Here is a 72,089-nt window from a genome sequence, read left to right on the forward strand (position 1 = left end):
TTTTTACCAACTATCTCCTTTTCCTCAGCAGTATCTACATAAGATCCCCCCATGACTTCTTATGGCTTGGTAACACCGTTCTTTGGTATGATGCTCTACCACATTTGTTTGCTCACTCCTCTGTCTATAGACATTGTAATTATTTCTAGTTTTGAGTGATTTGACATAGAACTATTGTATTAGTTATGTTTGCATCACAGAGACCAAATATCTGATAAAAACAGCCCAAGGGCAGAAAAGTAATTCTGGCTTAAGATTCCAGCCCACAGCTGCTTGGCCCTGTGTCTCTAGGTGTGGAGTAAGACAAGTGTTTTGTGATGATGGAAGCAAGTTGTAGAGAGAAGCAACATCTCCCAAAGTCTGAGCCCAGTGACCTACAGCTTCCACAGCCTCTCCTAATAACACCATCCCTAAGTCCGAGAATTCAAAACATGAGGTTGTAGGGGGATTTCATATTCAAACTGTAATTACTATACATGTCCATGCATATTTTAATGGCTAGGAAAGTTTGCAAATCACTTGGTAAATTCTTAGAGGGTTTACTGCTAAATTGTATGGGCAAGATACCTTAACTTTGTAAGATATGCCAAACTTTTTTTTTTTTTAAGTATACGGTTTTGATGTCTCACTAGTATCGAGTGGTGGTTCCTTTTTGCTCTAACCTATAACTTTCAATTTAATTTAATAAAAAATAAGACAGCTTTTGGAGCCACTTTATGATCTATTCTCTCCCCAGCTTTACATAGGAGTAATTGCAAATAAAATGTACGTACTTACAGCGTATGCTGTTTTGATATGTACCCACATTATAAAGCCACAATTATGCTGATTAACATATCCACATCTCACTCTATTTGATTTTTTAAAAAATTATATTCATGTGGCTGGAGAGATGGTTCAGTGATTAAGAGTGCTTGTTGCTCTTGCAGAGAACTGGGTTCAGTTCCCAGCAACCACATGGAAGAGCCTGAAGATTTGACACCCTGTTCTGAAGTCTGTGGGTACATAGTAATACATATATATTTGCAGGCAAAACTCATACATGTTGTGCTTCGTAGTTTTATGTTAACTATACAAGATAAAATTATCTGAGAGGAGGGAACTACAATTAAGAAAATGCCTCCATAAGATTGGGCTGTAGGCAAGCCTGTAAGTCATTTCTTAATTAGTGATTGATAGTAGAGGGCACAGCCCATTGTGGGTGGGGCCATCCCTGGGCCAGTGGTCCTGGTTTCTATAAGAAAGCAGGCTGAGTTAAGTGGAAACTTAAGCACTCTTTGGAAAGCCAGTTGGATGCTGTTTTGCTGAGGCAAACATGTGAAGGAATGTTTAGCTGAAGTGGACATAGATGAAAGTGTAAGGCAGACTCGTGACAGAACATTTCACTGAAGCAGACACAGGAGAGGGGATGCTCTGCTGAAGCAAGCGCATGAAAGGACATGTGGTGAAGAGTTCTGTGCTAATGACATACATGTATTGGTCTGCTTTATATTGCATAACTGAACTGCTTTTGTCTGGACTCCATAGTGAGAAACACACCAAAAAACTTCTGGTGGTGTGCTGCAGTTTCTTGCCGCTTCCAAGGACTTGGGCTGATTAGCAGAGTGATGTCAGCTGAGATAGACTCATGTGCTGAGGCAAAGCACATGGAGGACATGTGATGTTTGGAGGGTATAAAGCAAACTTACTGGACAGTGATGGGGCTAAGCTTGGCTTGCTTATAGAGCTAGCTATGCAATTCTTGTGGGCCTTGCATCTTCACTGATCTTCACTTCCCTGAGAGAGGCACAGCAGAGAACTTCTCCTGGTGTTCCTGAGGGTCCCTCCTGCTGACTCATGCCAAGGTAGTGCCACCACTGCTGGTTTGTGTTTGTTGTCCCAATTTTATCAAACTGAACTGTTGGCATATCCATGAAGTGTTTGTGCATGGATGAAGCTGCTGCTGCTGCTGACCTGTGAACTGAACTGCTGATTTCCAGACAACTCAGATGGGAGTTGCTCCGAAGAACCTTTCTAAACAGGTCCACTTCCCCCATATCCTTTCTTTCCCACTACCTCTGGTGGGTGTAGGCTAAGAACCATCATTAAAAACAGGTTTTGAAAAATTAAAGTTACAGCTGAGCAAGCCATGGGAAGCAAGCCAGTAAGCAGCATCCCTCCATGGCCTCTGCATCAGCTCCTGCCTCCTGTTTCCTGCCCTATGTGAGTACCTGTCCTGTCTTCCTTTGATGATGAACAGCAATGTGGGAGTGTAAGCTGAATACACCCTTTTCTCCCAAAGTTGCATTGATCACAAAAATAGAAACGATTAGACATACATAAAATTTAAAAATTATGTTTTGTGAGCATGTGGTTGTGTTCCATAGCAAAATCTATGGAGGTCCCTATCCACAGAGCCATCTCTTCCGCCCCCTCAAACTGTTGTGAGATCATTTAAAATATATTCATTTAATAGTCTTGCACAGAACACATTATTACCTGCTGTGTTAACCACATGGGAGTGCCTTGGTCTCCACCTGCATCCTGAGCAGTCTTTAGCTCTGACACATTAGGTCTTCATTCCCATAGGTGTGCAGTGGGATTTCATTATTGTTTACTTGCCAGTCTCCAGCTTCACGTGAGGCTGAGTCTATTTGCCATCGGCTTCTCTTCTTGGGGGAAATGGTTCTTTAGGTCTTTGGGCAACTTTGTAAACCTTTGGTTTCTTCTTGTTGCAGTTTCAGGGTCCTTCTGCAGTTTCACAATGTTGCACTTTGAACATCTGCCCCCAAGAGCTGGCTTGTCTTTTCAGTTTCTGATGGACAGTTCATCTTCCACAGCACCAACAGTTTAAATTTCAGCCTGTTTTTGATTTTTTTTTTTTATTTTATAAACTCAAGAGTAAGTTTGAGGTCACAGAAATTTTTTTGTCTTTCTGGGCAGACATTTATCATTGTATTCTTGCGAATAGAGACAGGTAGGTGTGTATGCCACAGTGCTCATGTGAAGGTCAGAGGATGGCTCGCAGGAGTCAGTTCTCTCCTTCCACCATGATGGTGCTGGGATTGAACCTGAGCTGTCAGGCTTGACAGCAAGCGCTCTGACCCACTGAGCCACTGAGCCATCTCACCATCCCACGCCACCATCCCACTCGGGACACTTACAATTTCAGTGTATGTTCTGATCAACTTGGAGTTTTGTTTCGCTTTTTTTTTCCATTTTTTATTAGGTATTTAGCTCATTTATATTTCCAATGCTATACCAAAAGTTCCCCATACCCACCCACCCCCACTCCCCTACCCACCCACTTCCCCTTTTTGGCCCTGGCATTCCCCTGTACTGGGGCATATAAAGTTTGCGTGTCCAATAGGCCTCTCTTTCCAGTGATGGCCGACTAGGCCATCTTTTGATACATATGCAGCTAGAGTCAAGAGCTCCAGGGTACTGGTTAGTTCATAATGTTGTTCCACCTATAGGGTTGCAGATCCCTTTAGCTCCTTGGGTACTTTCTCTAGCTCCTCCATTGGGAGCCCTGTGATCCATCCATTAACTGACTGTGAGCATCCACTTCTGTGTTTGCTAGGCCCCGGCATAGTCTCACAAGAGACAGCTACATCTGGGTCCTTTCGATAAAATCTTGCTAGTGTATGCAATGGTGTCAGCGTTTGGATGCTGATTATGGGGTGGATCCCTGGATATGGCAGTCTCTACATGGTCCATCCTTTCATCTCAGCTCCAAACTTTGTCTCTGTAACTCCTTCCATGGGTGTTTTGTTCCCACTTCTAACAAGGGGCATAGTGTCCACACTTCAGTCTTCATTTTTCTTGAGTTTCATGTGTTTAGGAAATTGTATCTTATATCTTGGGTATCCTACGTTTTGGGCTAATATCCACTTATCAGTGAGTACATATTGTGTGAGTTTCTTTGTGAATGTGTTACCTCACTCAGGATGATGCCCTCCAGGTCCATCCATTTGGCAAGGAATTTCATAAATTCATTCTTTTTAATAGCTGAGTAGTACTCCATTGTGTAGATGTACCACATTTTCTGTATCCATTCCTCTGTTGAGGGGCATCTAGATTTCTTCCAGCTTCTGGCTATTATAAATAAGGCTGCTATGAACATAGTGGAGCATGTGTCCTTCCTACCAGTTGGGGCATCTTCTGGATATATGCCCAGGAGAGGTATTGTTGGATCCTCCGGTAGTACTATGTCCAATTTTCTGAGGAACCGCCAGACTGATTTCCAGAGTGGTTGTACAAGCCTGCAATCCCACCAACAATGGAGGAGTGTTCCTCTTTCTCCACATCCACGCCAGCATCTGCTGTCACCTGAATTTTTGATCTTAGCCATTCTGACTGGTGTGAGGTGGAATCTCAGGGTTGTTTTGATTTGCATTTCCCTGATGATTAAGGATGTTGAACATTTTTTCAGGTGCTTCTCTGCCATTCGGTATTCCTCAGGTGAGAATTCTTTGTTCAGTTCTGAGCCCCATTTTTTAATGGGGTTATTTGATTTTCTGAAGTCCACCTTCTTGAGTTCTTTATATATGTTGGATATTAGTCCCCTGTCTAATTTAGGATAGGTAAAGATCCTTTCCCAATCTGTTGGTGGTCTTTTTGTCTTATTGACGGTGTCTTTTGCCTTGCAGAAACTTTGGAGTTTCATTAGGTCCCATTTGTCAATTCTCGATCTTACAACACAAGCCATTGCTGTTCTGTTCAGGAATTTTTCCCCTGTGCCCATATCTTCAAGGCTTTTCCCCACTTTCTCTTCTATAAGTTTCAGTATCTCTGGTTTTATGTGAAGTTCCTTGATCCACTTAGATTTGACCTTAGTACAAGGAGATAAGAATGGATCGATTCTCATTCTTCTACATGATAACAGCCAGTTGTGCCAGCACCAATTGTTGAAAATGCTGTCTTTCTTCCACTGGATGGTTTTAGCTCCCTTGTCGAAGATCAAGTGACCATAGGTGTGTGGGTTCATTTCTGGGTCTTCAATTCTGTTCCATTGGTCTACTTGTCTGTCTCTATACCAGTACCATGCAGTTTTTATCACAATTGCTCTGTAGTAAAGCTTTAGGTCAGGCATGTTGATTCCACCAGAGGTTCTTTTATCCTTGAGAAGAGTTTTTGCTATCCTAGGTTTTTTGTTATTCCAGATGAATTTGCAAATTTCTCCTTATAAATCGTTGAAGAATTGAGTTGGAATTTTGATGGGGATTGCATTGAATCTGTAGATTGCTTTTGACAAGATAGCCATTTTTACAATATTGATCCTGCCAATCCATGAGCATGGGAGATCTTTCCATCTTCTGAGATCTTCTTTAATTTCTTTCTTCAGAGACTTGAAGTTTTTATCATACAGATCTTTCACTTCCTTAGTTAGAGTCATGCCAAGATATTTTATATTGTTTGTGATTATTGAGAAGGGTGTTGTTTCCCTAATTTCTTTCTCAGCCTGTTTATTCTTTGTGTAGAGAAAGGCCATTGACTTGTTTGAGTTAATTTTATATCCAGCTACTTCACCAAAGCTGTTTATCAGGTTTAGGAGTTCTCTGGTGGAATTTTTAGGGTCACTTATATATACTATCATATCATCTGCAAAAAGTGATATTTTGACTTCCTCTTTTCCAATTTGTATCCCCTTGATCTCCTTTTGTTGTCGAATTGCTCTGGCTAATACTTCAAGAACTATGTTGAAAAGGTAGGGAGAAAGTTGGCAGCCTTGTCTAGTCCCTGATTTTAGTGGGATTGCTTCCAGCTTCTCTCCATTTACTTTGATGTTGGCTACTGGTTTGCTGTAGATTGCTTTTATCATGTTTAGGTATGGGCCTTGAATTCCTGATCTTTCCAAGACTTTTATCATGAATGGATGTTGGATCTTGTCAAATGCTTTTTCTGCATCTAACGAGATGATCATGTGGTTTTTGTCTCTGAGTTTGTTTATATAATGGATTACATTGATGGATTTTCGTATATTAAACCATCCCTGCATCCCTGGAATAAAACCTACTTGGTCAGGATGGATGATTGCTTTAATGTGTTCTTGGATTCGGTTAGCGAGAATTTTATTGAGGATTTTTGCATCGATATTCATAAGAGAAATTGGTCTGAAGTTCTCTATCTTTGTTGGATCTTTCTGTGGTTTAGGTATCAGAGTAATTGTGGCTTCATAAAATGAGTTGGGTAGAGTACCTTCTACTTCTATTTTGTGAAATAGTTTGTGCAGAACTGGAATTAGATCTTCTTTGAAGGTCTGATAGAACTCTGCACTAAACCCGTCTGGTCCTGGGCTTTTTCTTGGCTGGGAGACTATTAATAACTGCTTCTAATTTTTTAGGGGATATGGGACTGTTTAGATCATTAACATGATCCTGATTCAAATTTGGTACCCGGTATCTGTCCAGAAATTTGTCCATTTCGTCCAGGTTTTCCAGTTTTGTTGAGTATAGCTTTTTGTAGAAGGATCTGATGGTGTTTTGGATTTCTTCAGGATCTGTTGTTATGTCTCCCTTTTCATTTCTGATTTTGTTAATTAGGATTTTGTCCCTGTGCCCTCTCGTGAGTCTAGCTAAGGGTTTATCTATCTTGTTGATTTTCTCAAAGAACCAACTCCTCGTTTGGTTAATTCTTTGAATAGTTCTTCTTGTTTCCACTTGGTTGATTTCCCCCCTGAGTTTGATTATTTCCTGCCTTCTACTCCTCTTGGGTGAATTTGCTTCCTTTTTTTCTAGAGCTTTTAGGTGTGTTGTCAAGCTGTTAATGTGTGCTCTCTCTAGTTTCTTTTTGGAGGCACTCAGAGCTATGAGTTTTCCTCTTAGGAATGCTTTCATTGTGTCCCATAAGGTTGGGTATGTTGTGGCTTCAGTTTCATTAAACTCCAAAAAGTCCTTAATTTCTTTCTTTATTCCTTCCTTGACCAAGGTATCATTGAGAAGAGTGTTGTTCAGTTTCCATGTGAATGTTGGCTTTCCATTATTTATGTTGTTATTGAAGATCAGTCTTAGGCCATGGTGGTCTGATAGGATACATGGGACAATTTCAATATTTTTGTATCTGTTGAGGCTTGTTTTGTGACCAATTATATGGTCAATTTTGGAGAAGGTCCCGTGAGGTGCTGAGAAGAAGGTATATCCTTTTGTTTTAGGATAAAATGTTCTGTAGATATCTGTCAGGTCCATTTGTTTCATAACTTCTGTTAGTTTCACTGTGTCCCTGTTTAGTTTCTGTTTCCACGATCTCCATTGATGAAAGTGGTGTGTTGAAGTCTCCCACTATTATTGTGTGAGGTGCAACATGTGCTTTGAGCTTTACTAAAGTGTCTTTAATGAATGTGGCTGCCCTTGTATTTGGAGCGTAGATATTCAGAATTGTGAGTTCCTCTTGGAGGATTTTACCTTTGATGAGTATGAAGTGTCCCTCCTTGTCTTTTTTGATAACTTTGGGTTGGAAGTCGATTTTATCTGATATTAAAATGGCTACTCCAGCTTGTTTCTTCAGACCATTTGCTTGGAAAATTGTTTTCCAGCCTTTCACTCTGAGGTAGTGTCTGTCTTTTTCCCTGAGATGGGTTTCCTGTAAGCAGCAGAATGTTGGGACCTGTTTGTGTAGCCAGTCTGTTAGTCTATGTCTTTTTATTGGGGAGTTGAGACCATTGATATTAAGAGATATTAAGGTAAAGTAATTGTTGCTTCCTGTTATTTTTGTTGTTAAAGTTGGCATTCTGTTCTTGTGGCTGTCTTCTTTTTGGTTTGTTGAGGGATTACTTTCTTGCTTGTTCTAGGGCGTGATGTCCGTCCTTGTATTGCTTCTTTTCTGTTATTATCCTTTGAAGGGCTGGATTCGTGGAAAGATATTGTGTGAATTTGGTTTTGTCGTGGAATACTTTGGTTTCTCCATCTATGGTAATTGAGAGTTTGGCCGGGTATAGTAGCCTGGGCCGGCATTTGTGTTCTCTTAGTGTCTGTATAACATCTGTCCAGGCTCTTCTGGCTTTCATAGTCTCTGGTGAAAAGTCTGGTGTAATTCTGATAGGCCTTCCTTTATATGTTACTTGACCTTTCTCCCTTACTGCTTTAAATATTCTATCTTTATTTAGTGCATTTGTTGTTCTGATTATTATGTGTCTGGAGGAATTTCTTTTCTGGTCCAGTCTATTTGGAGTTCTGTAGGCTTCTTGTATGATCATGGGCGTTTCTTTCTTTATGTTTGGGAAGTTTTCTTCTATTATTTTGTTGAAGATATTAGCTGGCCCTTTAAGTTGAAAATCTTCATTCTCATCAATTCCTATTATCCGTAGGTTTGGTCTTCTCATTGTGTCCTGGATTTCCTGGATGTTTTTAGTTAGGATCTTTTTGCATTTTGTATTATCTTTGATTGTTGTGCCGATGTTCTCTATGGAATCTTCTGCACCTGAGATTCTCTCTTCCATCTCTTGTATTCTGTTGCTGATGCTCGCATCTATGGTTCCAGATCTCTTTCCTAGGGTTTCTATCTCCAGCGTTGCCTCGATTTGGGTTTTCTTTATTGTGTCTACTTCCCCTTTTAGTTCTAGTATGGTTTTGTTCATTTCCATCACCTGTTTGGATGTGTTTTCCTGTTTTTCTTTAAGGACTTCTACCTGTTTGGTTGTGTTTTCCTGCTTTTCGTTAAGGGCCTGTAACTCTTTAGCAGTGCTCTCCTGTAATTCTTTAAGTGACTTATGAAAGTCCTTCTTGATGTCCTCTATCATCATCATGAGAAATGTTTTTAAATCTGGGTCTAGATTTTTGGTTGTGTTGGGGTGCCCAGGACTAGGTGGGGTGGGAGTGCTGCGTTCTGATGACGGTGAGTGGTCTTGATTTCTGTTAGTAGGATTCTTACGTTTGCCTTTCGCCATCTGTTAATCTCTGAAGCTAGCTGTTATAGTTGTCACTGTTAAGAGCTTGCTCTTCAGGTGACTCTGTTAGCCTCTATAAGCAGACCTGGGAGGGTAGCTCTCTCCTTAGTTTCAGTAGGCAGAGTATTCTCTGCAGGCAAGCTCTCTTCTTGCAGGGAGGGTACCCATATATCTGGTGTTCGAACCAGACTCCTGGCAGATGTTGTGTTCCACTCACTAGTGGTCTTAGGATCCCGTATGGAATCCTGTGTGGGCCCTTGCGGGTGTCAGGCGACTCCACTGGCAAGGTACCCTGGGGCTCGAGTGGAGCGGAAGGGGCTTGTGCCCCAGGTCAGGCCCTGGTAGCCTGCTTCCCTATTTCCCGCAGTCTCAGGTTCCGCGCAATTGGATTGGGGCAGGCGCTGTGTTCCACTCCCCAGAGGTCTTAGGATCCCGTGGGGAATCCTGTGTGGGCCCGTGCGGGTGTCGGGCGAGTCCGCTGGCAAGGTACACTCGGGCTCGAGTGGAGCGGAAGGGGCCTCGCTTTGTTTTGAATGGACACTACAAGGTCTGTGTCAGTGTCTGCATTTATTTGTTTCGTGTGACTCTTGCTGTTCCAGTGTCATTAGTGAGGATTAATATCTTTCCCTTCAGTAGCATTTGCCCCTTTGGCCAAGACCAGTTAACACTGGTGTGGGTCTCTTTCTGGATCTTGATTCTGATTGATCTGTCTGTTTATTCTTTAGCTTAGACCAAACTGTCTTGGTTTGCCTTTTCTCTCTCTGCATGTTTAGTTTATAAATCTTTATGAGTGTGTGTGTGTGTGAGTATGTGTGATGAGCACATGGTTAAGGGCCTTTCCTTACCCAGAGATTTCTGCATATGGCGTGACAATAACTGCTCCTATCTGCAAGCACAAGGACAGTTTGTGTAATAGGCCCAGAGCTGGCAGATGCCTACACTCTGCTGATGAGTCCCAAGTCCTGCATGGGATACTTGTGGTGGCTGAGCTTAGGTTCTGGATGGAAACAGAAGCCTTGAAGCAAAAGCCAGGTTGTCCCCCAACAAGTACAGCTACCACAGAAGTTCAAAGGTGCTTCATGAACAGAGAAAAAGACACCAGCACTGAGTTCAGATGTTGTCACCGGGAGAACACCTGTGACTGGGGCTGCAGACCCTTTGGTTTGAGGACCACCCATCTGAGTTCTTTGCTGGCCGTGGACTCGGCTTCCAGAGATAACCACCCACCAAGAGGGATAAGAGTCTAGCAGGGGACATGGTCATGGAGATGCTCAGGAGCCCTTTGAAGTCCTCTTTAGACTTCTCTTAGGAAGTCTGTCCTCAGTGTGTCTGCCCCCAAGCTCTGTTCTCCACCTGTCACCTTGTTTTGATACCTAGGCTTTTCTCTCTGATACTGGCTGTAGCTTCCAGGCTTGCAGGAGCTGATGGCATCTGTGAGGCTGCTGGTGGCCTTCTTGGTGGTGGTGCCTCTGGAGTCCAAATCCTGTGGCATTAGAGTAGGTGTGATGGGCATTAGGCTGGGGCCTCAGAGTCTTGTCAGCATTTGTACTTATGCAGACTGCAAGTAAACAGCATAGGGGAGGCCCTACTGAGGATGACAGTGGTCTAGAGATCAGGGGAGTCACTCTCCGGGGGCTGGATGAGGGGCAATGCCATCACCTCCAGATCAGCATTGTGTGATGAGTAGAGGGACCCTGGGTTGTCATATCCTCACCTCAGTAGCTTTATTCTCTCTTTCTTGCCTCACTAAAGATAAGACTTGGAACACGACACAGTGAAGATGTGTTTACTCAGAGCGTGCAACACAGGAAGCCTCAGGCAAAACCCGCTTGTGTAGGAAACAATGGTGCCGTCACATTGAGGTGCTCTGTGTGGGACTAACCCTGCACCTGCTTACAAAAGGTCACACAGCCAGCCTTCTTGACTGTTGGCTTTCCCGCACAGGAGGACAGGGGAAGGGCAGTCAGGGGACCCTCAGCTAGTACCTAGCCACTCCCTGTCAGACTGTATGCAATTCTACTCTAATTGCTTGTGGTGTTGGAGAAGGGCTAGAGTCTATAGCCCAAGGGAACTGAAGGCAGGGGACTCTATCCATGCAGCCTTGGGGACATTGCCATGCTGGGTGAAGACCCTCTAGTGTGATTTCTTTAGGGTCACCCATGCTTCTGCTTGTGACCATTCACCCATGTGCTACAAGCAACCCTAATGAAGCCATTAGTTTCCCCCCACCCCCCAGGTAAACTGGTGGCATCAAACTTTGCTTGGTCATTGGGACCTTGTAAGGAGGGAGGGTAGACATTGCATAGACTACCCTGTCCACCAACATCCCAGAGTGAAATTCTCTCAATAAGGAGTTCTTGACTTGAGGTTGTAGTCTATACTAGTTTTTGAAATTTATGAATTTTTCATTTTCTGGCTTGCTTTGTGGTCTTTCTATATTGATAAGCATTTGATATGTGCATCTAAAGAAATGGAGCTTTTCATGTGGTTGGTGTATGTGTGTTTCAGTGGTCACTTGAGGGATGGTTGAGTAGAAAAGACTGTCTGGTTTCCAAGGCTTGATTGAGATGAACAACTGGTAACACAGCGAGAAAGTTACCCCAATTACAGAAGGGCGCAGCCAGCCTGCTTGAGAGTGGCTCCCACTGCAAATAAATGGGAGTTATTAAGTCTCCCTTGGAGTTGCTTAGTGCTAACAGAGAAAAAGAGCCACTGGTCTTGGGCACTTCCTTGCATCCCGTTGCTTTGCTTCGTGTACATAATTAGATCTAATGGCATTCGTTTGTGGGGACCTGAGGCTTTCCATCTGTTGGAGATTGTTTTGGGTTATCTGACAGACTCCGGTTTCTTTTTCTTGCCTGATTGTTCTGCCCACAACCAAATAATGGTTCTGTCTCCCCAGTTTACCGGGAGAACACTCAGTTCTCCATCTTTGCGTATTGAGTTCTCTGTGGTCGTTTATCAGGCTACGGTGTTCCCTCCTTGAGAGTGGATTCCACACCATCTTTTGAAGTTTACTGACACTTCTCTTTGGCTCAGTGTGTGCTTCTTTACTACATTTGATGTGTGCATCTGAAAACAGTGGGTTTTTTTTCAAGTGGTTGGGAGTGGCGTTCTGCACTGAGCTGGTTAATAGTGCTGCATATTTTCCATCCTTTGTGGGTCTGCTGGGTTGCTGGGGAGGAGCTGAAATCTCCATGATTGCCTCTCCCTCTCTCTCTCCTCTCCCTTCGCTCCCAGCATTTTATGTCTCACGAGCTCTGCTCTTTCATCAGAGACTCATGCACACAGGCTTGTTTGTCTTCCTGATGAATTACCACCATTATCAGGATCGCATCTCTTATAACTTGTGTATCTGGTGTAATGTGTTACATTTCCTGCAGTGGTCTTATCATAGGGACTTCTGGCGGATGCTGGCGTGGGGGAGGTCTATTTTCCTCATGACTTCTGCCTGCACGACATGCTCTTGCCTTTTTTTTTTTTTTTTTTTTTTTTTTTTGGATAGATGTGTGTGCTTTTGTTTCGACTAGCATGCATGGCCATGCTTTTCTGACCTTTGGCCTTTAGTGTACTAACACTTAGTGTGGATGCTCTTTTTCAGGTTGGTTTAGGTTCTTACCATTTTCTCCTGTGTTCCCTTCCTGGGTTTTGTTCCTCGCCTGATCTCTCTTCTTATGCTTTGTTGAATATATTTTACATCCTATTTCATTTTTCCCATCCATGGTCAGCATCTTTCTCTTTCCTGTTCATATTTAGAGGTTGTTTTCAGGGTTAATGTTTGCATATTTAACTTGTCACTAATCACAAATAAATAAAGCCAGTTCACAGTTCACACTCACACCTGCCAGCTAGACCTGCCAGCTCACACTGACAGCACATACTGACAGCTCAACCCTGCCAGCTCACACTGACAGCACACACTGACAGCTCACACTGACAGCTCACCCCTGACAGCTCACACTGACAGCACATACTGACAGCTCAACCCTGACAGCTCACACTGACAGCTCATACTGACAGATCACACTGACAGCTCATACTGACAGCTCATACTGACAGATCACACTGACAGTTCATACTGACAGCTCACATTGAGAGCTCACACTGACAGCTCATCCCTGACAGCTCACACCAATAGCTCAAATTTCTGTTTCATATATCATACTTAGATCTTCACTGGGAACTTCCACTTTACAGTGTTGCCCTTAAGTGTGGTAACCTCACAACAGTGTGGTTCCTCTCACCACCATTATTGTACATTTGCTCTAATGTTGTATTGTTTGTCTACCTATGCTTACAAACCTCTACAATGTTCTTTTTAAAAATTTAAACTGTTAATTGTCTTGCAAGGAAAACAATCATACTGTTTGTAGATATAAGATTTTGCTTTTAATTTTCTGTGCATGTAAGATTTTTATTTTTAATTGTGTGTGTGTGTGTGTGTGTGTGTGTGTGTGTGCATACTCAACTGCCCTGGAGTTAGAATTACAGGCAGTTGTGGGCTGCCCAGTGTGGGTGCTAGGACTTGAACTCATGTCCTTTGGAAGAGTAGCATGTAGTTTTCACCACCAAATCATCATCTGTCCAGCCCCACTTTGTGTTATACTTACTGGCCATCTCTTGCACTTCTAAGTCTTTACTGTAGCTACTCTCTTACAGCCTGAAAACACCTGTCAGCATGTCCTGCGGTGTGCAGGTTTCCTGGTGCCGATTCCTCTAAGCTGGCATTTCCCTGGAGAGTATGTCACTGTCCTTGTCTGTTTTGTTTTGAGACAGAGTCTCACACGGTAGACCAGGCTACCCCGGAACTCACTACTGCATCCCAGGCTGCCTGCAAGCTCATGATAGATTTCCAGCCTCAACTCCAGAGTGCTTGCACGAAAGATGCCATCCCATGACAAGCTTACTGTTATTTAAAGGATAGTTTAGCGGAAACAGAATTCTACACTCTTTTCTTTTGCTTTGACCACTTTGTAGAAGAGGTGGGGAGGAACTGGGAGGAGCAGAGGGAGGGAAAATGTAATCAGGGTATATTATGTGAGAAATGGATCTTGTCATAAAAGAAAAAAGATAAAAAGATAACATCATATGATATTCTGAGATCATGTTTACATAGCTGAAAGACCCAACTATGACCTGTATCTACCCTTGTCTCTATACCCTGTTTCACATCACTTCCTAGTCTATGTAATTAATATATCATGACATTCATCACTACTTATTGTATGCATGATTTACTGCTGAGAATATAAAATTATGTATACAATATTTCACATTTTATATGATTTTCAATATTTTATATACGGCAGCAGGTTAAAACCTTGTCTTATAAATTGGGAATTTAATTTACAAACAACTGAAACTAGTTACCTTATTAGCACTTAGAGGCTAGTAGGAAAATGGAAGTAGTTTGTTTGCAATGGAGCTGTACAAGAGAGCTGTTAAAACATGCAGTGTTCCTAAAGACATCCTCTTCCTTCCTCATTATTTCCTAGTATGTACTCAACTCCTTTTATTTTATGTATTTTATATAGTAAAAGGATTCACACCCTGGACATAGAATAACTGATTAAGTAAAATGATCTTTCCACTGTGTGGTAGCTTGAATGAGAATGTCCCCCCTGGGCTCAGATGTTTGACTACTTGGTGCCCAGTAGGTGGCGCTGCTCTAGTGGCTTTAGGAAGGAGTGGTGTCACTTGAGAAAGTGTATCTCTGCAGCGAACTGTGAGGTTTCAAGGTCATGTTTCACTCCTGGTATATTGCCTCGGTTTCATGCTTACAGGTCATGATATGAGTGAGACTTTAGCTTCTTCTTCCTGGTGCCATGACTTTGTTTCCCAATATGCATCCCAACCCTCAGGAATCATATTCCCAAATATATTCTTACATATATATGTATATGTATACACACACACACACACACACACACACACATATAGTTGTTCAATGTCTTCTTGTCTCCATTGCTGCTGAAAAGTCAGTGATCATTTAAATTATTTATTATTATTATTTATTTAATTATTCTCCCATCCTTCCCCCGCCCCCTGTTTTGATTTAGAGTTTCTTCTGTAATGTATCTATGAGGTAGATGACCATAGGGAACAGTTCAGCGACCTGGGACCATGGTTTGGACTGTGCACGTACCTGTCTTTCAGTAATTCACTTGGCACTGAAGTACCCTAACCCATACAAACTATGCACATACTCCATTCTCCATTCTTAACACTATATCTAATGACCTAAGACCTCCACCTGAGCTGATCTGCAGGCACAACCCACTCTGAACAACAGGACAAATCTCCCCTCCCCTTTAGTGACCGTCAAACGCTTGAGTTGTATTTGGCAAATGCCTGAGTGAGTAGAAAGCCTCATCTGGCCTGACCTATTTTGGATACCTAGGCACAGAGGCAAACCTGTGTCCTCAGGTGAACTTTTAGGGAAAATTCTGTACTTAGAATCTCATGTCTATGCATAATTAGATGTGTATATGATTAATATCAGACACATCATGTGAAAGGGCACAAATCGTAGAGAATGGTTATATAACTTATCTGTCAATCAAAACAGAACCATCCAAACTATGTCCCTTAGTAATGCCACCCTCCTTACCTTAGAACCCCCAAAAAGAAGCCCCAGGCAATACCTTGGACTCTTGAGTCCCTTCACTCTTGTGGCCTGCTGTTGTCTTGAGTCTTCCTCCCTAATCTGTGTTATCACTTGGCTTTCAATAGAGTATTTCCTTCTTGGCCATCTTGGTGTATCTTGATTTTATTCCCTGATAAGATACCACCAATTTAGAAACACATGGCCGAGACCCCTGACTCCCAGCAGCACCTAGGTATGGTTTAGTTTGGAATTTGTATACTTTGAGATTTGATGAGCTTCTAGGAGCTATATATTTATTTTGTTATATTTCTTATAGTAGAACAACTGTAAATTTGATAAAGAAAAAAAAATGAGAAAAGAGCTCCAAGGGAGGACTTCCTTAAATGTTTATTTTGTAAAGTAAGTTTGGGAGATTTCATCTACTATATGAAGTGGGCATTTCTGGTTTCGTTGAAGACTCAGTTGTGTCGTGTGATGTTTTTCTGGAAGCTGTCTGATGAGAGGATGTCTAGCTAACGCAGACAGGTGAGAGGATGTTTCACTGAGGACAGACACATGGTGTTTTTAGGAAAGCTGTCTGGTAAAAGGGCATGGGATGTTTTGCTGGTGCAGAAGCTTGAGAGGACCTATGATGCTTGGAAGGAATATACATATAACCCAACAGACAGTGGATGACACTCTTGCATTGGTTCGCCTTGCAACTCTTTTTCTGGTCTTTGCTGGTCTTCATTGACAATGCCCTTGTATTGGTTTGCTTTGCTTCTTTGCTGACCTTCGGTTGTGTGGTTTCATAGAGAGAAACTTACCAAAGAACTTCTGGTGGTATTCTGGTTGTTTCTGTAGACCCCCCACCCCCACCCCCAGTTTCTTCTGAATTGAGCCGCTGCTACTCATTGTTATTTGGTGTTTGCCAAATGGACTGGACTGCACCTGCTAATTCTTGTTTGATGTTTTGCTAGTGGAGCGGACTGCAGACAACACAGATTAGAATTGTCCCAAGGAACTATTTCTAAACAGGTTCACAACCCCCATTTCCTACTAACCTCTCTTTTCCCTACCTCTGGTGTGCGGTGGGCTAGAAGGTGGGAGGTTAAAGTGTTAAAGAACTACAATTAAAGTAGGTTTTGAAAATCAAAGCCTACAACTGTCTTTAAATATCTCTTCTGACCCATCTTCCACTTCCATCTGCTCTGGGACGCCCGTTTGACACACAGAAGATGCTTTTCCAGGCCTCTCAGTCTGTGGCTGCTTCTCTCCACCTGTTTCCTCAAGTTTATCTAATTGTGTAAACTTCACCATCAGGGTTTTCAAGTTCCCAGAGTCCCTTTCTCCCTACCACCCATTGACAGTGATGCTTATAAGAGATTCTCTCTACAGGTCCCAACATGGGCATCTGTGGGACATTTTTGCCCAGACCTAGGACTGTGGCCTCTCCATCACCAGCTCACTAGGATCAGCACATTCCACCTGGGTTGCAGTATGCTGTCCAGCAGTCAGAGGATCATTCCCCAGGCTTTGGATGTCCCACCTTCATGGCCATGTGCTATTGATGCCCATTAGCCAGTGTCTGAAGATGGTAGTGATGCATTTAATTTCTAGTTTTATCTTACAGTAATTTCCGGTGGATGCCTAATCTAGAGTCAATGTCTTCTAAGTTCAGAGACCAGTGGGATCCGCTCCCACGAGCTGCATGTTTTTCTGTTCCACTAAGGAGGATAAGCCCTCAGGACTGTACTTCCCAGCTTTGTTTCTTTTTTAGGCTTAAGCATAGTTCCAGACAGGCTGATGATTCAGATAGCAATAATAACAGTAACCTAGAACATTTACTGACTGAACACTTCTATATGGTAGGTTATTATATACACACATACAACATTTATAGGTACTTAATACTAGTCTGAGCACTCAAAATATATTATATATTGAGTAATCATATCATATCACACACACACACACACACACACCTACCTGTCTCTCTCCTAAGTGCTAGATATACCACCACACCCAGTCCCTGGGTAGATTTTAAATCATACAAGAGCATTACTCTGCCAAACCATGAGTCAACAGAGGCTTGAGAAAGTCTTATTGTATGCAAATGGTCACATATCTAAGAAGTGGCTGCAGAGGGAACTAGCAGTAGCCATCAAGTGGCTATTTATTAGATAACATTTTGTAGATCTGTGGGGCTGGAGACATGGCTCAAAGTAAGAACTCTTGCTCCTTTTCTGAGCCCATAGCCACATATGACTCCAGCTCCAAGGGATCTAGCACCCTCTTCTGGCTACCATGGGCACTGCACACATGTGGAATTCACCTTGCAGATGGACATTAGATAACAAAAAAGAAATCTTTAAGGTCTTGCTTAATAAATTTCACCCCACCTGAATGGGAGAGGTGTCTCAGCAGAGGAACTAATATGTGTCTGCCATGCAGAGATGGATCTCATAGTTCTATCTGGCTGCATGTAATATACTGAATGGTACCCATTAGTGCCAAGATTGAAATTTATGGTGAAGGCTGCTGTTTGGGGATGATGGTGTTCTTCCACATCTTCTATTTGATTGATGCTGAGCTGCCAGCATTACCGATGGCTCTGGGGTGGACCTAGAACTGGGAGGCTCAGTTACTCATCATTTTCAATCCCTGCTTTCAAATGAGGTTCTGGGCAAAACAGAGGTTTTTGAAATAACCAGGAAAAAAAAATGCAGTGCTTCTGAGAGAAGATGGATTAGGCAGTTAGCAGGTAGTGCTAACACTTTAATTCAGGTTTTATGGAGTTGTAAAATTACAATAAGACATTTTTGCCTAGTGTACCAAGAAACTCTCAGGATAATATTTCTCTGAGGAACAGCATCTATTCCTGCCAGCAGGAAGAGGGTGTGAGGGGTTTCCTGGAGTCAAAGCAGGCACAATTTATAAGGTTCCAAATTGAAAGCCAGCTGGATGGAGCCATGGGAATGCATTTTACATCTGGCAAGTCCTTCCCATCCCCCACCAATGATAGGTAATGGCATTTTTCCACACTAGAGGAAAGATCTTTCCCTTTCAAATCATTAGCTTTTCCAAATGCTGAAGGATCTTTAGAGGGAGCCCCGCTGATTTCCTGACTCTGGCTGGTGATTGAGCTTCCTCTCTGCACGTGTGGTCACTGATAGATCCAACCAATCCCTAGGCCCTGCTCGGTGGGAGACATCCTGATGTGAGACCCACAGCCCATCCCCAGCCTGTCCAGAACAGACAAGTGGTTGGATGACATGAAGGTGCTGCACTCTGTGTGTCCAGTCCAAGGAAACCACATCTGTTATTTACCATTGTGAAGACAGTCTATATGAAAAATGCCCTGATACGTATAGTTCATCACTAGCCCAATGGTTGATATTGGTATCAGGATGAAGAGGCTTCAAAAAGGGTTTGATTTAGTATGTCGATCGCATAGAGAATCTGTACGCGGGAACTGAGTTGAACTATGGCTACGATTGGTGTAGGGTCCAGAAAGAGTGGCATGCATGCATAGCAATGACCAGTAGGAATCAGACACAGAATGGATTCACTTACTATCTGTGTTCTTGGTTTTCCTTCTCTAGAAAATGGGCAGGTGAGAGTGCAGAAGTCTATCCTCACAGCACGGATACAAAGTTACCAGGTGGCTGCAGAAGCTAGCTATTGCCACTCTGTGCTAGGGATCTGGAAATGTTCAGTCTATGTAACATCTTCCAAAATCTTCATCCAAAGACTCTTGCCTTTGTTTTCAGATGAGAAAACCCCAAACTCAGGGTTTAGATGACTTGTCCAAAGCGTAACACTCATGATCACCAGCGTCACACCCAGCACTCATGACCCACAGAGGTAAGTTAAACACAGCTGGCGTTGTGATGTCTTCTGAGGTGAATGACCCTTCATAAAGTCCTTAGTTGTGGGACCATGCAAGAAGTATGTCCTCCTAAGCATATTTGGACAGTGGAGTCAAGGGCTCAAGGACTAAGTAACTCACTAGTCCATTTGTGAGTTCTCTAATGTACTTTGACACAACAAAATTGAATTCCTCACAATAGATTCTTTTTTGTTATTAACTGTCATGCATTTACTGTGAGCCCAGTGGAATATTTTGACCAAGCCTAAATATTTACTGAAATATTTGTCAGTATAAATTTATCTTAATGTCAATTCAAGTTTTGAAACCATTTATCAGAAAGTTTGGGGAAAAAACCTTGTTTTTTTTTTTCTGTAGGAAAATGAAAAACTGTTCTTTGTGCCTACGCTTTGAATTGAGAATAAGTTAATATTCCATGAATAATGAAGGTAGTAACTATACTCCAGGTAGAGATTATGACCAACAAAATTATGCAAGAGGAAGCCAAAATGTGTCTGTACTTCCAGAGTGAATAGCTATAAATCACTTTAAGTATAATTTGTATATTACTCCTTCTTTTCAAAAACACTGAGTTATTTTTCTTTTTGCATGGAAAATTACTTCCAGGATATATTAATGCACTCAGACGCCCTATCTGAAATCGGGGTGTCTACAGCAAGTGTCCACACAAGACGTTATGTATTACAGAGTTGGGAACTTAGGTATCAACCTTGTAGGTGTCATACATGAGGTGTGACATTGGAGGAAGCCATTTGACCTCTCAGGGTCTACACATCTGTCTCCATAACAAGAGGTTCCAGGCATTACAGTGCTCCATGTGCTATCCATAGGTATTTAGGGGATCATGTTGGTCCCCATTTGAGCATAGGGAACTACAGCTGACAGAATGTGAAGTTATATTGTGTTTATGCCCATTTGTTCTTGGCATTAATGCAAATACACGCAGTTGAGAGTTCTGGTTCCATTGAAGTCACTCACACAAGTAAATGAACGAATGAACGAACGAATGAATGAATGAATGAATGAATGAATCCAATCATTTCTCATTCTTTCTACAGTTACCAACTGGGGTTTTGAAATGGTCTCTAACCAAAGTTCATGGGAGAAGGTTTCCATTGCAACAGCTTGGAGGAACTGCCTGAGTGAGAGATGGCTGTAAACGCTGTTTAGAAGTGAACTGGAAATGTGCTGAACTGGGGACTGACTCAAACGTTGAAGCCACACCACTTGAACTGCGTTCAAGGACAGAGCTGAAATTAAAACAAACAAACAAACAAACAAACAAACAAACACTGTTGAAGGCAGTTGCAGAAGAGGGAAGACATGAGGTGGCTGTGTGTACCAGCTTGAGGCAGCTTGCTCTGCTCTGCTCAGCTTGGAGGCTCTGCTGTCCCAGTAGGCAGCTGCACAGGGACAGGTGAGTGGCCAGAGCCTGCAGGTGGTGTGGTGTGTCATGGCTGACAGCCAGCAGACATCCCACCAGCTGTAATGAAAACTCCATCTCCTCTCAAGCCATTGTTTCTGTGAACAGTATCACAACATGTGCCTTGCTTTGTAGTGTCCTGCAAACCAGGGCGCACACTTGTTAATTCATTCAACAAATACTTCCTGAGCACTCACTATGTGTGCAGGAGTGCTGGGCATGCCGGGAATCCATCAGCTCACACACCAGACAAAGATGGATGCTCTCCTATGAATTAAATTCCGCTGATTTGCATAATTAAACAGAAAGAGCTCTAGCTTTGGGGCCTGCCAGCTCTGGGCACTGAAGCTAATTCCCAAACTTGTAAGCTGTGTGATGTAACGTACTGCAGCTTCATTTATCTCCTCACATATAGACCATAATTTTAGATCTCAGAAGTCATGCAAGGCATGGAACAAATAATAGCATAATCAATGCCTAACCATTGCAAGGTGCAAACCAGTGCTGACACGGTCTCCATTTTCCCTGACTGTGTTCTTTACAACCTACTCACAAGAGATGGCCCCGCCCAGTGCTGCCATGGTTCTGAGCCTCTTCCTGTGACCGCTGCTCAGTAAGATCTGTCCATCATGTCCTCAGAATCCTATCTGTGCTACAACTGGTTAGAGGCTGGGTGGAAACCAAGGGTGCCCTCATGGATGGAGTGGTATGTTCCTGGTTCCCCTTTTGGTGGTATCAGGAAGCCAGCTTGGGGGCAGTAAGAGAGTAAGAGAAGTCACAGTGGTGAGGTCCTCATGAAGGGACTCATGTCCTAGTAAGAGAAGGGATGGCTTCATCTTCTACGTCCCGTGAAGGAACATGCAGAGCCACGCTCCTTGGCAACCCAAGAAGGAGGGCTTCCCCAGATACCATCTTTTGGCACTTTGATCTTGGACTTCCCAGCCTCCACAGATGTGAGAGGCAGATGTTTACTGATTATGGCAGAGACATCTGCCATTTTGTTCTGGCAGCCTGCCCTAAGATGGCAGGCTTGATGTCAACTGGTAATAAACGAGGGGACAACTAGGGCTGGTATGCCTTGTTTAGTAGTGTGAGCACAGCACTTTGCCCAGGAGTAACTGCAACAGGGCTCCTAGCAGCCTTCTGGCCCTCTGGAGACAGTAGGAGAACACGAGAACATGCTGCATAGCACAGGCTCTCTTCTCAGTGTCCCGTGCCACAGCTAGCCCCCTTTTGTGGGGCTGCATTGTAATTTATTGTCTTTAATGGCACAAGAAATTCAGATGCACTTCCAAAATACTGTTTTTATGAATAAGTTGAATCCTTTGTCCTTCTGATGCTTTGAAAAAGTTGTCTTTTTTTTTTTTTTTAGTTCTTTAAGCCTTTTCCTATTTTTTTCTATCTTAATACTTCTGTCTAAATTAAGCCAAACTAAATTAAATGGAAACTAACAATGGCCAAGACATTTGCTTATGACTTCCTATGAGATCAGTGGAGGAGGACATAGAGTCAGCCACCTTGGGAACTTCAGGCTATGTAGTTTTCTGGAAAGAAGTAGAGGAAGAAAACAATTCAATATGTTTTGAATTTTATATTTTGAATCATGTCTTGCTGCTCCATATATAATACCAGAATATTATAAATATATTCATGGCCAAACATAGACGTGAACAAAGTAAGGAAATAAGATCATGTCTAAGACTTATTATAAATGTAATAATTTTCGATAAACATGGAATTTCCCTTCATTTTTGCTTTTTATTAGTTCTTTGAAATTTTAGTAGGATGTATTTTAAACAGTTCCACCCTCCCTGCTAATTTCTTTTAGATCTAGCTCCCCACCCCTCAACTCTGTATCCTCAGTTTATAAAAACAAAGCAAACCGCCAAAGCCAATTTATGCTGCCCATAGACTCCTGGGTGTGTGGTTATCCCCTGAGTGAGGTTGGTCTACCAGGGACAAACTCTTAAGGAAAAGCAGTTCTCTGTCTCCCAGCAACTATTAATTTAACAAAACTCCTCAGCTCATGATGGGACTTTGTGCCCCACCCTCTCCATGATAGGATTGGGTCTGGTTTGAGCTTGTTTGGGTCTTGTGCATGCTGACAACACTGCCTTAAGTTTACGTGTGCAGTTGTCTTGCTGTGTCCCCGAGATGTGTTTTTCTTGTAGTTATCCCCTGGGGAGAGCATTACTCTGCTACATGGACGTGGCATTAAACTGACTCCTGATGACTGTCATGTGCATAGATTAATTCATCTCTCAGCTCTCATCAGGGAAAGTTTGGCTGTGGTAGACGGTGGTTCGAGTTGAGACCCACAACTGATCAGGGTATAGTGAGAGACGGCAGAATTCTCAGCCCTGGACGGGAAACCGTACAGGAGCACAGTACAATTCTTCCTGAGTGGTTATTATTTTATGAAACACCACTTTAATTGATATATCTGTTCCATTGTGTGGCCACTCTGAAATTTATTCAGCTTCTTCCCCCAGCTCTTGTGTTGTTGTTGTTGTTGTTGTTTTTCTCACTACTTTTTTGGCTGTCACTGTCAATGCCATGAAGAAACTGTATCTGTGTAAGCCATAGATCTCGCCCACATATGCTTATTGTTTAATAATTTCCTGAAGATAAGATGGTGGGTCTCAAGTCACAACCAAATTTCATTAATTTATGCAAGATTGATGGGAATCTTTTAAATGTCTACTATTTTTAGGCAATAGTAATCATTGGAGAAAAGTCGTTAGAACAAGGTGTGAGATCTGCATCCTCTCAGAACTTAGTCTCTCGGAGTTGCTCACTTTATGTCCCTACTACAGGGCACACACATGCCTTTCATCTGGGAGACATGTGGGTTGACCCTTCCCAAATTCTGTAAAAGTTTCATAGAGATTGCATTTTAATTGAGAAGTAAGAGTTTTCCTAATGTCTCAGCATTGTGTTTCATAAAGTGCCTGTAAGAATTTTATATTTAATTCTATCTTATGACACTTGAGATGGAAAACAACCCAACCCCCCGCCCCCAACATGTGAAGGCAAGCACTCAGCCACAATATACACCTCTATACCCTGAAAATTTTAAGAATTATTTTTCATCTTTAATTGTGTGTGTGTGTGTGTGTGTGTATGTATGTATGTGTGCACACATGGAGACTACACATCTGAGTGAAGGTGCCAGAGGAGGTCAGAAGAAGGCACTGTCTACCCTGGAGCTAAGGTTACATGTCATGTTTGTGGGCCACCCAGTGTGGGTGCTGGGAACTGAGCCTGGGGCTTCTGGAAGATACACGTGCTCTTAGCCCCTGAGCCACCTCTACAGCCCTCATGCCCAAGACTGAAGTATGGCTTTGCCACAGCTGCTTACAAAATGATGCCCATTCACTATAGTTCTTGGAAGTGGGCATGGAAGTCTCAAAAACCATGAGTTAGTGTGTTTATACCTCCACTTAAACCTCACACGTTCCTGTTTTAGCACTTCTGGGTGTGGAACGACCTGAACTTGGATGTTCTGTTTGAATGTCATTGGACATTTGTGCCCAAACAAGTTACTGTCTGAAATGACTCAGATAGAAATGACAGGGGCCGCTGACTGCACGGGACAGCTTTGCCTCGCCTGCTCTCTTGACTTTTCTCTCCTCTTGACTTTTTTCTCCTCTTTTGGCATTTTCAGAAGAGAAAGGGATCTTCAGAGAGAACAAGATACCCGAGGGCTCGGATAGAAATGATTCTAAATCATTAACAACAACAATAAAAACGATCTATCTCCTCTCAATACAGAGATCCCAAAAATGTCATCCTCAGATCTGCACCAGAGAAAATCTGAACCATTGAAAATCCTGCATTAACTACGGTCACAAGATTGTCATCTCATCCTGACAGCTAAAAATACACAGGGACAGTCTGAAACACTGCTGGTTTTTTATTTTTTTATTTTTTATTTTTTATAACTAGTAAAATAGCCTCATTTTACTACACAAAGAAACAGGCTCCTTTGAACAATGAACAATATTAGGTCTGCTGCTACCCTCACCCTGCTCACACTGCAGTAAGATCAGCATCTCCTCCAGCTCTGCCCAGCACGGTCCCAGGGCCCACGGCCCCACAGCCATTGTCCAATAGCCCCAAGGTCCAGGGTCTGCATTCTCACTTCTGCTCTCTCATTTCTCCTGGACATTCTCTGATTTCCACTCATGCTGATTTTAAGGCTAGCTTAGCCAAGAGTCCATAACTGAGTTCAAGATAGCCTCCTGGGCAGGTGACTAGAGAATGCTCTGCAACGCTTTCGTTGCTGCTGGTGTTGTTGATGATGCTTTTAAGTAAGGCGTGGACAAGAGGAGGTGGCAATGGAATGAGGAGGCATGGAAGCAGAAACCTTAACATCAGAGGTGAGAACAGCCAGGGAGGGAAAGCAAGACCCTGCAAGTTCATCTCGCTTGGGAGAAGGATGCCAGCCCTCCTGGCGGTCACTGGGGGTGTGTCCTCAGCTCAGGAGCCTCGTGACACAGGGAACTGTGACACAGCTCCTCTAGAACTCTTCCTCAGGCTTCTTAGATCTGAGCTAGCCATCTTTACAGTGATTCTGCGGAGATGCTCAGCCATAGGGCAGCCAAGTCTGGACCACAAGATTGTACATATCAGTGAGACTGAAGACTTCTTCAGGACCTTGCTAAATGTCAGAGTCCCTACTCCTAATCACTGTCATTGTCATCCAGGAGCTAGTCTTGAAGCAGAGGCTCTGGGGGTTGGGAGGAGAACGTGTCTAAGCCTGGGGCTTGGCTTTAGACACATGATGGGGAAACCGGGCTCTTACTTGGTGGCAGGTGAGAGTTTGGAAGAGACATAGGAATTCTATCACAGACGAGCTTAAGTTGTTGAGTGATTTGGTGAGTGTTCAAACGTAAGAGGAATGACCACCTGGCAGTGCTGGTGCGCATGCCTTTAATCCCAGCACTTGGGAGGCAGAGGTGAACAGATCTCAGTGAGTTTGAAACCATCTTGGTCTACACAGTAGTAAATTCCAAGACAGCCAGGGCTACACAGAGAAACCCTGTCTTGGGGGGTGGGGAGGGAAGAGGGATAAATTATCCCTATATTCCATGGCCGGACAAGGCCATGTCATCATGTTAGAAAGGGGCTGGCTTGGTTCTGAGCTGGTTCCATGTCTCTGACAGCTGACACAGTTCAGCCCCCAGGTGGTTAGATAGTCAGCAGCAAGCAGACAGCAGGGAGTAGAGGTGTGAGAAAGGCACTGCCAAGGGCAGTTTGCTGCCTAGAGTACATTCCTGTTTTGTTGTGTTTTTATTTAATGTTTTTGTGAGAATTGCATTAATGAATACTGCGTTTATATCATTTCTATTCCTCCAAATCCTCCCACGCTCCGCCCAAATTCACAACCCCCTTTCCTTTAATTAGCTTGTTGTGTGGGGGTGGGGCATTTCAGGCTAACCACTCAGAACTGGATAAATCTCCCTGACAGGGGCTGGTCCCTGGAGGAGACTGACTGTCTCTCAGCAGCCACTGATTGCCTCTAGATTTTCATGTAGGGGCGAGGCCTTGGGAGATTTGCTCCTTCCGGTTGGCATGTCAACCAGCATGGTCATTGTTCAGGTCTCCTTGAGGTGAATATACTGTTGCTCTTTCAAGGTGCAGGTTCCTTGTCACGTCTGGAGGACACTCTAGCAGCAGGTTAGTCCTGACCCTCAGGCTTCTACCATCTTTCTGTCCCCTCTGCTGCCGTTCCCCCTGAGCCTTCAGTGCAGGCCTCGGATTGTAGGTGCATCGATTGGGGCAGGCACCCCACAGTTTTTTCTGGGCGTTCTGACCAACTGTGGATTTCTGTAACAGTTTCTGTCTGCTGCAAAAAGAAGCTTCTTCGGTGCGGGGAAGGGAGCTAGACTGACCTGTGGGCGCAAGGAGAAGTTTTTAGTTCACAGTTCGGGGTTATACTGGCTTAGAATTCTTATCACACAAGAGAGTCTGAAAGTTAAGGGACAATATGTGAATTACAGAATAAAGAACTTTTTTGTTTCTGAATTTCCCCACCCTTCTGAGTAGATAAGTGTCTCCCCTGCTCAGAACATTAAAGTACTAATTGTCAGGCCCCACCTACCTGCCCAGCTGTCTGCCAGCCCCAAACCTGGAGCCCTCCTCATGTGCCCTGCTCTGCTCCAGCCCACAGTATGACATCCCCTGAACACACTCTCCTGGAGAACACGGATTGACCCTTCTAGTTCCCCGGCTCGTTCTGTACTCCCATTTGAACCCTGCTCCAGAGATACTGTAACCACTGCTCTGTTTCTGGTGCTTCTCCCTGACCGGGCGATGTATCCAGTTCCAAATGGTTACCCCTGAACCCCCCACCCACCCACACTGAGATGCCTCCTCTCCAAGGTTTGAGCCAGCCTCGCTAATGACCGAGTGTTCCCTAATGCTCCCCCGGTGGCTCTCAGGGTAGACTGCTGGGTTTATTTCTTACGCTCTTCCTAGTAGATGACCACCTTTCTCGTCCACACGACAACCACATAGGCGGTGAGATCACACAGTTCAGAGCTGAGTAATGCTGACAGTATATCCTCTGAGCATTTTCAATGTGAATGACCAAAACCATCAGGTTGTTCTGAGAGACTTAGGAACAGATGGTCACAGAGCTGACAATTGCCTCTGGAACAAAGAAAGACCGTGCAGAGAAAGTTCAGTGTTACTCATCGGAACAGTAGCTCTCTCAGCTGCCGGGAAGGCTCTTGGGGGTGAGCTTGCCCTGGCTTCTACTGGCACCTGATGGACAGCTGTCACCTCCCCTCCGAGAAGCTGGGCCTGAGAGGGGCAGACCAGTCAGTCAGGACTACACATAAATGCCTTTATTGTTTAATTTTTTTCCATTTTAATTTTTTATTTAATTTTAATTTTATTATTTTTTATTCTTTTTTTTTTTTTTTTTTTGGTCTTTTGCTTTTTTTGTTTGTTTGTTTCTAGACAGGGTCTTCTTATGTAGCTCTAGCTGTTCTGGAATTCACTATATAGAACAGGCTGCCCTCAGTGTAGACCAGGCTGCCCTTAAACTCAAAAAGAAAAATCCATCTGCCTCTGCCTCCCAAGTGTTGTCATGTAAAGTAAAGGCATGTACCACCATGTTTAGCAAGATTTTTATTCTCAACATAAGTCATACATTTTAATAGTTCTAAATTTGTAACACTGTTTGTAGTACAACCAATTTAAACTTATCCCTGGTTAGCTTACAAACAAATGGAACTCAGACTATGGCTTCTTTATTTGGCTTTAACAATTACTTAGGGTAACCTCTAATCTACTCTTGTAACTGCTAGCCTGGCTACCTCCCCAGTGGTGGACCCCAGATACTTGCTGTTTCTTCTGGCCAGGTGCTCTTGGTCCACCTCTCCTCATGGCGGCTTCCTCTCTCCTCCTCCTTCTCTCTTCCTCCTTCCTCTCTCTTCCTTCCTCCTTCTCATCTTGCTTCTCCACCCCCAACCCCCTCCAGTAATTGGCTGTAGCTAATTTTATTTAACCAATAGTTTTAAATTAAGAAACAATGTTTTTGCACAACAAAATCTTGTAAATATGAGAATTCACACGTAGGCTAGACCTTCAGGTACAGAATTTAGCATTACAATACATAGCAACCAGCCAAGCCTCAACAAGTGTTTTTGTGTATTTGATAAATTTATATGAAGCTATTAAAGAATTGAACAAAATAGCATTGCTCAGTTACTCCAGAATTAACCTGGTGTCTTATATATTAACCTTTACAATTCTGTCTAGAAATGAAGAGGCTGCTATCATTCCCGTGGCCACAGAACAGTTTCTATCATGAGCTGGCTGAGCCCCAGGAGACTGGTAAACCATAGTAGCATCCTGAGAACTCAACAGCCTAACCTCCCTTCACCTCAAGAGACTGTGGAGTGAAAGCCCACTTAAAGAAAACTAAAGACAAATCAAGAATATTTGTTAAATTTGGGGATCATTTTATGCATCAGTTTGTATCACGTCACAGATCATTCACTTGGATATTGATTGAAACCTTCTGTCTGTCCAGAATGGTCCTGGATGTCAACCTAAGGATGTGGCGTTTCCAGTCTCGTGATGACACCTGCCTGACACTTGTTATCAGGCGTGTGAGGCTCTGAGAAAAGGAGAAACAAGGATGTCTGCTCGTGGAGGTGAGGGAGGCCTCAGGGAACCTCACGACAGAGTTCCACCAGGCATGCAGTCTCACCAGAAGGTAAGGAGGTGGAAACACTACCAACAGTGGTGGACGGAGGGCACGTGTCCCCAGGGAACCCCCAAACATGGCATTCGGGTGAGAGAGGGGGGAGACATGTCAGGAAGGTCAGATAATGCTGACATGGGTAATGGCCTTGGAGCTGAAAGGCATCAGGAGGTGAGAGGCTTGTGGCTCATATCTACCTGAGCATACAGGCTCATATTCATACACTGGGCAAACACTGGCCAGTGAGACAAAGAGTTGTTGGCTGTGCTTTTACAGATGTAAAAAAATAGTCCCACGGGTGGCTGATAGGATTGTTTTCTCCTCATTCTAATGTGTACCTGTCACGTGCCTTGCAGGAAGGGCACCCCTGACACACTTCAAATACCGTAGTTTTCCCCAGTTCCCCTTGAGCAAGCAGTTCAGAGACTAATGTGTTTCTAATTGCCAGAGGCATCTTTGTTCTTTCACCGAAGGCGGCTTCCTCCAGCTCTTTATGCCACCATCCCAGTCAGCTTGACGCATCCTGTCAGCTGTGGGTTTGCCCTGATGGGTTTCTTTAGCATGCCCGGCTGTTGCTTTTTATCTGAAAGAACGAGCTGCAAGAATTCAATGGATTATTTATTAAACAGCCAGTCCTGCCTTGAGAGATTTTTTTTTCTCCTTTTGAGTGTTTAATAACGATTCTTCTCTTGGATGCTCTCTGCATAAAAGAAGTTGAGAGAGTACTGAAACACTTTAGCCATTTTAAAATAATACACTTTAGAATTCTTGATTTGAGATAACGTAGACTTTTATTAACAAAGGGGGGGGGACAATCTCATTTTCTCAATGTTTCCCTCCTGGGAAGTCAAAACCAAGACTTGGGGGCCATGTTTGGGCCACCGCAAACCAAGGTGGCACTGCCATAGAGCCCCAGGTGACACTAAAATAGAGCCCCAGGTGGCACTGACATAGAGCCCCAGGTGGCACTAACATACAGCCCCAGGTGGCACTGACATAGAGCTCCAGGTGGCACTGACATAGAGTCCCAGGTGGCACTGACATAGAGTCCCAGGTGGCACTGACATAGAGTCCCAGGAGGCACTGACATAGAGCCCCAGGTGGCATTGACATAGAGGTCACCATCCTGCTCATGAAACCCAGAAGGTGTGTCTGTCCTCTGCCCCCCACAAAAAACGGGGGAGAGCTAGGGAAGGGTTCTGTGTGAATAATATCCCTCTCTAGTATGGCTGTTGAGTGAGTCTTGGGTCAATGAGCAGATGCACAAAAGCTGTTTCTCCGTAATGTTAACTGACATGCTTTGAATGTGGGGACAGCATGAAGGCCTTGCAAGTGACATCAGCACCAACAGCTCTAAGGTGCCAGGTGTAACTCTTTGCTTTATTTGACAGGTGAGCATAAGGTTGAGTCACTTGCCCCAGGTTAAACAGCTTCAGCCCCTAAATGACAATATCACACAAATATACAGACACACACACACACACACATACTGCACACACACACCACATACACACTCACACACACCCTACACACACCCTATATACACTCTACACACACACACATACACACACACACACACACACACACCACACCACATACACACACACACCACACACACACACCCTACACTCACCCCCTACACACCCCATACACACACCCCACACACACACCTCCATCTTCAGTGTACAGATTCCTTGCCAGTGATGGCCTTACTCTAAACTCTAAGGTGAACTTTCTAAAGAGAATATAGGCAGGGCTTAGCGAATAAGGAAGTAGAGGTTCCTAGCCAGTGACCACCTCCTGCTAGACTCTCTGACAGAAAATGAGCCTTCTAAAGAGAACATGGGAGGGGCTTGACTAATAAAGGATGTGGAGAGTGAATACCATCCTGACTGGACATACAGTAAGGGCAAGGACACACACAACCCCGCATCAGGGACACCTTGGAAACAGCAAGGCTGTCTGCAGGTCAGTTCAAAGCAATGGCCGGTTCTGGTGTGAGTAAGGGTGTCAGTAGTGTGTGCAGAAGCATCCACGGAAGCTTTCAAGGCCAGGATGCTGCAACTGTGGGATGCTGTGAGTGTGGGATGCTGTGAGTATGGGACCATTCAGCAGAGACTGAACCCCACAGAGACCTGCTTCAGGGACCAGGGAACTCACCTCCTCCTCCCCTATGCTATTCACCATGAACACAGAGTTTCCTGGATGCTGAGGGTCCATCAGAGTGCAGAGCCCACCCATCCCAGATTTGCTGTCATTTCTTATTCTCCTTCATCTTAATCAGGTCAATCCCAAAGCCATACCTCTCAGCACAGTGAGTTGGTTCCTAGCAGCAACAAACACACCCTGAAAATTGCCCCATGCTCTGGAGCAATCAAAGCATTGACATAGAGATGCCAGAGTTAAGAATAATACAGGGTGGTAATCTGGAGGTCATTAGAGGTAGCCATTGGGCTCACCAGCACACGTCTGTACTGAGTATGATCTATTGTAATCGTCCATAAAATTAGCCCTTTCTTGATGTAGTTGCAAGAAAATGTGCTTGTTAATTCATAAAAGATAGAGGAAATCAGAAAGATATTTAGGAATAAGTCCCGCTAGGAAATAACAGCTTGTTGGGAATTATAGCTTTTGTTTAAAAAAGAAAGAAAAAAAAAGAGTTAAGTCATTGTACTTTTTCAAGCCTTCTCCTTCCAAAAATAGAGTCGCCTGCCTTTCTAAAGATAAACACTTTCAATATCTGGATTAAAATGGATAAAGCTTCTAATTATCTGCAGTCAACATCTGAATATGATTTGTTTTTAAAGAAGAAAAGGATTCTGTTTAGACAAAGTTACATTTTATAAACTTTTGTGGAAGTCCCAGCCCTCCGCCAGCTTTATTGATATGTAATTGACAAATATTGATTGTAGTGAGATAGTTTAGTTAGGTAAAACTTTTATTACACTCTGTGTGTGTGTGTGTGTGTGTGTGTGTGTGTGTGTGTGTGTGTGTGTGTTGACAGCAAATCTCAAGCAAATAGTAAGTTAAATAGAGTCTGAAATGGACCTCTTTTGAAGCTCCTCCACTGACCCAGCAGACAGAGCAACTCTTCACACAGCAAATAGTCAGCACGTGGAGTAAGGAATAGGCCAGCATCTTGCTTATCATAAAAAGAAGAAAGGAGACGCTGAGCACAAGGCAAGTATACACCCCCACCATCCCTGGCATCCGCAGAACACCTCTAGCAGGAGGTGAGTGGGAACCAAGGACAGTCCGCAGGTGCCACAGTGAAACCCAGTGTGGGCCAAGCTCCATGACCCTTCCTGCAGGGTCTGTGTTCAGCAACTGCCCTTCCCTCACTAGGCTGGATGCCCCACTTGCTGCAGAGTCAGGAGCAGACAAGGGAAGCTCGTGCACAGTTGTCATGGAGCCAAGAGGTAGGCTTCTCCTGGGGAGATCCAGCACCCAGTAGAGCCTGAGGACCAGGTGCTCAGGCCAGAGCCCAACAGGAGCCTCTGGGCCAGCTCAGTGCTAAGATGAGTCCTATGCTCTGCTCTCAGTTCTTTGAGGTCCCCCTGTTTCAGTTCCAGCCAAACAGGAGTTAGGGGCTGAGAATCGATGAAGGAAGATCCCAGATTCAGATAGTTTGCAAAGGCAAAGAGCATTTATTCTGCAAAAATTACCAGCACATAGGGGCCAACCATTCATCAAAATAATGATGACTCACCTTCCGGTTGGTGTCAGCACCAGGTCACCTTGGGCACGGAGTCGGTGGACACTCCCCACCCCCAAGGTCCCTAGAGGACTCTCCACGTGATCTTAGGTCCACCGGTGAGTGGAACACAACTTCTGTTCCATTCTAATCCTGTGGGACCAGCATTAGGGAAGCAGAAAACATGGCCTGATCAAGGTCACAAGTCCCTTCCAGTCAGCACCAACACCGGGTCACCTGGGTGCGGAGTCGGAGGACATCCCCAAGGTCCCTAGAGGACAGCTTCTGAGGCAGACCCCGTTTCGGGCTCCAGACATCCAGGCAGCTTCCCTGCCAGAGGACAGGTGTCCTCTCCCTTTGCCAGAGCAACTGGGGAAGCCATCTTGGTTCCCAGATCCCTCCAAGACTAGTCTGCGCAGGTGAGAGTGTGGACTACAGAAGCTAACAGCTTCTGGGACAGGCCCTATTTCAGGCCTTCATCTTCTGCCAGGAGGCAGGTCTGAATGCCAGATATCGGTGTACCTTCCCTGCAAGAGGAGAGCTTGCCTGCAGAGAGTGCTCAGGCCACTGAAACTCAGGAGAGAGCTAGTCTCCCAGGTCTGGTGATAGAGGCTAACAGAATCACGGGAGGAACAAGTTCTAACCAGAGACAACTGTAACAACTAACTTCAGAGATTATCAGATAGCAAAAGACAAACGTAAGAATCTTACTAACAGAAACCAAAAAAAAAAAAAAAAAAGCAAATATAATCAATTTTTCCTCTGCAGGTGACAAGACTTATCCTTTTTTGTTGTTGTTTTTGTTTTCTGATAATCTTTGATGATGTTTGGAAATATGTGTAGCTCTCCAGGATGATGATAAGAATGTAACTTGCAGGTATAATAAAAAGCAAAATTGGAATCATAAATAAAGCCTACACAGATATGTAACACTACCTTCAGGTAGTCACAAAAACAGAGTCACCTGAAAGTCACAGGCAAACCAGCTGCAACTGCTGGTCTAGAAAGGCAGTTAGAAGATGTCTACTTCACCAGAACTCTCAATTCTGAATATCTATGCTCCAAATGCAAGGGCAGCCACATTCATTAAAGAAACTTTAGTAAAGCTCAAAGCACACATTGCACCTCACACAATAATAGTGGGAGACTTCAACACACCACTTTCACCAATGGACAGATTGTGGAAACAGAAACTAAACAGGGACACAGTGAAACTAACAGAAGTTATGAAACAAATGGATTTAACAGATATCTACAGAACATTTTATCCTAAAACAAAAGGATATACCTTCTTCTCAGCACCTCAGGAGACCTTCTCCAAAATTGACCATATAATTGGTCACAAAACAAGCCTCAACATATACAAAAATATTGAAATTGTCCCATGCATCCTATCAGATCACCATGGGCTAAGGCTATTCTTCAATAACAACATAAATAATGTATAGCCAACATTCACGTGGAAATTGAACAACACTCTTCTCAATGATACCTTGGTCAAGGAAGGAATAAAGAAAGAAATTAAAGACGTGTTAGAGTTTAATGAAAATGAAGCCACAACATACCCAAACTTATGGGATACAATGAAAGCATTTCTAAGAGGAAAACTCATAGCTCTGAGTGCCTCCAAGAAGAAACTAGAGAGAGCTTACACTAGCAGCTTGACAACACACCTAAAAGCTCTAGAACAAAAGGAAGCAAAGTCACCCAAGAGGAGTAGACGGCAGGAAATAATCAAACTCAGGGGGGAAATCAACCAAGTGAAAACAAGAAGAACTATTCAAAGAATCAACCAAACAAGGAGCTGATTCTTTGAGAAAATCACAAGATAGATAAACCCTTAGCCAGACTCACTAGAGGGCACAGGGACAGCATCCTAATTAACAAAATCAGAAATGAAAAGGGAGACATAATAACAGAACCTGAAGAAATCCAAAACACCATCAGATCCTTCTACAAAGGCTATACTCAACAAAACTGGAAACCTGGATGAAATTGACAAATTTCTAGACAAATACCAGGTACCAAAGTTAAATCAGGATCATGTTAATGATCTAAACAGTCCTATATCCCCCTAAAGAAATAGAAGCAGTCATTAGTAGTCTCTCAACCAAAAAAAGCCCAGCACCCGATGGGTTTAATGCAGAGTTCTATCAGACCTTCAAAGAAGATCTAATTCCAGTTCTGCACAAACTATTCCACAAAATAGAAGCAGAAGGTACTCTACCCAATTCATTCTATGAATCTACAATTACTCTGATACCTAAACCACAGAAAGACCCAACAAAGATAGAGAACTTCAGACCAATTTCCCTTATGAATATCAATGCAAAAATCCTCAATAAAATTCTCGCTAACCGAATCCAAGAACACATCAAAACAATCATCCATCCTGACCAAGTAGGTTTCATCCCAGGGATGCAGGGATGGTTTAATATATGGAAATCCATCAATGTAATCCACTATATAAACAAACTCAAAGACAAAAACCACATGATCATCTCATTAGATGCGGAGAAAGCATTTAACAAAATCCAACACCCATTCATGATAAAAGTCTTAGGAAGATCAGGAATTCAAGGCCCATACCTAAACATGATAAAAGCAATCTACAGCAAACCAGTAGCCAACATCAAACGAAATGGTGAGAAGCTGGAAGCATTTCCACTAAAATCAGGGACTATACAAGGCTGCCCACTTTCTCCCTACCTATTCAATATTGTACTTGAAGTCCTAGCCAGAGCAATTCAACAACAAAAGGAGATCAAGGGGATACAAATTGGAAAGGAAGAAGTCAAAATATCACTTTTTGCAGATGATATGATAGTATATATAAGTGACCCTAAAATTTCCACCAGAGAACTCTTAAACCTGATAAACAGCTTCAGTGAAGTAGTTGGATATAAAATTTCTCTACACAAAGGATAAACAGGCTGAGAAAGAAATTAGGGAAACAACACCCTTCTCAATAGTCACAAATAATACAAAAATACCTTGGTGTGACTCTAACTAAGGAAGTGAAAGATCTGTATGATAAGAACATCAAGTCTCTGAAGAAAGAAATTAAAGAAGATCTCAGAAGATGGAAAGATCTCCCATGCTCATGGATTGGCAGGATCAATATAGTAAAAATGGCTATCTTGCCAAAAGCAATCTACAGATTCAATGCAATCCCCATCAAAATTCCAACTCAATTCTTCAACCAATTAGAAAGGGTAATCTGCAAATTCATCTGGAATAACAAAAAACCTAGGATAGCAAAATCTCTTCTCAAGGATAAAAGAACCTCTGGTGGAATCACCATGCCTGACCTAAAGCTTTACTACAGAGCAATTGTGATAAAGACTGCATGGTACTGGTATAGCAACAGACAAGTAGACCAATGGAATAGAATTGAAGACCCAGAAATGAACCCACACACCTATGGTCACTTGATCTTTGACAAAGGAGCAAAAACCATCCAGTGGAAAAAAGACAGCATTTTCAACAAATGGTGCTGGCACAACTGGTGGTTATCATGTAGAAGAATGCGAATTGATCCATTCCTATTTCCTTGTACTAAGGTCAAATCTAAGTGAATTAAGGAACTCCACATAAAACCAGAGACACTGAAACTTATAGAGGAGAAAGTAGGGAAAAGCCTCGAAGATATGGACACAGGGGAAAAATTCCTGTACAGAACAGCAATGGCTTGTACTGTAAGATCAAGAATTGACAAATGGGACCTCAGGAAACTCCAAAGCTTCTGCAAGGCAAAAGACACCGTCAATAAGACAAAAAGGCCACCAACAGATTGGGAAAGGATCTTTACCTATCCTAAATCAGATAGGGCACTAATATCCAATATATATATAAAGAACTCAAGAAGGTGGACTCCAGAAAATCAAATAACCCCATTAAAAATGGGGCTCAGAGCTAAACAAAGAATTCTCACCTGAGGAATACCGAATGGCTGAGAAGCACCTGAAAAAATGTTCAACATCCTTAATCATCAGGGAAATGCAAATCAAAACAACCCTGAGATTCCACCTCACACCAGTCAGGATGGCTAAGATCAAAAATTCAGGTGACAGCAGATGCTGGTGAGGATGTGGAGAAAGAGGAATACTCCTTCATTGTTGGTGGGATTGCAAGCTTGTACAACCACTATGGAAATCCGTCTGGAGGTTCCTCAGAAAATTGGACATAGTACTACCAGAGGATCCTGCAATACCTCTCCTGGGCATATATCCAGATGTTCCAACTGGTAAGAAGGACACATGCTCCACTATATTCATAGCAGCTTTATTTATAATAGCCAGAAGCTGGAAAGGACCCAGATGCCCCTCAACAGAGGAACGGATATAGAAAATGTGGTACATTTACACAATGGAGTACTACTCAGCTATTAAAAAGAATGAATTTATGAAATTCCTAGGTATATGGATGGACTGGGAGGGCAATCATCCTGAGTGAGGTAACCCAATTACAAAAGAACTCACACAATATGTACTCACTGATAAGTAGATGTTAGTCCAGAAACTTAGAATACCCAAGATATAAAATACAATTTGCTAAACACATGAAACTCAAGAAGAATGAAGACCAAAGTGTGGACACTTTGCCCCTTCTTAGAATTGGGAACAAAACATCCATGGAAGGAGTTACAGAGACACAGTTTGGAGCTGAGACGAAAGGATGGACCATCTAGAGACTGCCATACCCGGGGATCCATCCCATAATCAGCCTCCAAACGCTGACACCATTGCATACACTAGCAAGATTTTGCTGAAAGGACCCTGATATATCTGTCTCTTGAGAGACTATGCCAGGGCCTAGCAAACACAGAAGTGGATGCTCACAGTCAGCTATTGGATGGGTCACAGGGCCCCCAATGGAGAAGCTAGAGAAAGTACCCAAGGAGCTAAAGGGATCTGCAACCCTATAGGTGGAACAACAATATGAACTTACCAGTACCCCCCAGAGCTCGTGTCTCTAGCTGCATATGTATCAGAAGATGGCCTAGTTGGCCATCAGTGGAAAGAGAGGCCCATTGGTCGTGCAAACTTTATATGCCTCAGTACAGGGGAACGCCAGGGCCAAGAAGTGGGAGTGGGGGGCGGGAGTGTACAGGGGACTTTTGGGATAGCACTGGAAATGTAAATGAAGAAAATACCTAATTAAAAAAAGTAGTGATGACTCTCGGGCCTCTTTTTATGCAGGGCTAGGGGAATTTTCCAGAAGGGTGAGGTATTCCCTGATATGATTGGTAGGGCCAAAGCAGTGACATTAGCACAGTTCTGGTTGGCTACTAAGTTAGTTTCATTTTACTTGATGAGACCTTGAAGACGTTTGGAAGCCAGCTCAGTTCTGGCCTTGTTATCTCCTCCAGCCAGGTGTCCAGAGGACTGTCTCAGCTCTAGAGCGATCCTCCCTGTATCAGAGTGGTACCTGATCAACGCCCCATTATCAGTGGCTTCCTCAGGTTTTCAGACCTCTCACAGGAAGAGGTCTGGGGACACAGTAGCTCCTTCCTGAGACTACAGCCCCTGTAACTGAGCACTGGGCTCTGCCACGCCCAGCAGCACTGAGCACTGGGCTCTGCCATGCTCAGCAGCGGGAAACATCCTCTGGATGACGCCTCAGCATTGGAGTCTTACTCAGCACTCGAGGTCATACTTAGGATGGCTGGACGGTGTGGTAGCTCTAGGTTTAGGATTTTGAGGAGTCTTCATGTTGTCTCCTATAGTGGCAGAATCAGTTTGTATCCCTCAACAGCATGGAAGGTCCTGGAACTCCACATATTCCCAGCACTTAGTAGCTCAGCCTGTGACAGTGTCTGTCCTCACAGGTGTAAGGTGATACTCTGTTGTGATTTTGGGCCCATTTTCATGGAGATGTTGTCCTTTGTGTCTTCTTTATTGGGAAATGTAAGTAGCTATTCAATGGCTTTTCCTGTTTGATAAAGTTTCTTTACTCATGAATATATTTATTTATTCACTTTATATTCTGATAGAACCCCATCTATCTTCTCCTCCCATTCCCACCCTTACAAATCCTCCCCCACCCCATTGCCCATTTCCCTTTTCTTCAGAGAAGGGGAACCCCCCCCCCACTCCCATAGGTACCAACCCACCTGAGACATCAAGTCACAGCCCAACTAAGCACATCCTTTCCCACCGAGGCCTGACCAGCCAGTCCAGTTAGGGGAAGAGGATACAAAGGCAGGCAACAGAGTCGGAAACAACACTACTCCAGTTGTTAGGGGACCTACATTTGCTCCAGATGTGTACAGGGCCTAGGTCCACCCCTGCATGCTCTTTGGTGGTTCAGCCTCCATGAGCACCATGGGCCCAGGTTAACCTGTAAGTCTTGTGCCTGACCCCTTCATCTCCTTCAATCCCATCCCCCACTCTTCCAGAAGACTCCCCAAACTCTGCCTAATGTTTGGCTGTGGGTCTCTGCATCTGCCTCCATCCACTGCTGGATGAAGCCTCTCAGAAGACAGTTATGCTAGGCTCCTGTCTGCAAGCACAGCAGAGGATCATTAATAGTGTCAGCAGTTAGCTCTCTCCCATGGGGTGGGTCTCAAGTTGGGCCAGTCATTGGTGAGCCATTCCCCCCGGTCTCTAATGGCCACACAATTATTAGATCTATTAACCGGGTGCTGTGTGATAATTGGATCGTGCATATGTAGTGTCATGACAAGATTAGAAAAATGGCGACTCCCATCACCTTAAGTAGCTATCTGTCCTTTTCCCACTTTAAATCTATCACTTCAAGTTTCAGATATTGAGTTGTAGTTCCTCATAAGCTTTAGATATAAACCTGTTATTAGATCAGTCTTCAATACAGCATGCTCTGGCTGATAGAGGCCAGGTTATTTTAATCTTTGCATCATCGTGTATTGATTTTAGGTGATAAAAATAACACGTCTCTTTCAGTTCTGAGTGTGTTCTACCTGCCTGTCTTTACTTTGCTCTAGTTAACAATTCTGTGTTGGTTTGTTGCACCGATAGAAGGCAGGTTAGACAGATCACTAGCTGATAGTTAAGATATCTGGGTTGTTTTTGTTGTTTTGAGACAATCTGTCCATGTTAGTCTTGCACTTGCTGTATAGCCTAGGCTAGCCTCCAATGGGCACAGTGATCTTCCTGCCTACTGGGCTTGCAGGCATGTATGCACCCCTGTTCCTGGCTACATGCATGTTCTGACCTTCATCAGGTTCTTGCTGTTGTTTCTTAAAAGTATCACACCTTCCCCTGTCTCATGGCCTCTGCACCTTTGCTCTCTCTGCACTACTTGGCCCAGGTATTTGTATAATAACATTTTCTTCGGTGTTAGCCATCCTGTTAATGCTGGCAGTCCAGCACCTGTCATTTCTCCCATTATGATTTGCTTTTCTCTGTAGTGTTTCTATAATCTTGGAATATTCCCTTTGTTTCTTTGCTCATCAGTGTCCCTTCGCTGATGTTAGTTCCATGGTTTAAAACGTGGTTGGCTTTTTATTCCCCATTATGTGGCAAGTATGCAGAGCTAGGCTGAGGCTACCATTCAGTTGACTGAATAGATTATAAATAGATAATTACAAATTATAAATAGATAATGTTATAGATATTATAAATAGATAATGTTACAGATAGAGAACCCCAATGACATTCGCATGTCTAAGGATGTATCATCTGCAGAGGGCATTTCCAGTGTCTCGTTGAGGGAGTGCCTACTATATCCAGGCTTCTGATATAAATTTATGGATTAGGCAGGTGGACCAGTGAGCATCATGAACACCACACTCATTGGGTCTTTAAAGGGGGAGAAGAGAGAAGGAAGAGCTAGTCAACAGGCACAGATGCACCAGAGCTCGCTCACATCTCACATGGGTTTGACGGCTGACTATTCTAGGTAGCTTATTATATCAAAGCTACAATGTCAAATGCAATTTGCAATTCTGCTTAGAAGATAAGAATCAAATTGTGAATGAATATAGCTCATCTTAGGGCCTCTGGTCAACTTCAGCTGGCTAGGTTTTTTTTTTGTTTTGTTTTGTTTTGTTTTTGTTTTGCTTTTTCACTTCAGCACTGGTCGCTCACACTGATAAGGGTGTTTGACCATGTGGTTTCTGAGTCTGGGTTATTCTAATCACATCTCCCAGCTGTAGGCATATTGGATTCATATATAATCCAGCAACCATTTACCGAGCGTGGAAAATAAAATTACAACTGCCATATCCTTCCCTTGTAGATTCAGGGACAAAACAGATACATCAGTCAAGCTTAGAACCAATTATCACCCAGGAGGGGGCAGGGAGGCAAGAAGTAAGAGGGCTTTTAATGAGGGGCTGGACGTGTTGTTGGGAGTGCCTGTTTATTGCAGAAACAGGAAACGTTCAGAGCTATTCGAGGCGTGTGCACGCCAGCCATGGGCAAGCTCCAGACATAGAAGTGAGGAGACACAGTTGGACGCTAACCGGAATCGGCCTTCACTATTTCACGGTACATTTTTAACACGAAGGAGATTGTAGCAACACTGAAAGCTTAGCTTTGGGACTTGGAACCTGGGCGTGTTTAAATAAAAGCATTCAAGTTTAGGACCAAGTTTAGGAAGCACAGGGTCTGAACGGGAAGGTTCAAGAACAGGGAGAAGCCATCGTGGCAAGGTATTAAGGTCACCCAGCAAATGCCCATTTAGGAGAAAGAAATTTGAGATTAGTCTAGGAAAATGGATGGATAGAGTGGGTCTGGCTGGAGTCTGGGTTTGGTACTTGCTCTAACGGTTCATGCGGATACCAGCTGGTCCGTGTTTAAGGTAGGACACCACTTCTTGTCTCTTGGGCGTGTGATTCTTACTGACCCCTGAACACAAGGGAACATGAAAAATGACAGGCAGCAGGACTGTGGCCCATATTTATGGCATAAACGTGAGCCGGTGAGGCGACATGTGTTTTGGCATGACATTCATACCAGGAGATTTTACCATGAAGCTCTCCACGTATGTCTGTCTCCGTACTGCCTCCATGCACGTGAATGGAATGGAGGAAATTCCATTCTCAGTGGCTGGGCACATGCCTTAGCCAACCACAGAGAGTCCCAGGAACCCAGTTACTCCTTCTGTAATGCTCATCAGAAGGACCAGGCTCTGGGCTTGCACGTGGACAAGCTTTACCCCATATTGATGATGCTTCTGTATCTCTGCATATGGGCCTTATGCTTACTCTGTCATAGATTCCCCCATGCCATTTTATACAAACCCGAATCTAAGAACCATTGGCTGAGTGCCTTACCTAAGATTAAAATACAAGAGCAGACGGGGTGGGAAACTAGGAAGCTGTTGTTTGGAAGCCAGAGATTGCATCCTGGCTCTGTACCTTTCCCAACCTGAGGCGTGTATTGCTTAGGTCAGCCTGGTTCAACGTATGTATTTCTCCTGTCTCGGTTGGATGACAGCCACCCTACTGTGGCTACCTCACAACTCAGATTGCACTGAAAACTGAATTGAGTCTGTGCCAATGAAAACATTGTTACAGATTCATGAGTGCTAGGAGGTGGGCTCAGCCCCTCGTGACATCAGCTTGGGCTGACTTGAAATAATTTATCCTGAGCCTAGGAGAGCCGGCTTAGTCTTATCAATGCTAATTTCATTTGACTCTTTTAATAAACAATTAGAAAACGTTTTAGGGATTACTCGAGTCTAGAGATGGCTTAATGGCTAAAGCCCATCAGGTTTAAGCTGCTGAGCAGGCAGAGCAGGCATATCTTTGTTTCTTCTTGAGAACATGAATTTCTGGCAGAAGCCAGGAAGAAAGAAGTTATTAGATACTCAGTAGAGGATGCACGGAGACTCCTCAGCCCTCTCCTGCGCCTGGGAAGACAGGGCATTTCCTGAGTGCTCGCTGGTGCTGAGCTCGCTGATGGCAATCATCTCCGGAGAGGAGGCTTTTCAGCCCACTCTCCCATGCAGAGTGGAAGCAGAGAGCTACACTGTTGCTTTGTCCCAGTGCCTCATCTCCTCAGTGAGGGGGGCGGGCTGTGACCCAGGCTCCTTCCCACACCCAGAGCCCTTGCCCAGGACTCTGTATGAAGCAGATGTCATTGTCTCTGGTACTTGGGTGGTGGAAGTGAAAATACCCAGCATTCATCAGTTTTGTTTTTAAATGTTATCATTTATTTTATTTTATAAATTCTGTTATTTAAAAAAAAACAACTCACGAATAGATTAAAAAATATCACTTCTACAACCAGAAAAACAGCTGTGCTGTTTGAGTTTCATCACCCCAAAATCTAGCCATTCTACCTAAGAGAAGCAGAAAATTGGAAAAAAAAATTCCAAGGCCTTTCCTATATGCCACCTTCTGACTTCACATTGAAAACCACCACTACCACCTCACTGCAGAGTGACTGTTGCACAGCTGTGCTTAGACGCCAGCTGAAGGGGTGGAAGGAAATAGCTTCGAGCTTCCAGGTTTGCTAATGTCACTGGGATCTAGTTACAAATCTAAGGATGAGGACAGAGAGGCACATTCACCGCTGCCAAGTCTTTCTTGTAATTATGAGGCTTTTAAAAACAGCCACGCTGTGCCTCTTAAAATGCCACCCTTGATTTGCTCATCACTATAACCCAAAATAAATCCTGGAGGGAGGCTCGCCAGAGGAAACTGTCTACAGTCATTAGCACCCACCCCCTTCGGTCTACAGTTTACAATCTCAGTGTGCTGAGTCATGGATCAATGTGCTGAGTCACGGTTCGCTGTGCTGAGTCATGGCTGTGTACCTGAAGATCTGACTGACCCGCTGTGATGCTCTGTACCTAATGTGTATCTGGGGGAGAGAGGCCAGGTTATAATCCATGCTCCCCTCATGCTAACCGCTACAGTGTAACTGATGAACTGCAACCCTGCCTCACAACTGTCTGATGGGCTTGGGGCTTGTAGCATCATCTTCCCACCAGAATCTCAGTGTTTGAAGTCAAGCAAAGCAAAGCTGGTCCAACCCCAGGCTACTGAGCTGAGAACAACACATTGTCATGCAAATGGGCATGGGTAGAGGACCAACACAGACACTGTCTCTGTGTTCTTTCTCCGCCTCTCTTCTTCCTTTCCTTCTCTCTCTCTCTCTCTCTCTCTCTCTCTCTCTCTCCTTTCCCTCCTTCTCTCTCTCTTCTCTCTCTCTCTCCTTTCCCTCCTTCTCTCTCTCTTCTCTCTCTCTCTCCTTTCCCTCCTTCTCTCTCTCTTCTCTCTCTCTCTCTCCTTTCCCTCCTTCTCTCTCTCTTCTCTCTCTCTCTCTCTCTCTCTCTCTCTCTCTCTCTCTCTCCTTTCCCTCCTTCTCTTTCTTCTCTCTCTCTCTCTCTCTCCCCCCCTTTCCCCCTAACTTTTCTAGCAAAGGAGAAAAGGCACGATGTGGGGAGAAGCAAGAGGGTAATATGGTAGAGACCAAACATAGCTATAAAAATGAACAAGCCAGAGTATAAAAATAAACAAGTCAGAGTAAGTAATAAATGAAAAAGAATCCGAGTTCGTCCTGTTACTTTGAAAAAGGACACCACAGTCTGGTTACTCTCTTCTGCATTAGCTGTGTGCCCAGAGTAGGGCATGCTATAGTTGTTCCTCGGGCTAGGAGGAGGTCGCAGGGCTCTAGAGTGGGGCCCCTGTGCTGGAAGCCTGCATCGGTGAACTCTGACTAAAGTACCGCTGTCCCTGGGTGGGTAGCCACAAACCCTCCTGGTTCATGTGCTTCTAGCATCTTTAGGCTGATGTCCCAAGTCCCTGTGCTGCTGGAGAGCATGCAATGGGACAAGCTGGGACTGTTATAAATCCAGTCCTAAGTTTCAATTGGACCCTCAGTGTGGACGGACCCTGGCTCAGCTAGTTCTTGATGTTTTCAGGACCCCCCAGGTTTCCCTTGTATGCTGTTGTCCTCAGTGATAACTTACTCCCAGAGAGAAGCAGGAGGCCGAGGAGTGAGTTTGTATTCTTCAAGCTTTGTTTCCTTATTTCCTCTAAGCACACTTACACACAGGGGCTTCCCTTCTGAGAATAGTGGAAGTTAAGGGGTTGGGCTCCACCCTCTGTCCTCTTCAAGGCCTGTCCCCTGGGGACCCTTGGCAACAAGTGGCAGGTGAACACGGTCTGGTGTCTCCCACCTCATACTATTCTCCCTGGATATTCTTCAGCTCTGTCTTAGTCACGGTTTCTATTCCTGTACAAACATCATCACCAAGAAGCAAGTTGGGGAGGAAAGGGTTTATTCGGCTTACACTTCCTCACTGCTGTTCATCACCAAGGAAGTCAGGACTGGAACTCAAGCAGGTCAGAAAGCAGAAGCTGATGCAGAGGCCATGGAGGGATGGATGTTCTTTACTGGCTTGCTTCCCCTGGCTTGCTCAGCCTGCTCTCTTATAGAACCCAAGACTACCAGCCCAGAGATGGTACCACCCACAAGGGGCCCTCCCCCTTGATCACTAATTGAGAAAATGTCTTACAACTGGATCTCATGGAGGCACTTCCTCAACTGAAGCTCCTTTCTCTGTGATAACTCCAGCCTGTGTCAAGTTGACACAAAACTAGCCAGTACAAGCTCATATTGCTTCCCCTTTTGGGGAGTCTGGGGCTTGAGACAAGGTTTCTCAGTGTAGCTCTGGCTGTCTTGGTACAGAGTGTAGACCAGGCTTACTTCAAACTCAGGGGTCTGCCTGTATCTGCCTCCTGAGTGCTGGGATTAAAGGCATAGCGCCACAATCCAAGTGATAGCTGGTGAGTTTTCTCTACCCATTAAGTTAAAGCATTAATATGTGGTACAGAGCTTTCTGGGGCACAGTGTAACACTGTAGCATGTGTAGCATGCACAAGTGAAGCCATTGAGTTAACTGTATCATTTCCTCCTCATCTTTCCTAGTTGGAGTCTTCGGTCTCCTCTCTCCCAGCTCTGCATCAGTGTGGAGCACTGTGTTATTTTTTAATATATTTGTATTTAAATTAAAAATATTTTATCATGAAATATTATATTAATAATTTAAAATATTTTATTATGAAATATTATATTAATATTTGTTATAAAATATTTTTAAAATTAAATTTAAAATATTTAATATATTTTTAACATAATAGTATGTCATTGCCACCTCCGCTATGCCATGAGAATTTACTCCTTCTGAATTGGTGTGTTCTGGGCAATGGTTTTTGTTGTGATAGCTAATACAAGCTGGACTTCAAGAGAATACCTTTCAGTCCTTGTACACCCACACATGGACATCGACCAAAGGTGCCCTTTCATTTCTGTTGAAGGAACCTTTCTGTCCCCATCACTGCCATTAGCAAGCTCAACAAACCAAGGTAACTCCAAGTCTGTAAGCTGCCAATGTTTATGCAAGGTCTATCTTTCTCCATTCTCCTCAGAGGTACACGCATGAATAGAAAATGTTCATTTGGTCATGAGGAAGAGGTAACAAAGAATGGGCAGGAAAGACTAATGTTCTCCAGCTTGGCCTCAAAAGAGCCAAGGGATAGAATTTAAAACTATTCCTCAGCAAATCAGGGAAACCGGCCTCTGCCCCTTTTCTCAGGACTGTGGTAAAAGCTTGATAGCCAATTTCATTAATCTAGCTTTAATGAAGACAGAAATATGGAAAAAATGAAAAGACAATCCAGGCCCCAAAGCCATCTGCTTCTGATTGCCCGGGGCAGTCATTAGATGGGTGGCTGGTACCTACCTGTTCTTTGTCTGTGTTTCCCACCTTCAGGATGGTGGAGATTAGCATCCTGACAAAGCCCATCTTCTGGACAGTACCCATGTTGTGTGCTCAGCCCACTCCACGCACCTGAAACTGGAATCAGGGGCACATGCAGAAGACAGATGCCAACAATTTCCTCTGTATCCCCCCCTCCTTCATAGGAGACTTGCTTTCTGCAGCTGTCCGTACCAAAGGCAAAATGAATGGCTTCATAACACTTGTGCCGTTGCTAATAGTCATAATAAATCTAGATTTTTTTTACACTGACCTCTGTCCCAGAGCACTTCCTAAGCATAAGAAGAAATATAAACTTCCTACAAAGAGGGCTTCCTGCAGTCAAAAGCCATCTCCTGTGAAACAGTGGGTACTTGCTATTTTACAGCCCACAGACACCTTAGACAACAATTATGGCTGTAGCATCCAATTGTAACCAAAGGCAGATTGGCGTGATTGGATTCAGTTACTTCAAATGCTCCTCTTCTCTGGTTTGCATCCCCTGTGAACTGTCACAGCACTGCTGTGTGAGCTTCCTTCTCTTTTTGAGGCAGAGCAGAACTGCTAAATGCAGTCCTTAAGCAGAAAAGTTGTTTGCTTGACCCCTGGCCATGGTGCTAGTAACACATCCCCAAAGGTGCTCCTTCGTTACAATTGCAGGCCCTCTCTCTTTGAGCCCAAGGATGCTCTTTGTGGATTTCGGGCTCTGTTTTTCTCTTGCTGTGTTGGTTAACCTACTCTGCGGCTTGTACAAGGGGACTGTTTTCCCTCTCTTGCTTGGGGCTTTTCACTAACTAAATTCTGGGCAAGCCTGTGCAAAGCAGTTCAGACTAGTAAGTCATCTATGCGTTCTTCTCTTTTGGAAGTCCCACCATCTGCTGTCAGAGTCTCTGAGAACTTCTGGTTTTTGCTTAACTCAACCCTTCTGAAACATTTAGAGATATCGATTCTCCTTGTCCTGGGAAATGATTATTACTAGCCTGCGAGGCCTGGGTTCTGTGGTGGGGAACATTTGGAAAGGCTATTTTAGAGTGTGTCCCAGCTTTCATTAAGTACATCCAGGTTTTCTGGCTTGTTTGTTTTGTGACAGCGTTTTGCTATGTAACCCTGGCTGACGTGAAACTTACTATGTTGACCAGGCTGGCCTTGAACTCACAGTCCATCAAAGACATATACCGCCATGCTTTGACAAGGTTTTCTTATCTATAGAACAAACACATCAGACTGGAAGTTTGTTGGGAGACATATCAGCATGCCCTAAAAATAAAACTCAAACATGTAGGCTATGTAAATTGTGTCACTGGAGGACACCCCAGGGTGACCCTGAGTCCACAGAACAGCATCATTATTCTTGGTACACACAGAGCCTTCCTTCCTTGGTATTCCGGGATTTTTCACAGTAAGAATTCTGTTTATTGAAAGACGGGTGACTAGAATTCTGTGGAGAATGGTTGTCTTCTCTCAGCTGCATTCTAAGCCCTCAGGTCCCAGGGTAGCAGTGATAGGTTGCATGACCTTTCTCAGGTCACCTCTGCACATGTCACCAAGTGATGGAGAGAGAAGCTGGGCATCTCCTTTGATACTGAGATGTCACTGAAAACCCAAGCTGCCAACTTCAGGACATAACCGGTTTATTAAAAGAGCATGCTGAGCCCAACGGGAGAAAGCAAGGGGCATCTGGTTTGTTGCCTGCCTTCTGCTCTCTGTATTATTTTGACACATATATTCTAATGATTGTTTGGTGACTCTGGGCCGATGCACCAGTCAAGGATGAAGAACAGTGGGACAGGGATTCAGACAGACACAACAGCTACTCTCTGAAATATAAGAACCAACTACACACAAGGAAGGAATTGCTCGGACCATCCATCCCTCTGTCCATCCATGGTCATAGATGACAAAGTAGGTGCTGGGTATCGGGGACACGGAGGTTGACACAAACTGGTGTGGCTCACTCTCTTGCAGAACTGGTAGCACTAGGGGAAGTGGGGGGGGGGACTGACAGGAGTCACAGAGCCATGTTGCAAAGTTGACTTCCAAGTAACTATGGCAGTGGGCATCTAGTCAGTTACCCTAGGCTAAGAGGTCAGGGAAGAAGTCTCTAGAGAAGTGATGGCTGAGGTCAGATGGATGAGGAAGGAAGTGGGCACAGGGAGGAAGTGAGAAACAGATCAGGGAGGGATGTCACAGGCCTGGAGCTGTGATCGCTCACAGGAACTCAGATCAGACAAGATTTGGGGAGGAAGGGGGATCAGTATGGTTACCCAGGACCCTCAGAGCCCTAGAGTGGACTCTGTCCCTGGAGCAAGATGCGAAGTGGGTGTCCAGATCAGAGTTTTCTAGAATCTGTCAGTCTGCTCTGGGGAACAGTTGCCTGGGCTGACTGGAAGCAGGAACTCTCCACTTGTCTGGTGGGAGCTAGCAAGGGCTAAGGGCTGGAGGACATTTGCATCCTAAACCATCAGCCCTGATGGATATGTGGGGAGCCTTAGGGGAAGGCATCAGGGCTGGCTTCTAAAATGATGCCCTAGGAGCACCTGCTCTGTGAAAAGGTCTGTCATAACCCAGTGGATGGCGCAGTTACCAATGCAGAAGGTGATTCTCCAGTTCCTCCCAGTCTCTCTGCCTGTGTCCAAGCCTCCTGGCTCCAGTTTCAGTGTCCAGTCTGAGACTTCTCACAGCGCATGCCAGTGACCTTTTCCAGACACTGACTTTGGAGACCTTTGGTACTAAGCTTCCTTACAAGCACAATATACCCAGATGCAAGGTTCCCTCGGCCCCACCCCATCCCACCCCAGACAGCCCCTAGCTCATGGCTGGTGTCTCCTCTCCCAGCCAAGCTGTGTGTGGCTTCCCTAAGGGAAAAGTGAAAGCTGAGACCTCTTCTGAGATTCTACCTGGGCTTTGCCCTTTGCCCTTTTCCATGCTCTCAACTCTCATGGGTCCCCCTGAAAGCCCCACCCAAAAATATTTGTTCTCCAATCCTCATGGCAGAATCTCATGTCAGGAGACAACGTCACAAAGATGATGGAGACCTGAAACAGGCAGGCTGGAGACCAGTGAGGAGCTCCCATCTCAGCCGGAAGGCCTGAAAAGCAGGAGACCCATGTTATGAGTTCCATGTCAAAGGTCAAGGGTCTAGAGATCCAAAAAGGTCCTGAGTTCCAAGACTGAAAAGGGCCAATAATGAGAATGTGATCCCGACTCAGACAGCAAGGCAGGATCAGTTCCCTCCTACCCAGCCGCTGAGCTACGTGCACTGCCTCACCTACCAGCCCCCACCAGAAGCACTCTACACACCCACCCAGAATCTTGTGTCTGTGTGGACAGGTTTTCTGTGGCCTGGTAAAGTTACACCTTAAGCTATCAGCCAAACACAGAAATAGATTTCCTCCTAATTTTATTTGCCCTTTAACAGAGAAGTTCTTGTCTGGCAGCATATTGTTAATTCACTTATTTTTTTATTCCAATGAATACTGAATGGCTGCTCAGGTTGGAAGATGGCTTGTCCCCATGGAGACCATGATGAAATCTGATCATCTGTGTGGCATTGTTAAAGGAAGCAGGGCCCTGGGCAGGTGGGAGGCTGGTACTGCTATCACCAAGAGATTAATGTCTTTTAAAAGACATTAAAAATACTATCATTAGTGTGTATGTGTGTGTTTTGTATATATGCATGTGTATTGCACACATATTTATATAAGTGATGAATGTATAAGTGTGCATGTGTGTGTGCCTATGTGTATGTGTGATATGCATGTGCATCCCGTGTGAACGAGAGTGTGAGTGTGTGTGTATGTACGTTCATGTGTGTGCAAGCATGTACAAGTATGTACATGTGTTGTCTTTGTACAGCGCACAGGTTAACTTTTCTCCACACTGAGTTAGATCTCACAGAATGAGTTAGATCTGCGGGGCTGGATTAGTAGTTGATAGCAGGTTGTGCCAAGGCAAGCCTTCTCTCTCATTTGCTCCCTATCCACACGGGCCTGCTCCATCATTCCTCTTTTCTACTATAGAGTCTCACCAGAAGCTGAAGAGAGGCTAGTGCCCTGCTCTCTTCGACCTCCAAAAAGGTTAGATTAAAACAAACAAACAAACAAACAAACCCTTTTCTTTATAAATAACCCAGTCTCTGGTATTCTATTATAGCAACAAAAAAAGCAGAATAAGATATATGTGTCAATCATGTACCAGAAACTGTGCTAGAAACTGGGACTGCAGTGATGGATAAGAGAGACTTCTTCAGCATCAGCTCCACAGTGCAGTGAGCTGTAATCACGCCTTGGATGCTCTGATGCACAGAATGCACAGTTACTCATGACAGGAGCTCAACTGCCTGCAGAGAATACACAGTAGTTCTGAGGATGAGTCCAGAACTCCCCGAGTTGCATAATATGTTGCAGGCAAAATAGACAGAATCAGCTAAGGTGCCATTGAGTGGAGAATGTATAGCTCCTGTGCAAGAACCAACACATCAGCACTTCCTCGGCACTTGGCTATTAAGATTTAGATTTGTAGGGAGATAGCGGTCCAGAGAGATGGCTCCAAGGTTAAGAGCATGAATTGCTCCTGCAGAGGACCTGAGTTCAGTTTCCAGTGTTATACTGGCTCTCAGGGAATACCTCTGACACCAGGGAATCTGACACCCTCTTCTGGCTCTCATGGGAACTGCACTCATGCAGACGGACACACAGGAATTCTGTTGTTTGACAGACTTCTCCTGGGGAGATATGACTAACATGTGTCTGTCTACTCATCCCAAATAGGGATCCCACAATAGGCCAAAGTGAGGATATCACAAGTTTCCAACTTGGTGAACCGTGAGCTTTATGACTGAGGGGTTAGTTACAGGAGCAGAAGTTACTCAAAGGCAGCCAGTGTTCTGAACCGCAGAACTATCTCTCCGGATCCCTATCTCCCTCAAATCTAACTGTTCTCAGCCAAGTTCTAATGTGTTGGTCTTTGTACAGGCTCCACACTCTCTTCTTCACCCACCTCAGCCTGGATGACAGCTCACAAATGCTAGAAACTTGGAACTCACTGCACAGACAACAGGCAGCTCAACAGTTGGAGACTGTCCTTTCCAGGGAGTTCAGTTGGCCTAAGTTCCCTCCAGGTACCTTGTTCAGTTTCTGCTCCTCCCATGTGGCTTGGCTGGCCTCTGCTCCTGCTAGGTGGCTGGTCTCAGAGTCTTCTTTGCAGCTTGTTTTGTCTGAGAGTGAATCTCAACAGTCTTTACTGTTTGGTCTTGGGGGTGGGGCTAGTAAATCTGATAATTTTCGGGGATTTCCTGAAGTGATTTTGAGTTCTTTCCTGTCTGTCTTAAGGGTTTTCCTGCGGGAATGTTTCAGATTGGAAGAAAATAGCTATACAACAAACACATATGAAAAAGAAAAGGAAAGGAAACTGGGAAAGTTGACAGGGTAGCCAGAGAGGAGGCTGGGAAAATCCGAAGAGGTACATCAAGATTGTTCTCATCCTCCAAGCAGAAGAACAAAACACACAGATTTCACAACCTATGGTATGCACGGCAGACATTACTAGGCGATTACTAGGATATTTACTACTCAGTGTACCTAGCAGACATTGCTAGTCAGTTGTTGGAATATTTACTGCTGAGTCCAGTAATGTCAAACTGGAAATCGGTCTGTGCTCGTGTCTGTATTTGAGAGGATGCTTCTTCCACACATGAAAAGAAATGGCTACTCTTTCCCAGGCAATGTGTACATATGAAAAACTGTTTCAGAGGGACCTCAATGAGAAGAAAACTGATTCTAGAAAAGTAACATCTAGGTAATAGAGAATGTTCTAGAATGCCCTTTGTTGCTGTGATACAACACTGTCCAGAAGCAGCTCGTGGGAGGAGAGGGCTTATTTGGCTCACACTTCCTGGTCACAGTCCATCACAGAGGGAAGTCAGAGCAAGAAATGAAACAGGAAACATGGAAGGAATGAGTTGCTGGCTTGCTCTCTGGCTTGGTCAGGCTCATGCTTAGTTAGCTTCCTTACACAATCCAGGATGATCTGACTAGGGAATGGTACCACCCATAGTGGACAGGGCCCACCAAACAGAACAGTCCCTCACAGACATTCCTGCAAGAGCAACATGATAGAGACAGTTAGTTACTCAGTTGAGACTCTTTAAGTGACTCTAGACTGTGTCAGGTTGACAGTTACTGCTAACCTGGAGAGAGTGCAATTGCCTAGAGATGTGGGAAGATCAGCAAGGAACAGTTTCTACTGATTGCGTTGTTTAATTATGGACCGGCTATGATAAAAACTCATGCATATGTAAATGATATTTTCTTTAGGCTTCTTAACATCAGATATAGGTTTGCATTACCCTGCTTTATAGCCAAGGAAGCTGGCTCTGTGGAGGCAGAGCAGCATGGTCTCTGAGAGATGGGTGCTGAGAGCTGAGCTGGCCCTTGGTCTTGCAAGCCTGTTTGGTGTGTGCCCCTTGCTCCCTCTTGGGGCTTCATTTACTAACATCTTCCTCTTTCTCTGTGTTCTAGACACACTAGTCTTTCTTTCTTCCCTGAGTCACCCCCTTAATATTGGTCCTTGGCAAGTGTGCAGTCTCCCTCTTACTGGAATAGACAATCTCCTGTCTTCAGCAATTGCGCTCTCTCATCTCAGATGTCACTTCTTTGAGTCTTACCATGAAGGCTTTTGCAGAACTCTTCCCTCTTGGCAAAGCACTTGTCCATCTTGGTAATGACATGCTTAACTATTTATCGCTACAGTGTGTATCTTGAATGTCCTCTGAGGGTATATGTGCTGAAGGCCTGGCTCTGAACACACAGGCTACTGGGAGGCAGTGGAAATGTTAGAAGATGGGGTTGGGTCACTAAAATCATACTTCTCTGTTAGTGCCGCCTCAGTGATGCACTGTCTAGCCACAGACCAACCACGGAGGCAAACATTTGAAACCATAAAGCTAACCCAAGCCTCACCTTTTCTATAAGTGGTCTATCTCAGGTACTTAGCCATAATGGTAGGAACATGGCCCACTTTTATCTTGATTTGATTAATTTAAGGTCTACCCCGAGGCCTTGGGGGGCAGGGGGTGTGTGTGACCAAGAATGCTTTCTCTGGCCACTGTATCCCAAGAGCTTAAGAGCTGACTTGGGACTACCATATGCATTAGTTAATTAATTAGTTAATTAATTGGTTAATTGGTTAGTCAGTTAGTTAATTAGTTAATTAGTTAAACTCTGCTACCCTCACACCGTGGCTGACCAGTTTATTGCCTACACTGTGGTGAGGGTACAGGGAGGCTGATTGTGGTTACAGCATCGTCCTCCAAGAACAGAGAGCAACGGTGATGGGCAAACCGTGGATGTCTATAATAATCCCAATACTTCTAGAACCAACCCATAAACACAGGAAAGGAACCATCACCTTCAGGCGTTAAAAGATGACCTTTCTGGCTTGTTGTAAAATAATTTGATCCCACTGAATTTCCTAAGGAAACCATAAAACAAATGAAATCACCATCAATTCATCAAATTAAGTGAGGATAGGGCAAGCCATGGAGCAATTCTTAAACATAAGCCACAAAAACAAATTTTGTAATTCAGAAGTAAGGTGAGATAGTCAAGAGAGCAAGAGTATTGCTTCCCACGAAACTCATGGCAACCTTTTCCTGCCACCATAATGCAAACACATACATCCAGCATTTTCAGCAGCCATGTTTTACTTAAAGGGTGAACACGTAAGAGTTTCTATGTGGCCGTATGCATTGTGTTCTGATTTAGATATGCAAGCCCAAATTGAAAACACTGTGCACCAGACCAGGAAGTACTCTCACTGGGTATTTCTGCATGGCAGAGTACTTATTTGGGAAATCAGTTTCACTCAGCCACATATGTGCACCAAGCAGGCTGTTCTTAGAGAAATCTTTTGGGGCTAGTGTTGGCTCAGTAGTTATAGGGTTATGCATACCGCACACATGAAACACACTCACACATGCAGTTTTCTTTTGTTTCATATGTTTTGGTGTGTGTCGTACAGGCATGTATGAACACATGAACTCGTACCCAAATGCATGCAGAAGAAAAATGGTAATTGGAAGTAACAGAATTAGATGTATGCAGTGTAAACATCTCACTGACTCAGATGTGTTAAAATTAAAGACAGCTTTCCCTAAGTGCAGCCTCGATCTTAGTTGCTTTGGGGGTAACCTTCCCAATTCTGAAGTGTCTAGTATCAGTTTCATATCTACAGTTGGCTGATCTGGAACAGGGTAAGAGTAATCAGTCTAAACAAATGGCTGATGGGAGAAGTCTCCCACAGCAGCGAAGCTGACCTCCTTGCTCACACAATGTATAGGGATAGAAACCAAAATGGATTAGAGGTCTAAGTAATAGGGTAAAAAATGATCAAACAATTAGAAGAAGATATAATAAAATAATCACGACCCCAGGCTAGGCAAAGTCTTCATCAATATGCCGCCAAGACGTAAGGAACAAAAAGACTCATTTATCTGAACTGTCCAGTGCAGGCAAGCCCACAGGGGCGGAGAGCAGATTAGAAGTTGCCTTAGGCAGGGAGGAGGAGTCGAGGAAGCCTGGAAATGGTCGCCAATGGGTCCGAGCTTCCGTTCTCCGTAGATGAAGTGTTCTCACGTTGACGATGTCAATGCCTGCATGACTGGATATAATCGAAGCCATGAATCACACGCGCTAAATGTGTGAACCGAGTGGAGCGGGATGGGAATTATGTTGCCATCTGACTGTTTTAAAGTAGAAAACAGTTGCTGCTGTGTACATTTACACGTATATCTCTGGGCTGTTCAGACATTCATTCAACACAGAGCAGGGTAATTTGCTCTTCTGTTTCCTTCTGTCCACTAGCATATTTGAGATATCTTCATGAGCTCCCATAGAAGGAGCTTTATCTTTTATATAGCAATGCTAACTTTTCTAAAAGGACATGCCATAATTCATTTAGCCATTTCCCCACCGGTGGCTATTTGGGTTGTTTTGATATTTTTCCTCTATAACAAAAGACATTGTTATACCCGTCATTAGAAGTACATTTGAGCTCACGTGTGAGGTCTTCAGTAGGCTGAATTCTCACCAATGAAGCTGCCCAGCGGAAGGCTGTGCTCACTGCTCATTAAGTAAATGCTGTCCGGCCCAAGGACAGCTTTGAGGGGCTCCAGTTCAGCTTCTCATGCTTTCTGCCAGCATCTTGTGGCTAAAAGCTAACAGCAGCTGTTTGCAGGATCGTACTGCACCTTGTGAACTAGAAAGCATGGTTGCTTTTCCATTTCTAATAGAGGATACATCTTCAGTGTGATGTGAGAGTAGACAGCTTTTGGCACTGCACAGTGGTGTAGCTGAAGTGGTTTTTATTTCTTAATTGTATTTGAATTGTCTTACCTTGCTGTGACTTGATTGTGTTTTGAAGGGAAGAGTTTGGTCTCTCCCCTCCCCTACCCGTTTTGATCTTCCCTTCCTCCTTCCTTTCTCTCCCCCCCCCTCGCATCTCCCCCTCATTCTCTCACCTTCCATGGAGGACACAGCCAAACAACCCTCAGCAGACTGTCTCCCACCCTCCCAATGCTTGCATATTCAGCCTTCAGAAGTCTGAGAAATTAACCTTTAAGAAGTTCCCTGGGCTTCTGTGCATTGTCACTGCAGCTCATGATGGACTAAGACCTAAGTAACACTCTAATGCTGAGACTGAGAGAGAAGGAAGAATTACATAGACACAAAGCATTATACTCTTACAAATCTTATTGCTTACATTCAGGGCAAGGACACAGCACTGTGGAGAACTCACGGTGCTGTTACCTACCATATATACGATGCTGTTGCCGTATATGGTAAGGGCAAGGATATCACGCTGTGGAGAGCTCGCCATGGCATTGCCATTGTGATGATGGATATTAACCTGCTGTCCTCTCACACATTCACTGATTTGGCAAATCTTCCCAGCACAACACGCAGTTTTAAGCTGTTGGCCCTCACAGTGTCCACCAGAGGTGTAGACTCACATGGTTTCTCTTAGCACCTGAATGCTGCCTGTGGATCTATGTTGAGGTCACATGGAGCCCTGAGCTCCACCCCTCGTGCTGCATAAGCCAAATGTGGTGATGCACACCCAAAGTCCTAGCATTCCAGAGGCACAAGCCAGAGAGCCCGGTATTCAAGCAAGCTGGGGGCTAGCCTGGGCTATGTGAGACCTGCTCTTAAAACAACAACAGCAACAAAACAGAAAAAACCTCATGTATTTCTATGCCTCTAATCATCATCTCAGTTTTGTTTCTTTCACTTGGAACATATTATTTTGTAGTCTGGTACTTGACTTCCTTTAGAAGACAAGGTACTTCTCTCAAACATAGCTTCTGAAGGGTGAATATTTAACTGAAGAATCTGGTCCGCCGTGTTTTGGGAGAGGAGCTAGAAGGCAAAAGCACGGCTTATAACTTGCTAATGGATTTTTAATTAATATTTTAGTACAGGCACAAAGATGGATTTCATTTTATTTCTTTGCAAATGAAGCAACTGTACCTACAGTGATCATGTGCTAGGCAAGCACTGTACCACTGAGCTGCATCCCAGCCCTAAGACAATGCATTCATTTATTAGAGAATCACATATTTATGCTGTGTGGTCATTTGCCCCACCCCTGCCCCATAGCCTCCTTTGTCCCCAACCCTCTTCCTGATGGATGGTCCCCTTCATTACCCAAATTAGTAAACACGCACACATCTACACAACTCCCTTATACACTCTCACTAGAACTGAAAAGAAAGCAGTAAGATTATGGGGGGAGAGTTAAATTCAGATTGTTGATCTGCAAAAGAATGTGTTTTCCATTGCCTGCGCACTTTCCTCCTGGCTATGATGCAGCCATGCGAGCTGCATCTGGGAGTGTGAGCCACTACCTCTGAGAAAGGACCTTCTTTTCTTACCAGAAGAACTGCCTTAGTCAGGGTTATATTGGCGTGATGACACCCATGGCCAAAAACAACTCGGAGAGGAAAGGGCTAATTTGGCTTACACTTCCACATCACTGTTCACTATCAGGAGTCAGGACAGGAACTCACACAGGGCAGGAATCTGGAGGCAGGTGCTGATGCAGAGGCCATGGAGGGGTGCTGCTTACTGGCTTGCTTCCCACGGCCTGCTCAGTCTGCTTTCTTATAGAACGCAGGACCACCAGCCCAGGGATGGCACCACCCACAATGGGCTGGGCTCTCCCCCATCCATCACTAATTAAGAAAATGCTCTACAGGCTTGCCTGCAGCCCAATCCTAGGGAAGTATTTTCTTAATTGAGCTTCCCTCCTTTTGGAAGACTCTAACTGGTGTCCTGTAGACATAAAGGCTCCACCTCAGGGGAACCAGGAAAAGGAGCCCTGTTAATCATCACAGAGCTAGGCAGGCCCCTTCCAGAACTTTGTTGGGGCGGGGGTGGGGGGGTGGGGGGGGTGGAGAGGGGAGGTGGTTCAAGGAGTGAAGACACAGAGAGAAGCCCTGCTGTTCTCTGGCTAGAGGAATAGGAATGGTGGTCTGTGTGGACTGCAGTTTGGCATCCATTACTCAGTCCATGCAGATGTTCTGGGTTCATGTCGGAGCTGTGCACATGCAGGAAAAATAAGGATCATAGCAACTCAGTTGAGAAATGAGCCACAATCAAACAACAAGGACCTGAGAACTGGGAAAGGCCAATTTAAAGCGCCTGCATGTTCCAGGATGACCTGTGGTTAACAGCCGGGCAGGACAGGGTCCTAGTATCTAATTAAAAGCTTTTGAATCCTGCAGGGATCGCTCACAGGGAGGGAGAACCAAGGTGAGGCAACTTGCCTCTAAAATGACAAGAACCAACACCCTCTGCATCCTCTTAAGGAATGCCACAGAAATCAGGATCCACAGAGCACACGTCAACGCATTTAGGCCACAGATTATACAAATTATACAAAATACCAGGAGCCAGAAACACGTGATCAACTCTCAAAAGGGCTGAACACCCAAGAGAGTCACTCTCGTACTTACCTCTTTTAAGTCTCCTCAGTAGCCATGGCCCGCAGCAAAATGCTGCCTCTCTGCTCAAGGCTGAGAACAGTGCTAATTTATGGGTACAACAACAAACCTTTAGAAAGCAATTTTACAGGCACAATGTGGGTATTTAGCAAAACAGCAGCAGTGGTTTCCAGCTGGGGGCTATGACCTCCAGACACAAAAGTTTTTATCACTTTTACAGCATCTGGCAGGGAGCCCCTCCTCTGGAGTGGGTCTCAAACACAACCAGAAAACAGCTACTTCCTCCTGTCCTCTCTGGATGGGCTACAGGGGCAAGTCTTGCTCAAGATTTGGTCTGTCACTATTCAGTCATGGATAAGTTAGGGGCTCATGGTAACGAGGGCTCCACGAGGCGCTGTTGGTAGTCAGTGGATGCTGAGGAAGGGAGAAGCAACTTCTCCAGTGGTGTGGCTGTCCCAATTAGGTGCACCCCTCCACCTATCATGAAAATAGAAGTCGGTCTAGATTGTGAAGGGGGGTGAGATCTGATACATGTCTGATAAGACATGTATGAAGTGCTCTAAAAAGAAAGATTAACTTGGGGTAGGGAAGTGGTTCAAGACAGGATTTTTTCTGTATAGCCCCAGCTGTCCTGGAACTTACTCTGTAAACCAGGCTGGCCTCAAATTCAGAGATCTGCCTGCCTCTGCCTCCTGAGTGCTGAGATTAAAGTCATGCACCGCCACAAACTGGCTGAAGATTAACTTTTAAAGTCTAAAATCCAATGAAATATCAAGGAACATAAAATGTGTCCTTCACTCCTCCATTGTTGGTAGGATTGCAAGCTGGTACAACCACTCTGGAAATCAGTCTGGTGGTTCCTCAGAAAATTAGACATAGTACTACCGGAGGATCCAGCAATTCCTCTCCTGGGCATATGATGTTCCAACTAGTAATAAGGACTCATGCTCCACTATGTTCATAGCAGCCTTATTCATAATAGCCAGAAGCTGGAAAGAACCGAGATGTCCCTCAACAGAGGAATGGATACAGAAATTGTGGTACATTTACACAATGGAGTACTACTCAGCAATTAAAAACAATGCATTCATGAAATTCATAGGCAAATGGATGGCTCTGGAGGATATCATCCTGAGTGAGGTAACCCAATCACAAAAGAACACACATGATATGCACTCACTGATAAGTGGATATTAGCCCAGAAACTTAGAATATCCAAGATGCAATTTGCAAAACACATGAAACTCAAGAAGGAAGACTAAAGTGTGGATACTTTGTTCCTTCTTAGAATGGGGAACAAAATATCCATGGAAGGAATTACAGAGTGTCGGAGCAGAGCCTGAAGGAACGACCATCCAGGGACTGTCCCACCCAGGGATCCATCCCATATACAACCATAAAAGCCAGACAGGACCCTGACATAGCTTTCTCTTGTGAGGCTATGCCAATGCCTGGCAAATACAGAAGTGGCTGCTCATAGTCATCTATTGAATGAAACACAGGGCCCCTAATGAAGGAGCTAGAGAAAGTGCCCAAGGAGCTAAAGGGGTCTACAACCCTATATGTGGAACAACAATATGAACTAACCAGTACCCCCCAGAGCTGTGTCTCTAGTTGCATTTGTAGCAGAGGATGGCCTAGTTGGCCATTGTCTTAGTCAGGGTTTCTCTTCCTGCACAAACATCATGACCAAGAAGCAAGTTGGGGAGGAAAGGGTTTATTCGGCTTACATTTCCATACTGCTGTTGATCACCAAAGGATGCAGGACTGGAACTCAAGCAGGTCAGAAAGCAGGAGCTGATGCAGAGGCCATGGAGGGATGTTCTTTACTGGCTTGCTTCACCTGGCTTGCTCAGCCTGCTCTCTTATAAAACCCAAGACTACCAGCCCAGAGATGGTCCCACCCACAAGGGGCCTTTCCCCCTTGATCACTAATTGAGAAAATGCCTTACAGTTGGATCTCATGGAGGCATTTCCTCAACTGAAGCTCCTTTCTCTGTGATAACTCCAGCTGTGTCAAGTTGACACAAAACTAGCCAGTACAGCCATCAATAGGAGGAGAGGCTTTTGGTCTTGCAAAGATCATATGCCCCAGTACAGGGGAATTCCAGGGCCAAGAAGTGGGAGTGGGTGGGTTGGGGAGCAGGGCCGGGACAGGGTATAGGGGATTTTGGGGATAGCATTTGAAATGTAAATAAAGAAAATATCTGATAAAAAAAAATGCCTTAATAAAAAAAAAAGTGTCCTTCAGCAAAGTGCACAAAGCAGAGACTACCCCCTACTCGTGATGTTGGTAATTGCAACTGTCAACCTGATGGGGTCCTGAAGCACCTGAGAGATGCACTGTGCCTGCCTGTTGCAACTGTCAACTGGGAATATTGAAGCATTTGGGAGACACACTGCACATGCCTGTTAATCGGATGAGCTTGGATGAGCTCAGATGAGCTTGAGAGAAGTACCTGGGAGACCCCACTGCCCATGTCTGTTAGGGACGGGCTGGTTCCTTTGAAGTCATTTGGGAAGAAGGACTCTCAGTTGAGAAAATCTCTCTGAGACTGGCAGATAGACAAGTCTGACAGACGTTTTACTGATTGATGATTGATGTAGGAGGGCCCAGCCCACTGTGGGCGGTGCTAACCCTGGGCAGGTGGTCCTGGGAAGTCTAAGAACATAAGCCAAGACAGGGGATTACCTTGATAGGGCTAATTGATGTAAGAGATGAAGGGATCATTCCCTGGAGAAGAGAGCTTAGCAGACGCTCTCATTGCTCCTTTAAAAAACAAACATCGTCGTGGTCGTCATCATCATCTTTGTCATCGTCATTGTCACCATCATTGCTATATGTTTGTATGTAAACATGTGTGCATGCATATGTGAGTGTGTTCATTTGTATGTGCCTGTGTGTGTCCCTGTAAGTGTGAAGGAGTCAGAGGACAACTTGCAGAAGTTGGCCTTCTCCTTCTGGAGTGTGAGACATGACTTAAACTCAGGTCATCAGGCTTGTAGCCAGCACCTTCACCCACTGAGCCATCTTGCTCGCCCCATTCTCTGCTTCTGCCCCAGGCTCCTGTGTCTTTGACGATAAATGTGAGAGGGCCTGTGTCTTCTTCACCACCTCTGTCTGAGAGTCAAAATTTCTCTCTGAGGTTGCTGTTATCAGTAGGTTTTGTCACAGCAATAGGAAAGTGACAAGAATCCCCCTCTCTCCATTCCTTCCTTTCTTTCAAAAAAAAAAAAAAAGCCACTATAACTGTGGGTGTAGTGTGTGGCTTGGTGGTAGGGTGCTTGATTAGTATGCATGGGGTCCTGAATTCAATCCCTACTACTGCAAAATAAATATGTAAATAAATAAAATAAGTAAATAAAGTTTAAAAAAAAGTCATAAAATATTTTAAATGACACCAAAAGGAAGCATGAAAATTCAGGAATGAAACGATAGTTGCAATAAATGCCTGACTAGTTTTTTTTGTTTTATTTTTGTTTTTTATTTTTAATTCTTTAAAATAAAAAAAATAAGGCTTACAAATAGAAAGTATCAACACCACTTTGTTTGGCGGAGTTTTCTAGGGCATACCTAAAACAGACGAGAGGAGGCTGGAGGAAGACAAGATTGAAAGACTTCTAAACTGGTGTTCGAAGTGCTAAATATCATACCTGAGTTGTCAAGGTTGGTAAGAATATTTAATCCCTGGAGAAAACACGGAAAATAAAACAATGGAAAGAAACCCAATGGAAAGACCTTAAGAGGAAATTAACATAACACAAACGTGTCCCAGTAATCAGAAGCCAGGAAACAAACATATGATACAGAATGGGGCAAAACAATATGCCAGGCAAACTTACATGAATAATTATGTAAAATTAGGCAAAAATACTCTGAATTGTTGGGGTTCAAATGTGAAATGTACCCATAGACACACATGCCTAAGTCTGCATCCCAGTTCATGGCACCCTCTGAGAAGCAGGAGAGACTTTAGGGAGTTGATCTGGGTGGAGGAAGCAGGGTCATGGGGATGCATCTCTAAAGGGTGTGCCTTGGGACAGGAAAGATGACTCTGCAAAGAGTGATTGCTGCTGTGCACAATTCTTGTGTCAGGTGGCTCACGGGTGTCCTGTTAAACCAATTCCAGGGAGCTGATGTCCTTTTCTGGTCTCCCTGGGTACACACACACACTAGAGAGAGAGAGAGACAAACAGAGGGGGGGGTCAGGGAGAGAGACAGAGAGGGACAGAGAGAGACAGAGACAGAGAGAGAGAGAAAGAGAGAGACAGAAAGGGAGAGAGAGAGACAGAGAGAGGAGTGAGGGAGGAAAGGAGGGAGGGAGAGAGAGAGAGAGAGAGTGCAAGAGAGAGAGCGCACAATTCTCACCACACCCTCTGCCATAAAGTATTGCCTCACTGAGACCCAGGAATGATGGAGCCAGTCTACACTGTCAGGCAAAACAAATACTTCTCTGTAGTTTCTCTTACAGTCTTGTCACAATGATGGAAAGCTGGACCATCAGCCACCTAAATAGCCATCAAGAGACAGAAGTTCTCAGAGTGAATAAAAAAATTGCAGATTCCAGCCACATACGCTGGGCATTTGGAATTCATCAATGTTTGCAGTTCCTGGGAGAATTAAAGGTCTTTTTCAAGAATGTGAGTTGATACATAGTATCATGTGAACTACCTGGACTCAGCAGAAGATACAGTTGGACTCAGCGTATGTCGCAGGCTCCTGGGCAGGAACAGCTGCATGTTTCTGAGGTATCTTGTGCCCATGTGTTCCGTTACCTGGGACCTCACAGCTCCTGTCTACTCTCCCAGAGGCCTTGAGAGAGTAGGGAGTGGTAATGGGAGAAACAGGAGAAGCCGCCCAACTCTGCCCAAAGCACATAGAGTCTTGGCCAAGGAATGTGTTTTGGTGAGAAGTCCCTGTGCTGTTATATTTTTCACACTCAGTTTGGGGGTTGGAATACGCCCATGACTCAATTCTGACCATGTGACCTATCTTCAGTTACTTTTGTTTTGAAGAATCATCATGACCAAGGCAGAGAGTCTGTAACCAGCATGGCAGGAGCTTGACAGGGGGGGCAGGCAAGCATGGCGCTGGAACAGTAACTGGAAGTTTACATGTCAATCCACAAGGCTGAACCAGAATTATCTAGCAATAGCAAGGACTTTTATTTTGATAACTCAAAGCCCACCTCAGTGACACACCTCCTCCAAGGTCACAGGTTCCCTAATCCTTCCCAAACAGTTCCACCAACAGGAGACAAGGCACTGAGACAGCTGAGCTTGTGAGTGGTATCCTTATTCAATGTGCCACAGGAGGACACTCACTCCGGCGGCCCTGATGGACTTTGGAGCCCTGATCATATCTAGGCCACCCTGAGAAGGTAGTCTACCTCTGACTTGTGTCTGGAAAGTGACCAGTAAAACATCAATCCAGCACTCGCATGTAGAAACGTGTTAATGACATGCTTCACACGTGTAGAATGTGTGGGCAAAAGGTAGTCTGAAATACTTCATTCCAGGGTGTCTCTGTCATGAAATTTGCTTGATAAGCCACTGTGGAGAAATAACAGCATTTCTCCCAGGGGCCTTTGTGGTTCTCTGGGCAAAAGAACCATGCTTTAAGGCAACCATAGGCTGGTGATGAAAGGGCTTTTGCAAATCTTTCTTAGATAGTAGACAGAACCAATCCCAATGCATTGTACCTAAAAACCTTACAAAGACCCTGCCAGGAAATTTGATGGAGAGCCATCTCTTTAATAAAGGGAAGGTGTCAGAGGAGACTCTAAGAAGTGTGGCAGGCAGGAATGAGAAGACGTTGACAAGATGGTAATCACACAAGCAGATCAACCCAGACCGCCGGTGGGATCTGCCTTATGGTGTTTTCTGATTTCAAGGCCTTGTTTATTCCTCAGTGAGCATGGTAGCAGGGAAACCCCAAACGGGACTGCTCTGTGTGCATGAAGAAAGATTTATTGTAAATCTGAAACTGCCTGCATGGCAGCCTCCCAGGCAGCAGAGAGAGAATAGCCAGGAGCATCTGGGGGGAGTCCAGAGCTGCCATGGATGCCTCATCAGGACAGAGTGTGACAGGCAATGAGTGTGACAGGCAATTGCCATGGCTGTCCCTTGGGAGCAGAGAAGTAGAGTAGGGTTGGGAATGTGTGAGGGGTGTGAGTGTGTGTGAGGTGTGAGTGTGTATGTGGGGCATGTGTGTGTGAGAGATGTGAGTGTGTGTGGGGTGTATGAGTATGTGTGAGGGGTGTGAGTGTGTGGGGGAATGTGAACAGTGTTAGTGTGTGAGAGTGTGAGGAATGTGAGTGTGTGTGGAGTGTGAGTGTGTGTGAGGGGTGTGAGTATGTATGAAGGGTATGAGTGTGTGAGGGGTGTGAGTGTGCATGTGGGGTGTGAGTGTGTGTGAGGTATGAATATGTATGTGGGGTATGAGTGTGTGTGGGTGTATGAGTGTGGGGGGGTATGAGTGTGTGTGAGGGATGTGAATGGGGGGAATGTGAAGGGTGTTAGTGTGTGAGGGTGTGAGGGGTGTGAGTGTGTGTGAAGGGTGTGGTTATATATATATATGTGGGATGTGAGTGTATGTATGAGGTGTGAGTGTGTATATGAGGTGTGAGTGTATATGTGGGGTGTGAGTGTGTATGTGGGGTGTGAGTATATATGTGGGGTGTGAGTGTGTGTGAGGGATGTGAGGGGGAAATGTGAAGGGTGTCAATGTGTGAGGGTGTGTGAGGTATGAGTGTGTATATGGGGTATGAGTGTGTGAGGGGTGTGAGTGTGTATGTAGGGTGTGAGTGTGTGTGTGAGGTGTGAATATGTATGTGGAGTATGAGTGTGTGTGAGGGCTGTGAGAGGGGGGAATGTGAAGGGTGTTAGTGTGTGTGGGGTGTGAGTGTGTGTGAGGGATGTGAGTGTGTATGTGGGGTATGAGTGTATGAGGAGTGTGAATGTATATATGTGGGGTGTGAGTGTGTGTGTGAGGTTTGAGTATGTATATGGGGTATGAGTATGTGTGGGTATATGAGTGTGTGTGAGGGGTATGAGTATGTGTGAGTGTGTGAGAGGTGTGAGTGTGGGTGTGAGTGTGGGGGGTGAGAGTATGTGAGAGGTATGAGTGTGTTTGGGAATGTGAAGGATGTCAGTGTGTGAGGGTGTGAAGGATGTGAGTGTGTGAGGGGTGTGTGTGAGGGGTGTGAGTGTATGTGCGGGGTATGAGTGTGTGAGGGGTGTGAGTGTGTGAGGGTTGGTTGGGGAGCCTTGCAGGTTTTAAAGAGATCAGTGTAACTACAGAAGAGAGGGAGTAGTAGACTCTAGAGCAATCTAAAGTTTTGGGCGTGGCAGGTCTTGAACCAGAAGAGCCCTGTGGCTTTGCTATGCCCCATCAGTATAAGGCCATGGAGAGCCAGACACCCATTCACCAGAGGCAAGGAGAGATAAGGGAGTGGCTCCTGTCTGCAGGCAGAAACCCCTTTCCCAGGTTTCTGAGGAATGCAGAGAGTAGCCTTTGATGGTGACTGCAGTCCTTCTATTTACCCTGTCAGCATTCACCCTGAGCTGAGCCCAGACTCTCACCATAGTCAACAGTACTGCATTCTTGCAGAGAGGTGATGGGGGAGCCAGGGGTTGGGGGAGTGATTGGAGCCTAACACTTGGCACCTCAGCTATGGTTTCCTAAAGCAGGAAGTTCTGTGCTGATGCAGTTGTTAATCCACACTGGTGAGTTGATCAAGGGACTCCCTGCTGGGTAGAGGACAGTTAGGAAGTCCTGTGTCAGGGTCTGCCTTATACCATTTGAATTGAGAAAAAAAATTACATTACTGTACCAACTACTACTCCTGTAGTACAGGCCAAACAGTTTACCATCCTAGCTTGTCACCGGGTCCTGCTGCTCTGAGAATGAAGGCCATGAATTACATGTCAGGCCAGGTATTCCTTGAGTGACAACCTATATCCAGGTATCTCATGAGAGCCTTTTCCCTAGCAGTGACTCCCAGGAGACTCAGTCCTGAGGCCACTGCCTGAGCTCAGACCTGTGGATTGATGGCATCCAGTGCCTGACTCTGTCGCTCTTGGCACCATGGCCAACTGTTCATTATATGTTCCTAATGAACCAGGAAATTAAGCCGATGGAAGGCTATCTACGCTGCCCAACCCTTTTTATAACCCTTTTATTACTCAAACAGCATGTTTACTGTAGAAAAATTAGAAAAGCATAGATAAGCAAAACGAAGAAATTAAAAGTCAACCTGTGTGCATGAAGATAATTATTATTAACATTTTGGTGACATCCTTTCTGACTTCCCCTATGTATGTATATTAAGTGTTTAGATTGGATCACAATGTTTATACATTATAACATGACTTGGTAATGTATGAATAAACTCTTTGTCAATAATAACTCTCACATCTTAAATGACTACATAGTTAATGGAAATTCATGGATGTTTATTCATTTAGTTGAATCCACTATTGGAGGATATTTACAGTATTTCCTACTTAAATATTATAAAATACATTGCAGTAAAAATTAATGAAATATTCCTAGGCACAACAACGATTACTTGCCAAGTAAAGATAACGTGAAGTTGAATGGTTTTAGAAGAGTCTGAACATTTTATGTATTTTTACATATTATGAAATTCTCTCCCCAGAAAAGCCCTCCAAGTTTGTACTCACAAGAATATATTTCATGCGTCCTTGTCTTTCTTTCCTCTTGGAACTTTAGGTGTTTTGTCCATTACTCTTCCTGTGGCTGTCACAGAACACCTGACAGCAACAGCTTAAAGGAAGGAAGATTTATTCACGGGCCTGCCCACAGTCTTAGAGACTTCCCCATGGCGGGGAGGGCTCAGCAGTTAGAGTGGTCACTGCAGGCAGGAGTATGTTTACATCCCAGAACAATGAAGTGGAGAGCTTGGGCCAGAACTACAAGTGGACATGATCTTTACTTACTCTTGGGCTCTGCTTCTGCCAGCAAAGGCCACCATCCCAACAGTTCTGCATCTCCCTAAGATGCACCAGCAGGTGAGGAACAAGTGTGCAGACTCCTGCGCCTGCTGATGTTTCACACTCAAAACGAGAGATTCTCTCCTTGGTCTCCACAGGCTCATGAGACAAAATACATTTATTCCAGCATCAAAACTGCTCGCGTTATTAACAGCCCGACCACTGTTCAAACTTCCCAAATGTCTTCTGAGCAGGCTCTTCACTGTGAGCCCCCGTAAAACTGCAAAGGAAGCTATGCACTTGTGATATGGAATGGCACCAAGAAAAGGTTTGGTTCCCAAGGTGAGGAATGCAATGTAGTTTAATAAAACAAAACAAGACAAGACAAAGCAAAAAAAGATCACCAGGCCAAAGCAAGACTGAAAACAAGCAGGGACAACACTCTGTTAGGCACCTTCATGCCTAGCATCTGGAGCCTGTGGTAGCATTGGCTGAGTGCCAATGTCCTGAGGTCTCTGTTGCAATTTAGACTTCACTGTCATAGCTCTGTATAGTGACTGTCGGTGCCTACCTGCATGGAATCTAAATTCTGAAATACACAGCCTGGTTTCCTTAGCTGCTGCTGGAGGTGCTTCTTCCCTCCTCCTCCTCCTCCTCCTCCTCCTCCTCCTCCTCCTCCTCCTCCTCTTCCTCTCCCTCTTCTTCCTCTCTTTTGAACCACAGTGCAAACTTCCATGACCTTATAACCCATGCATCTTGCAGGTCTGCAAAGTTAATCATCACAAGGAAGACTTCAGATTCTGATAGTAGCTCGAGCTGTGTCTTTTACCAGTTGCTACTGACTTTGAGTTCTGGTTCAGCCAGACCTCAGAGCACACTGCCCCCAGTGGCCAGGCGGGCAGGGTGTCGCTGCAGCATACTTGTTGCTAAGCTCTTTCACCAGGCAACCTCCTCCCAGGTGGACTTATGTCCTGGAGCCTTCAGTGGCAGGGTCTTATCTGGCCCTCGGAATATCATTGGGATTGTCTCCGTTCAGACAACAGCACTAATCCCTAACAATTAAAGCCTTGTTCACAGCTTTAAATGTGTGAGTGTTCCTTTCCTCACCAGTGTGTTTTTCACTTCCTTCTCTCCACCTTTTGCTTTCAGTTCTCACTGTAAACCTGACTAAACACAGCCAGCGCAACCACACTACTCTACTGTAGCACTGCACTGTCTTGGGACCTCTTCTGTTATCTTTGAATTCACGGTCAGAATGCAGCTAAATTCTCTGCCAGTATGTAAGGGGAAGGACCTCTCATTTAGTTCCCAATAGAGTCTTTGATCCTTTCCAAAGACTACTAATGAGCAGGGTGCTGCTCACCATTAATGTTTATTTCAGTGTTCTGTCCTTCCAAACTCTCAGCGAAAGGGCTCACTAAGATCTGCTCACAGCAGGGTGGGGCTTCTCTGGCCCAAATCACAGAACGCCCCCCACTCCCCTTATAAACTGTCCTCCAGGGTACTAACGCACCAAGTTTATAAATGCAGCGAGACTGCTACTCTGTATCATTTTTCAGTTAGTTTCTTCTCTCTTCTCTCCAACAGAGTATTGGCAGAAGCAATGTGAAGGAAAAGGATTAGGATTTTTTGGCTCATGGCCTTGCAGAGTGTCTGTCCCTCCTGGTGAGGAAGGCTGGCAACTGATGTGGTTTTGTCTACAGGAGCTCACAGCGCGGCAGCTGCTTCTCAGGGTTCATATTTCAGCAAACCGAGTAGCTGGTGTAAAACTTCAAGACTTTTAGTCACCCGCGGCTGCAGACCAAACCTCAAAGCAAACTGAATCGTCCCAAATTGCATAATCAACTGTGGACAAACGTCCCTTCACATTCCTGTGTGGACACTTCAATCCAGAAGTGGTAGTTTGACTGAACGTGACCCCCCCATAGGCTCACAGGGCGTGGCCTATTAGGAGGCGTGGCCTTGGAGTGGGCGTGGCCTTGTTGAAGGAAGTTTTGAGGTTTCAGACACTCACGCTGAGTCTAAAATCACTCTCTTCCTGCTGTTTGCCAATCCAGATGTAGAGCTCCCTGCTCATGGTCTACATGCCTTCTTGACGATAATGGACTAAACCTCTGAAACTGTAAGCCCCAGTAAAATGTTTTCCTTTTTAAGGGTTAATGGAGCCGGGTGGTGGTGGCAGCGGTGGCGCACGCCTTTGATCCCAGCACTCGGGAGGCAGAGGCAGGCAGATTTCTGAGTTCGAGGCCAGCCTGGTCTACAGAGTGAGTTCCAGGACAGCCAGGGCTATAAAGAGAAACCCTGTCTTGAAAACAAAACAAAACAAAACAAAAAGAGTTAACCGTAGTCACAGTGTCTCTTCGCAGCAACAGAAACCATAATTAAGACACCAAGGCATGTAAAATGACTTTAGAAATTATCCTAGCTGATAGGTCAAATGAACATGTCAGATTCAATTCATAGAATTTGTTGTTCAGTAGCGGGTTTTCATCCTTATGAAAACCCGCTACTGAACAACATGATTTCATGATTATTTACCATTTGACTTGTGTTTTTGAAAACTGCCTCTTCATGTCCTTTGCCTACATTTTCTCCTTTTCACTCTGTGGGGGACAAGTAATTCTCCAAGCAAGATGTCTGGACCCGCTCCCCCTTTTCAGGGGGGCTGTAGTACCAAGAGAATAGAAACCAACAATCTTCCCTCTATCCCTTCCTCAAAGCGTTCTCTTCTCAAACCAAGTGGAGATGAGCCGTGGATACGTCTGATGTTTCCCCATGAGATCTTGTTGCCTTTTTTTTTTTTTATGCCTTAAACAGATGTGGCAGCTGCACAGTCCAGTTTCACAGTAGGATGGGCAACTGTTGTTATTTCCCCCGTGGGACTGAGTCAGAGTCATCTCATAGGATTGCGTCTGACGTCACAATCTAGTGTAGCTCCCATCCCTGCTCACAACTCTTGCTCTCAACAACACTGATGAATCTCCTCACAAAGCCTCATGTCAGATCTGCTCTGGACAACACGTGCTACAGCATATATAGGTATTGATATAACTTGGATTTCCACATTAGGAAGCTCCAACTGTGCTGCGGACTCTGAGGGATAGTAATATTTTCAGTGCTTAACTTTTTAAATTATAAATCCAGCGCTATGACAAGCAGGTTCTTGGCTGCTATCTTATCCATGTACTACAAGCGAAGCTATTGTTTCCTGACAAGGAAACTGAGCTTAATATGTTCATATTCGTATAGAGTCTCAAGAGTAAACATGCATTCCCATGGCCTTCCGAAGTTGAAGGATTCCTGAGACAAGTTCAGAGACCATTTTGGAGATAGAGGCCCTAGCCTCTCTGGGGGTGGGGGTGGGGGCGGTGTGCTGAGAATTCTTCCCACAGGCTGAGGAAATGCAAGGCAGCTTCCTCCCGGGTAAGCCTTCCCTAGAGGATGGAGGGAGAGGCTCAGAGACTCCAGAAGTAAATAGAAGTTTACATGTCTGGGGAAGCAAAGGCTTGAAGATTCTCGAAGGTCCTTCCCTGACTTTATTAAAGAGGTAACTGCTGAAGGAGGAGACAGACCCCACAGAGGAGCATGCCTGCAAGCTGTACAGAGAGCTCCAAGGTTTCAGCTCTCTGATCGCCCACACTCCTGTTAGTAACCCCAATTAAAGGTCACTTGTTCACCAAGGTGGGCATTGATGAGGTCCATTGTGGATCCCCTTTCTGGAGTGAGTAGACCTGTGCTTCCCTGGAAACTGTCACACAGCAGGTGTGTGTAAGGTGACAACACTTGTCTCTGTGTTCTGCTCATTCGCAATCTACACAAATGATCTAGAAAGCGCTAGCTTTGTTTTCAGCTCCACATAGCCCTATGAGATAAAGAAAATAGAGTTTCCATTGGGCTCAAAGGATAGAGATATTTGTGTGGTGCCTGGTGTGGATCTCTGGGCTGCTCTTTTTTCTTTTGACAGTCTTTGTCTGTTGTAATTAAAGTGACTCTTCCTTTGCTCTCTGGTCTCCTCTCTTCCTCATTCCCCTTCTTCTTGGCTACACCACTGCAGAGAAGGACACTCTATCTGTCAGCTACTGTAAGAGCTCCTCAGGTAGGGGGTAGAGCCTCATGGGCATGGTGGAACATTGAAGAGCCTTGTTGTGTCCGGCCAGCAGACCACAACCTGGGTTCTAGCCTGGAAAGGCATTTTGGAAACCTGGAAGAGAAGAGGGGCTAGGTGGCGAGAGAAAGAAATGTAGCCAAGACAGTTATTCTGATCAAAGCTCAAATTTTACTGTTGCGACACTCAGTTATGAAGGAAGGGGGAGGGGACCCGATTCCTGCCGAATAATCTCTGGTCCAGTAGAAAGGTGCACGTGTGTGGCTCCACAGGTTCCAGCAGTGGGCGTGGCAGAACGAATGAGCAGGAAGCTCCACCCCTGAGCAAGCAGGCTTCAGGCTGGGGGAGGGGAGACTACAGAGCCTGATGTCCGCAGATGTCCGCAGCTGCTGTGTTTGCGATTGCAACAGCTGTGTTGGTCTAGACTGCATTGCTCCATCCTGGTGCCCCCCCCCCCCACGCCATCCTCCCACTCTTCTGTTCTTTGTGCCCCATTTTCTGCAGTGTTCCCTGGGCATTGTGGGTAGAGATACAGATGCCTTGTTTAGGGCTGAGAACTCAACAGTTAACCTTTCCAGCACTTTGACCAGATTTTGGTCTGTGTGTTAACCATTTTCCTCTGTAGAAAGGAGGGCCTCTTTTTTAACAGGC

General features: G+C 44.6%; 1 long non-coding RNA gene across 1 annotated transcript; it reads left to right on the plus strand.

The window, feature by feature from the left end:
- Positions 1-19,229: 19,229 nt before the first annotated feature.
- Gm33140 lies at positions 19,230-29,097 on the plus strand. Its single transcript, XR_382498.3, has 3 exons — positions 19,230-19,316; positions 20,400-20,758; positions 28,812-29,097. It is a non-coding gene; the product is annotated as a predicted gene, 33140 (long non-coding RNA).
- Positions 29,098-72,089: the final 42,992 nt, after the last annotated feature.

Source organism: Mus musculus, chromosome 13 (assembly GCF_000001635.26).
Source record: "Mus musculus strain C57BL/6J chromosome 13, GRCm38.p6 C57BL/6J".
Taxonomy (NCBI): Eukaryota; Metazoa; Chordata; class Mammalia; order Rodentia; family Muridae; genus Mus; species Mus musculus.